Source organism: Labrus mixtus, chromosome 23 (assembly GCF_963584025.1).
Source record: "Labrus mixtus chromosome 23, fLabMix1.1, whole genome shotgun sequence".
NCBI lineage: Eukaryota > Metazoa > Chordata > Actinopteri > Labriformes > Labridae > Labrus > Labrus mixtus.
This window is the reverse complement of record NC_083634.1, coordinates 9,727,957-9,800,045: the sequence shown is the minus strand read 5'-3', so window position 1 is coordinate 9,800,045 and position 72,089 is coordinate 9,727,957. Positions and strand designations below refer to the sequence as shown.

At 39.7% G+C, this 72,089-nt stretch overlaps 2 protein-coding genes and 1 long non-coding RNA gene across 6 annotated transcripts in view; all 3 read left to right on the top strand.

The window, feature by feature from the left end:
* Positions 1-3,072, top strand: part of LOC132958441 (protein Dok-7-like) — a 41,723-nt gene extending 38,651 nt beyond the window's left edge. For all 4 annotated transcript variants that reach the window (XM_061031271.1, XM_061031270.1, XM_061031272.1 and 1 more), the window contains one exon: positions 2,241-3,072. In XM_061031271.1, the coding sequence (XP_060887254.1) occupies positions 2,241-2,377 (137 nt within the window). In that variant the 3' untranslated portion in view covers positions 2,378-3,072. The remainder of the gene's footprint in view (positions 1-2,240) is intronic.
* Positions 3,073-37,341: 34,269 nt separating this feature from the next.
* LOC132958767 (alpha-2 adrenergic receptor) lies at positions 37,342-39,861 on the top strand. Its single transcript, XM_061031803.1, has one exon. It carries the CDS (start codon positions 37,485-37,487, stop codon positions 38,784-38,786), a length of 1,302 nt encoding a protein of 433 aa, XP_060887786.1. The 5' UTR covers positions 37,342-37,484; the 3' UTR covers positions 38,787-39,861.
* Positions 39,862-49,521: 9,660 nt separating this feature from the next.
* Positions 49,522-50,917, top strand: LOC132958681 (uncharacterized). The gene is made up of 3 exons (XR_009666811.1): positions 49,522-49,695; positions 49,753-49,924; positions 50,333-50,917. It is a non-coding gene; the product is annotated as an uncharacterized LOC132958681 (long non-coding RNA).
* The last annotated feature ends 21,172 nt before the right edge of the window (positions 50,918-72,089 follow it).

The following is a 72,089-nucleotide window of genomic DNA, read 5'->3' as shown; positions in this document are numbered from 1 at the left end:
ATCCAGTTGATTTCCTCTCGTCTCTCTAAGAGACAGCTGTGTCCTTGTCATCGGAGACTCGGCAGCGCGCTGTAATTGACAGACAAGTTGGCTATTAGCGTCATTGCCCCTCAGGAATACGAGGACCGCTCGGGCTCCGACATGAGCGAGGTTAATGTCTGATGGCAGCAATACACTTTCTATCCCCGCATGTGGCCTCATTAATCTGTCACCTGGGAGGAGGAGGGTCCCGTCTCTCCACTGAAGGGGGGGAGGGTCACAGGGCATTCAGATCACAGCTGCAAATTCACTGGCTTACATTGGATCCTCCTCCGAGACTACTGATGTGTTGTTAAGGAGCTGGTTTTTGATTCCCCCGACTGTAGAATACATTACAGAAGTGAATATTCAGAATTTTAAATTGAACCCTTACTTACTGCTTTTTTAAATTTCCTACCACAAAAAAAGGGCACCAAATGACAGCGATGACTATGCATATGAAGAACAGTGCATGAGGGGAATTGAAGGGCTTCAGTTGAGTCATTTGCATATTTTTCTGCATTGTGACACGAAGCAGAGTTACATAACTGAAGCAATCAAGCCGACAGTGAGGACAGAGATCCCCTTCTCTGTAAAGTAGTGGGTCGTTGTCGGGCTTTGTTTTGGGCTGAGCACTGAGAGGTCACACCCTCTGTTGATTGGAAGCTGCTAATCAAGCAGAGGCTGTGACTGTTTGTGGTATTTAAGCACATAGGTGAGCCGAAGCGTCAACTATTGGGCGTGAGCCAAAATTGGGTAAAGACCAGTGAGTCCAGCGAGCAAGGCCACGGACCCTGAACATCCACCCCCCTGTTGCCCGATACAAACAAATCTCCGTCCTCCATGGGAACAGAAACAGACTCACCTGTCATGAAAAATGAAATGTAACCAGCCTGTCTGCTTACCAAAGCCTCTTCGCCCCACCCTTCATTTACTTTTGGCCCGTGGAACCAAAAGCTGCTGTGGGTAAAACAGAATTCATCCATCCACTTCCACACTGATAAATCCACGGCCACAGACTTCCTAGCACACCTGTCCTCATTTCACCTCAAGCAGTTTCCCAACTTTTCTGCCCACAAAGCTGTCAAAACTCTTTATTTCACTCTGCCTCTGAACTGCTCCACAGCAAACCTGACTGTCACTACTCTGCATCTATCAGACCACTTCTTCATTTCATTCACTATCTCCTTACCTGAACTCCCTCACGCACCGCCACAAATGCTTTCTTACCATCCAAACATTCTTTCCCTTCAACCAACTCCGCTATCTAATCAGGTCTTGGCTGCCTATAAGGATTTCCCCACACCCTTAGATGAGGCTACAGACACACTCTGCTCCACACTCGCCTCATCTCTGCCCTCTAGTGCCAGAACCCTGCTCTCAAAACCTCCCCTAGTCTACGGCTCACTGAAGTCATGAGAGAGCAAATGGCCAAATCCAAAACAGTCCTCTCACCTCAGCGACGATAAGCAAACACTTGCTTCCTTTTTCCTCCAGCCTGCTCGCATCAAATTTGAACTCTGCTGCTCACTTCAAAAACAGCTCCTTACGTGAACTCTATAATCCAGGTCTACACTACCTCCCGTCCACTCTGCCAAGGCGTCTGATCCATCCTTCACAACAAGGTCCTAAGTCTCCTGTACACTCTTCTCCTCCTCTGTCGCCTCCCGGTGGTGGAACCATCTTCCAAACTCCATTCCATCTGCGGAGTCACTTTGCACATTTAACAAGAAGCTAAAGACTCAGCACTTTCATGAACGCCTACTTACTTAATCATATTATTGATGAGGATGGTTATGATGCTGTTTACAAATCTCAAGAGCAGCTGACCATGTTGTGCTCAGCCGACCACATGTTCACAGTTTTCTGTTCAAGCGTCAGTGGCCAGAGTTACAATGTTCTGAACTGGTTCAAAAGTGAATGTTTTTTGTACAACTATTTGAAGACCTTGATTACTGTCGATGTATTTTTTCTGTGGCCAATGTTTTACAATACCTCTGAACCTTCTTAACATCACAGCCAATAAAGCGTTGGGTGCTACAAACATCATCTCCATCCTCATAGTAACCCTGAAATGAAGAAGTTCTCAAAACATTCTTTGTTGACATGTTCATGTTAGCCAGTTGACAAATGGTTAAAGAAAACAAACTGATCTGTACAAAAACTGGTGTTAAGGAAATATCTGCATAAGCACTTAAGAATCTGTTGTTGTGTCTTTACAGGAAAGAGCTCCACAAAGTACGCCCAGATTGACATCACTGCTACAGAAACAGCCCACAAAGTGGGCACACAGCACGCCCTGGGTCGGCAGGAGGGCCTGCACACTCTGGAGCTGAGACGAAAGGGGACGCCACACTGACTACTTCTTCACTGAACACTTTCTGATCGCAGCAGGATGCATCTGCTCCGAGACCAGTGTACTACAGAAAACTAGAAGGTCCCCAAGAAACATGGCTCTGACGGGGGTTTCAGTCCTAACAGTTCCTAAAAGAGCCCCAGAGGTTAAGTTTGGGATTTTTCTCTCCTCTGTTGCAATGTTTCAATGCAGATGGTTTGAAAGTTGCATCATCCATGCTTCAAACACTCTCATCTAAGAAAACACTGCCTCCTGATGTTCACATTCACACTTCGCCTCCGTAAATTACAAACAACTTAAAGATGGAGTCGACTCGGAGAGGTTTGGCAACGGATCAGGAGAAGCATTTCAATCATCTCATTAAATGGCATCATGTCAGCCTCGGGGTAACATGAAGGAGCCAGTGCTGAGCTGAGTCACTGGTACTGATAAAAACCCCTGAGCAGAGGCTTTTCACAGCTCACTCGGGCCGTCCCCCAAAACATGTAATGTGCTGTTCTCATCCTTATTCGGGACGATGAGGTATGCTGGCAGCAGGGGAAGAGGCAGAGATGCTGTTGATTTTCACAAGGACTTCATATTGGCTTATTCCTCACATCAGTAAGTCTACTTCAACTTGTACAAAACTCGCTTTGAAGCATAAAAATATTTGGTGACTTCTTCCGTTCAGTCTTACTCAGAATGCTTTTCTTTTAATAAAAAGGCCTACGAGAATGTTTGTCCATAAAAAGCAGGATCATCCATTGTTTTGAATAACACTTCCCCATTGTGCATGTTGACTTTTTCCTGGCTGTATCTAATACATCATTGTTTATCAAAGAACCCGACATGACCACACTCTCATCATGCTTTAAAGTCCTCGTTATTAAATCACAGTTTTATCATCCAGCAACAATCAAATGTGCCAGACTGTCGGCCGCTTCATGGCCTTCATTATTCAAAGTGATGTCTTTGTAAATAGCAGAAAGTTAGATTTTTTATAAACTAATTGGAGTGATTAATATGTGTTCTATTATTCCTCTTTTGGTATTCTCTCTTGACAGTGTTGAATAGTCTGTTTCAGTCAACATGTCGTCACATTGTCAGGCTCTGCTTGGATCTTTTGAATATGTGTGAAAACATTTTCTTTCTATATGAGCTGACTGTACTGACATACAGGTGAAAACATCATGTATGGAAAGAGTTTAAGCACGGTGCCTTTGTTCCTAAAGAGCTGTTCTTTTCTTGTAATACCATTTGTCATGTAAATTATTTATAACATTAACTACTGCTTTGAAGTGTGTGTTCAATTTCGGTACAGCTACAGTAGATTATATTTGTGATTTATATCCCCCCCATGTACAGATGTAAACCAGTTTGGTACACTATATAAAGCATTCTTACAATAACTTTGTTGTCTTTCAATACCCTCCGCCCCCCCCAGGGATTCAAAGGTTGCCACTAAGACAAGCACCAACAATCTACTTAGGGCGAGTCTTTGCAGCCTTAGACGATGCAGGCTTTACTCATCTGTCACTTCCCCAGCCTCCCATGCAAGACATTCTTTAGGACTTGGGAATGAATGACTTTGCTGCTATTTTTGTGTCTTTCATGGCATTTTTTTTACAGTTAGATTAAGATGCAAGACTTACTGTAGGTCAAAGTTAGATACCATAGCTTAAAGCGCTAACAGGTAGCTAACAAGAGAATTAAGTTGACTTGTCGACCTTTAATGAAGACAACCTTTTCTTTAACGTTGACTTTGGTTTGGCCATTACTTTAAGGAGGTGCACATAATAACGTGAAGACATGGAGGGATTCTTTGATAGATACCTTTCTGAAGTTGTAGACTTTCCTGCAGCACTTCCAGCCTCAGAATGTTTGAATTGACGGTGTCACAGGAGCCCGGCTGACATCTTTGCTGAAGTGGATCTGGCGGCCGGTTGGCAGTGTGAAGAGCTTTGGAAGGAACACACAGAGGGTTTTTCACGTTATTTTCAGTGATCAGGCTGTTAAAACGTGTAAATGAAACGCTTTCTCACGAAGGGAATTTTATTGGGATTGTTCCCGGTCCACTATTTTTCAAGATGGGGATGTATACTCTGCCAGCTGAGCTCTCACAGTAACAGGATTCACATTGGCGTGTCAAAGTCACTCGCACTATGGATATTAACCTCACTGACCTGGAACAAAAGCCCTCAGCCAACTGTTCCTTGGAAACTAAATCACTCATTAAATTCAGCTGGAGAGAGCAGAGGCCTAAAGCATAATTGGGAAGTCTATGGTCAAATATTGATATAAATAAATTAATGCTAATCCCATTGAGGAACTGGTGGTTGTAGGTAAATGAGCTATGCAAATCCACATACGGCTTGAGTGTGACTGCAGCCTGTTTTTAATGAAAGACACAGCTCCTGTGGGCTGAGTTTTAATCCCCCACTGAGCCAAACAACAGTGGAAACACAACAGTCCAAGTTCAGTACTACCATCCTTCTACTAAACCATATACTTTGATTTGAAATAACACCTGCCTGTCTCTGACAGTTCTCGAGCCTCGGTTGTTAAGCTGCTTGCTAACACTAGAGGATTTTTAGACAAAATAAAAAATGGACCTGATACTTCCTTTGGCTTCAGATGTGCTTTGAAATGACTTGATACTTAATGTGTGACTCACTTTTGAATGGTGAGACTTGACTGGAAACTAGATTTGACAAAAAGTGGCATGAGAGTAATTTTGATAACTTTGGGGACTCGGCTTGAGACATTGACATGATGCTTACCTGGACAAGATTCAGGAAAAAAAAACATGTTGGAATGTGCTTGTGCTTTGACGAGATTTGAATAAAGATTTGACTTGAAAAGTGTTGAGACTTATAAAATAGACCACTTTTGGGAGTTGACCTGGGCCTGGACTCCAGATACACAAAGCGTATAATGCTGCCTTCATCCAAACATAGAGCTCTATAGCTGAATTCAAATGGATAAGTTAATTAGGTTTAAAGAACACATGCTTTAGAGGCAGTGCATAAAACTGCAGAGTTGTTCAGTTCTTGTCTTTGTATTGGTTTCATTATCTCAAATGTCCTCTTTGCCTCCAAGAAAATTACATCTACTGAATAAGTAATTGGCTCATACAAATCAAACTGTCAGCTAGACTTTGTCAATCTTATTCTTACTTGTTTGAAAATGAATTAAACAACTCAATCTGCTAAATTATTCATGCAAGGCATTTTTCTCTCTTCTTTTTTTGGACTTCATTACTGATCTTGCTGCTCCTTCTGTAGGACTCTGAAGATATTAAGACCAAATTCATAAATAATACAGGAATGGTGAGAAATAATTTCATTCAGGCAACAGCACTTTAAGGCCAGACAGGAAACTCCTGCCACAAAGTGCATGAACAATTCTCCATGAACATGAAATACCTTATTGTTGTTTGTTCAGATCTAAGTCATTCTGGAGCTTCTGTGAGTCGACTGTACAGCCTCAGATGACCATAACTCAAAACTCCACAATGACCATAACTTGACATTACTACTAATCTTAGTCATGAAGTAGTCTTGTCTCTTCTTTACATGTCATTTAACAAAATCCACGTTTTATAGGTGAGGGAGGAAAGCACATGGAATCAACCTTTTATGCCTTGGCTGATTCTAAAGGCTCGCTGGATGTTGTACTACAGAGAAAAAAACGGATTTTTCTTTGTGTTGCTAAATCCAAAGCAAGAATCAAAACTTCTAGATCAGTTCAGAGCAGCTCTGGGGAACATAAAACAGCACACACAATAACTGAGTAATGAGAGAGGAGGTACTAAGCTGCTTGTGTCTTTTGGCTGTTTAGCAACTTCAGGTTCAGTTTCAAGCAAAAAAAAGTTACAAAAAGAAAACACCACCCTGGGCTGGTACACCACCTACTCCAATATTGGACCAAAATACCAAACTAAGCAACCAGCTGCCACACAGTAGATCAGTTAGAGGTTTAGGAGTCAGATATTTTACTCAGAGGATGGTGGAGATCAAACCAGAGGTAAAACAACAGTGACTCAGACTCACCAGCCGGGTCACCTTAAAATACTTCTAGTTAATCTTTAAGTGTCTCTGTGACAGCTGGGTGTGTAAATAGGCTACTATTAAACAATAGATCATAATGTGTTAATGTACTGGTTACAGTTTGTTGATAAAAGTAGAGTAGTAGACTTCAGGTTTTGTCTTTACAAGTTATTAGTCCACCACACTTAAAGCTAAAGCACCAACTCTGTTCTGAAAACAAAGCCGTCCTATCAGTACATTCAACAACTGAAGCAGCTGGTGGACCACCCTATAACAATAAATAATATGAAATGTTACCTTTCAGCCAACTTGTACTAATGGCATGTTCACCAGTTCAACTTCATAACTTTTCAAGGTTCATTCAATATGTCCAACACGTCCACACTAGATGATTTATTAAACGATTTAAACAACCTTTGTTTCCCACGGACTATCCATCCACTTATTTGTCCTTCCTCGATGCATGAAATTGTAATTCATGTCACTCTTTTCCTCGTGTTTCAATCAATTCTTATTCTGTGTAGTGTGCTGCGATAAATTAGATTAGAGCCGAGCATGTTCTTCAGGAGTCTGGCAGAGAAGCAGACAACATAAAGGACACAGAAATTAGTCATTTAAAGGGTCAATGTCTTGTCTTTAATGAATCAGACCAGACTGCTTATTCTGGTTTATAATCAATTTTTCATTAAGGCGATACCGGCTCACCAGTGCAGTTATACAGTAGTTGCTTATGGATGTGGAATCATAACACAAGTACTTAACATCACAAGTGTTGAGTGTGGCCTCACTAAGTGTTGAACAGCTGCCTCTTCACTCTGCCACTGATGCTTGAACCTACAACCTCATGGCTTATAAGTAAATGTTATGCTTCCACAAATAGCGTCTGATCGGTTTATCTGTCGGAAGTGATTTGTTGCAAATGGTAGAAGCCTGCAGGGTGCAGTAGCATTTCCAACCCGGCAACCCAATAAACTCAAGCCGCTGACCTTTCTTGCTCTGGTCATTGGGCCCTACTCATTGGCCTTGTTCAGCCCAACTCGATTAGGACCCCTAATGTCTCACACAAACACAGAAAGATCCTCCTGCACTCGATACCCACGAGGCATTTCAAGAGGAAACGCCTTCATTTTGCTGTTGTTCTTCACCGTGGAGCTTTTATTCCCTTTGCGATGCAGTCTTTTTGTTGCCTGATGCTTTTAGGTTTGTGCTTTTTTTTTACGCTGATGATACGCTATTATATACTGATGACTACATTCTAGTTCAATATGACTCCGATATTCGAAGCATTCCATTTAGATTAAGGAAAACTGAGGAGGCAATCATCCTCATTGCATCCACACAAGCTCACAACTGAATAGTGTAACACACACACTCACACAAAAGTGACGGCACATTAGTTCTCTTAATATGTTCGTCGGCACACCCTGATGAGTTTTTGTCTTTTGCTGACTATACTAAGTGTTTATAGAAGCTTTTCAGATCAGTCCAAATCCTGTTTTTCCCTTTCGAATAGTGGAAATGATTGATAAGGAGATAAAGTATTTCAGAGACTTTATAGGAGCTTAATGTTCTGTATTGTTCCTGATAACCACACTACATAAAGGACATGTGGAGCTAATCACTCCAGCCAACAAATTCCATCTCTCAATCTGTCATTATCTGCTAAGCTGCTCCAGGCTGCGCTTCACATGTCTAGTGATGATTCACTCACACAACCTAGGGAGAGATGATCACTGTGCCAAGTATTGATCTTAGTCGGCTCAGCTTAGGCGAGAAGCACTTGAAATCCATCATATCACTGCGAGGAGTGTGAGAAATAGACCGGCAGCTGCTGTGTTTTACTGAGTGTAAAAAACGAGTGAATACATTTGTGTCTGACCGTCTCTTCTTGACACTTGGGGTCGAGCTTAGTAATGCTTGTCTGGGTGGGAGTTACGTAATGAAACAAATGAGGACTGTTCTTTTTAACAACAACTAATGCCCAGACACCAACACTTGAGCGCCATCATTTGATGCTCCTCTGCGGACTGTTAGCGAGAGGAGGAAAACAAAAACTGTCAAGTGGTTCACAGAACAAGGTCAATAACAACAATCCACTTAGTGACATCATTACCACAGCGCGTCTTTTTTTCACCTTTTTCTTGTCTATAGCATCTATTGATTTCCATTAGTCCTTTGTTCACACAAAAGGAGGCGCTGACGGCCAAAGCAATCAGTCTGCTGCTGCTGCTGCTGCTGAGAGTTTCAACTCTTTTACTCTCTTTACCTTTCTTATTCTACCTTTCTTTACCTCACTCCACCTCCCTAAGCGTTCCTGTCGGTGTTTGTGTGTTAAGCAGATGAGAGAATGTACAAGAAGACGCCTGTGAAGTTGAGCAATTATCACAGTGAGGGCTGTGTGACACAGCATGACTCAACTCAGCACGATACAAACAGTCCTCTAAATGACTTGCTGATTTTGGGGAAGAAAGTGAAGTTCTTCTCAAAAGACAAGTGAGGTAGGTGGAGCCTGTGACATAATCATATCAAATAATGATGGTTTTGAGGAGCATCACATTCCTTTGGGTTATGTACTGATTGCCATTTCTTGGGATGCTCTTTTAATGTTAGTTGCTTCCCCTCATTAGTATAAACAGTCACTTCTGAAGAGCTTCCATGTCTTTGGAAATGGGATTTAGACTTTAAACAGCCCAATTTAAGGAAAACAACTTTTGATTGGAAATCGTACGATTTCATCACAAACTATTATCTCAAAATAATCCTGTTTGTGATTATTTCTCATTAGAACATTGAATTAAAGAGCTGTCAATGAAGGCTTATCCACACAGCTTCCAACACATGCACAGCTGTCCATGAACTCCAACCCAGAGGTGGATAATATCAGGGACGACGTTATACTGGAGCCGAGCAGTAGAAAAAAACGTTCAGGAAGTGAGTGCTCCAAAGCACAATGATCATCTAAAAGCAAATCTACACAAATAATACCACTTTCCACTTGACCATCTCCTCTATAAGTGCCCCTTAGACTGTGTGTACTGTTGAGTTTATTGTCCTGACAGCAGCCAGATATACTGTGAATGCATAATGGCAGATACTGACTCTCATTTGAGCCTTTTGGTGCACTTTAGCACTTATTGTCCAGAGAAAATCCTTGCTTTTCGATAATAGAGTCTTGTTTTATTCTCTTGTTACAATATATACTGTATATATATATTAAATGTCTTGCACTTGTCTCCGGCCAAAAAAACGAAATCCAATTTAGGTATTATTTCCTGGAAAACTTTTTACATTTCTAAAACTCCACCTGCTCTACAGGGCGATTACTCATTTTGTGTCCAATGAAATGCGTCAATGAGACGTCCCTCCACCATGTCGCACGGGACCTAAGCGCTATACTGTAGCTACATTCTGGATTATCACTGCGTTTTTTGACAACAAAGCTAATTATGAAGTGCAGAAAAAAACTGCAGTTCAAGTGTCCAGTTACGGGCGGGCTGCAACAGCACCAGAAGTCCAATTTTAAAATGTCCATTTTAACAGCGGAAACAAAAATGTTCACATCCTTATTCACTGAACATTATTGGTTTGTTCATTGGGACAAACAGTACGGGGGATAAATCGTTTAAGAACTCGTCTGTTTTGATTATAGAAAGGCTAAGCTTCTATTAAGTCATTTGACAGAAGACTTAAAGTTTAGCTCCTCCTCTTTGCCATTTGCTAAGTGAACAGAAAGTTACTTTGAGACAGAACTTCCGATATGGGAACTGCCATCGTTCGACTTCAGAAAGCAGTGGATGACACACGAGACTGCTGCTTTATTCAGTCTTTGGTTATTGGCTACTTTAAAAAACAATCAATATTTAAAAAAAGTTCCTTCTTGGCTTCCTGCTTTTCAAGAAAAAGAAAAGTAATATTGGGTTTAAATAGCATTGTGATAGCTGTTCCATGGAAAACGTTCATTGAAATGTGGTGATGATATTAAAGGAATATTATTGTTTTGTGGCGTGAAATCACTTTTCTGTTTTACAGTAGTGACACCTAATGCCCTCTTAATGCACAGGATGCATTTTATGCTGTAAAAAAAGTGGCACATGAAGCACTTAGTGCCCCAAGCAAGACCCCGACGCCCTGAACACAGCAGGCCTGCAGTTTGTGAGGTTGTCATTGATGAGGTGAACGAGGGGGGAAAGCATCATTAGGAGCGGGGCTGGAACAAAGGCCTCGATGCTTTGTTACATTATGTCTGACACACACTGACCACTCAGGACAACAAACCATTATGTGTCTGTGCAGGCAGACAGGGGGGGACTTTTACAGACATTTTAGTAATGCTGTGTCTAATAATCCAGAAGTAGTTTTGATGTTTGTCTTAGTGCTGTTAGTCCAGCATTATAAGAATTCTAAGCTTTGTTTTTCAACGTCAAACATCGTGGTTTCATAAACTCTACAGCACAGAGATTAATGAAGCTACAAGTTCAGAAAGTATTTTAAACACATATTTAGTTATTCTTTGGAGCTCTCCAGTTGAATGTCTTTAGTCTCAGCTGTTTAACTTCTCAGTAAACTAAAAGGGAACAGGGAAATGTGTCTCTTGATTACAATGAAATATTCAACAGAAAAAGAGTTGATATTTTGGAAATGACTCACAGTTTGAGTGGAGTAGGCTGTGAAAGAGTAACCATTGCTCAGCATAGTGTTGACAAGATTATCTCTGTACAGTCTGTATCTGTGACTCCACTTGTGTGCAGATAACGTAATACTCTTGTACAATGATGACAGTTCTAATCCAGGAGGGAAGCCAGAAGCAGGTTTCTGCCCTGTTCCCTTCTGAAAATGTCAAAGAGGTTTATAATATGTCTGGTTTTGTTGCAACACTCCTTTTGTCTGAACAGTTACTTTTTTCAAAACGTATGTTCACAGCAACACTTCCCTTTAACAAACCTTCCTTTAACAAATCTCCATTGTCAAAAATCGAAGTAAAAAAAACCCCTGTCTCCATGGTGACAGCAGGACTCCAGGCAGTCACTGTGCCATCCAAGAATAACTACTCTAGTAAATCTCAACATTTTCACACCTATGTACTCATAGATGAATCTCATACATGTTGGCCTTATGTAGTTGTTTTTTTAAATGTCTAGACAAGGCAAGTTGTTTACCCCCAGTGTCTTCTAGCTGCAGCTTCGAACTCAGCATACAGACTGATGAGATATGCTGTCCAAGGGTCCTGTATGGAGTCCTTTTTTAGACCGAGCCAGGCTAGCTGTTCTTACTGCCTTTTTCCAGCGTCTAGGCTTAGCTTAAGCTACTACCTCATGGCTGTCCTTTCATATTCAGGCTACAGACTGTTGAGGCTAATACATTTAGTCGATGGTGCCTGTAAGTAGTTTTTTTAAAAGGTGTAAACAGAGATAGCTGTTTTTCCTTATATTCCCTGTATTCTAGGCTAAGCTAACTAGCTACATATGTTGAGCCTGTATACTAAGATAATCTAGCTGTCTTCTGGTGGTAGATTCATATTTAGCATACATACATGTTGGTTATGTTTTCTCCTCTAACTTTTTCAACAAATGTATCAAATAAGCATATTTTCTAGTGCCCACCAATCATTTCATGATAAAAGGAGACTCAAATCATTTTTTTTTTTTTTACATATAGCCTACTTAAACTGAATTGTGTGTAGCGTCATTTCCCTTCCTGAAGGTGTGGTGAAATATGCCTGAAAAGTAACAAAGCTGGTCTACAGTTAGGCCTTAGTTTCTTATCTACTCTTTTCTTTTTATTAAGCCGTTATATAAACTTAAAAACATGACTGAGTGTGGACTATTTCATCATGGAGTGACTAATGTACAAAAGAAGAAAAGGGTGAGGTCATCTGACCACAAAGCTAAAAACACTCACGAGCTAAAAACTTTTATTTTTGTTTTTAGCTCCTTTGATAACTGAACATTTACCACTTAGAGGAGATGAATAACATCTGCCAACAGTGAAAAGATTAGCTGAAGAGGGTATTGAAAGAAAAATGTAAAAAGTTACCACTCAGTACTCAAGGCCGTTGCTTCAGTGCAACTTTGATTCTATTTCTGTAGAGTAAAAAACAGCTGCATTAAGAAAGTGCCTCATTTCCAATCAGAGTCGGGAGCAAGGGAAGAGTTAGTGGTGTGAAAGAGGGATATTTACACTTTTCTTTTAGGAATTGCTTGTTTTTTTTGTGGTTCTGTAGCCTTGAGCAAAATAATAAAACACACTGAAGAAAATTGTCTTAAGCTTAAAATTCGATAAAGAAGCAATTATTCCAAGTTAAAAAGGCCACTCTCCAGCAGAGTTCAAATGGCTGAGTAAAAAACTGTAACAAAGAAACTCAGTAAAAGATACAGTGCCCGTGTCTACCCATCATTACTGTCACGCAATTATGGCTCTATTGTCATAAGACTTGCGTGATTCATGGGGACTTCAACACTTTATTTAAATGACAATTTATTCAAACCACTGTGTTTTAGAAAGCCACTTAAATCCCTCTGCTTCCCTCATCGTTCTTTTCACTCTCACACCAGAGAGCATGAGTGGGAGTTGTCACAGCACGCCGCCTCAAACAAACAGATTTGAATGATGGACCTACGCAGCGATAGGCACCTCTTGCAGTTTTTAATAAACGCTCTCATGGATAATTGGAACTGATATATTTTGATTCAGGGTTTCACAAAGGGATATTGACCCGGCGTGTTGATGAAAGATAATGGGTGTTTACTTACAGTAGGCATATTGACGCGGTGTGATAGTCAAAGAGAAGACAGAAACCACAATATTTCACATTGATTAGCTTTCAGTGAGGACTCGCACACTGTTTGATCCATGACAGATGTAGTAAATGTATCCTGTAAAATAACGGGCCGTCTATGGACACCAGTATTGATTTTGATGTCAAAGTGGATCCACAACAAATCCAATGTTTTTCACAGCAGCATTGCAAAGCTTGTGAATCCGGCTACATGAGTAGGAGTGTTTTTCTTTTCTTATGTAATATGACATCGTAAACAATTCATAGAAATAGATGAGACATCAACACCCTAAGTAAACAACATGTATAGAACTAGAGCCAGGAATTTGCTAGCTTAGCATAAAGGCTGGAAGCTTGTATGCAGGATACCCCAATCCTTGAAAAATCAATGTGCATTGCAAGGGTTAGGCATCTAGCTTTCATTTTTCAGAGACTAAGGAATACATTGTAGGTCCTCACATGTACATAATACACTTATACATGTATGTGGTCATTTCAGCACCATGGACAGAGTGAGCTGTCACTGAACCTACAGCTAAATAAGATTAGATATTGGGGAAAGTGTGGATTTATTTAATCTCATTATGGTGTTTAAACATTGCCGTTTAAAAAAAAACAGTGTTTTTGTGTTCAGAATAAAAACCCATCATAACACGGACAATTCTGTCTACTGAGATACTTTTACCCCAGCAGACAGCTGCTCCACCAGCGCCAAGGTTTTAATCTAAGCATATGGTAAGCTCCTTTTTTACATGTTCTTCTTATTCATACACAAGAGAATTAAAAACTACAGTTTGTGGTCATAGGTCAAGTTACTCACACGCCTTATGGATTTCTTAATAAAAAAATAGATTATTCCTCCACACCGTCCGTCTGAGAAGTCGTAGCACCTTCACAAGATGCCAGTAAGGTTTGAAACCTCCACATTCCTTAAATACGTGAAGTGACTTAATAATATGTGTAACTTAATGTACTTTAATATGAAGCACGTTTCTAATTATGAAAAAGTAAAGCTCTAACATATTTTTACAAGTAGAAAACTAGACAACAAGCTTCATCTTTAATATCACTTCACAGTGGTTTGGTCTTTAGAGTAATATTTGATTTTTGCTGAATGTGCTTATTCATCTTTAACATGAAAGAGTAAAGCAGCTTCGAAATGAAGCTGTTCTATGAAAGTCCAGCAGTTACGAATAAGAACCCTGGTCAGATACGTAAACTTTGATTTCTGGTTTGGCTGCTCTCTCCAGGGAAATACCTCGAGCAATGAAACTTGCCCCGTCAAAGAAATAAAACTACAGAGAGCGCAAAGGGGAGGCAAAGTCATTATAAAGCAATTAGCAGACATAGCTGTGTAATTAAGACATCAGGCTTCTGGAAAGAACGAGTCGTTTACTGCGCTGCTTTGTGATCAACAAATACAGTATTTCAATACCAGCTCACAGCAAAGTGTGCATTTGTGTACTGGTGTAAATGTCTGTGGAGGGAAATCAAGAAGAATATAAAGATAATGTTGTTGTATGAATGGCACAGGGAAAACACTGAAACAGAGAGCTCCCCGTTATGTTTGCAAAGTTTGTTGGCTGTTTTCCAAACTGCTTATAAAAAGGAGAAATCAGATAACCGCAGGCTTCCTGGCTGTCCTGATAGAGGCCTGATAATGGATTGAAGAGTGGGGACAGAATCGATACGACTGTCCCCACTCTGAGCCGGGAAAAACATGGCAGAGAGCTGACTGTACATCTGTAATCTGCAAAGGAGCGACCCGGCTCCTACAGGCCTCTTAGTGACCTTAAAGCTAGCCGGAGTCAAACTATCTGTCAACAGCCATCAGGAGCCATTTGCGAGAAGAATTCTTTTTCCATTTCTGTGAAATGCCAGGATCAGAGGTTGTTCCAGTGCTCTTCTGTAATACTCTGTAACTGGAAAGTAGAAGGAGTAGGAGAATGTTTGCTGGACTTGTTTTTTACATGTTCAGACTTATTAATTTAATGGATCTGTCATATCATGAATTTATCTCTGCATCTATTGTTCAGCTGAGATTTTTTGGGCCAGTTTTGCCTTCATTGGTTAGAACAGCTAGAGAGACAGGTAATGTTGGGAGGAGAAAGAGGGGGTTGACTTGCAGCAAAGTGCCGAGGTGAGATTTGAGCTGCATTGAGGACTATAGCCTCAGTACATGGGGGGTACAACAGAACTACTAGGCTATCCGACGGCCCCCCGATGTCTTACCTTTTTTCAAAAAAATGTTTATAACCACTTAATAGTTAAAGAATTTTATGAAACTACTTGAATGTCGGAATATGTGGATGCACTAATTTGATCGCACAGGGAGCTTAATTGACGGTAAATTGACAGTTTCTTTTGTTTTGCCATTTTATCAAACTGTTTCAAAACTTATAACGTCTGTAGGTCATTGATCAGAAACATTTACTTCTGTTTATCTAAAGACAAATCTTTCATAAATAAGGTTGCAAAAATGAAGATGGGGAAAACCAAAATGTTGAGCTTCAAACGAGAGGTTGTCAACAGAGATGCACCCTGAAACAGAGCCGACATGGATTTTCTAAGTAACAAGTTAGGTTAGTCCTTAATGGGAGCTCCCTGTGTGTTGATCCTGTATGTTTTTCTTTACCTATTGGTGTTTTTGTATCCAGCACCCACTGAGGGATGTGCGTGTCTTTTCAGATTTTTCATGAAGTAACAAGGAAATCAATTGCTGACCCTGATACCGATTTGATATGTCATTCATTCTTTGTAAATGTTGTGTTTTTTATCATCATGTGTTTGTTAAATGAACTATTCGATTGGATGTATTTAAAGTGTTGAACTGTCTCTGGTACATGTCTTTCAAATTGCATGTCCCTTATCTTTCTCAGAGACGGTGTAAGAGTCCCAAACTGGAGTCTTCTCTGAATCGACAGTGAGCTTTAAACTGATGCGATACAACAGACAGACATCGTGACGTGGGTGCATGCCACAGACATGGTCCGATGTCTGTCAACAGCGCTGATGTCAGCAGATGCAGCGATGCATCTCTTGTTCACAAACCGATGAACGAGCTCATGGGGGCTTCTGTCTACTTCTTCAGTCTTTGGGTTCAGACTCAGGAAGAATTCTAATAATGATCAGAACGTACAGACGAAATCAAAGTGATGTGATGGTCTCCTTTCTTCTTCTACTTCTCAAACTATGTGTGAAAAAGGCTGGTTATAAAGACACAATGCCTCCGCTTGAATTAATCAGTTTTGCTGTAGTGCTTGGAGATTCCCCAGTGTGCACGGTGCATGTGATGATGTATCCTTTGCTTGTCCTTTGTTCAGCAGGTAGCGTTAACATTCACACAGCGGGACAGCTCTCACACCAGCGTTCTCCGTGAGAGTTTGAAGGGGTGTTGGGAGATAGGCGCCGATGAGCCAAGTCTTCAAAGATTGACCTTTGACCCTGTTTTAACCTGACCTGTGTCTTAAGACTACCCCGGGCTACCATAAAAGCAGAAGAGGGACATCAGGAGAAATACTGAATGTGCTGTGGCTCGGAAAGGATTTGGTCACGCTTCAGGATTATTGACGCTCAAGTGAGCTAAAAAGATGAAACTCAAATTGTAGTGCTGATGGCATTCCTGCTTTTTATGAAATGTCTTTGATCATCATAGAGAGAAAGTGCAATTGGATCAATGAGTATATATGAAATAGAATAGTCTAGCTTTTAAGACTATGCAGTTCTTAAGTAAACATTTTATTTTGAGATGAACTTCAGGCTCTCAGGGTTTGTCCACTCGAAGAAGAAGAAGAAGTTGTTCAAAAGAAGTGAAAAGTTCTGGAAACTATTGCTGCTGTCTGTAAACACGGCAGCAAAAGAAAACTTTTGGTGTTTTAAATCTTTGGAGAAAACTAGAGGGGACTCTATCAAATCCAAAAAAAGAGCAGATGGACACTCGTCCCAAAAAAAAAAAAGCTCCTGTTGGCTCGGTGTTGAGACTTATCTTAGCTCAGACACGGTTTAGCACTTAAGTGGAACTGCTGTTTGTACCGGGGAAGGGTTAGAAAAAAGAAACCAGACAGGAGAGAGAAAGCTCATAAATCTCAGCCTACAGCTCCCAGAGGAGGAGGCAGCCAGGACAACAGGCTTTGAGGTATTGGAAGGCTAATTGATTGTGAAGGAAGACACTTTTTGTCGTTTTATTTTGCATTAAATAATATTCAGCCGGTAAGGGGGAGCTATCACAATAACTTCCAAAAGACGCAACTCCCACTCTACAAAGTTTCTGAGGACTACAAAGCCTAGCTAGTGCTAGCTTATTTGTTGTTTCTCAGCTTGTTTTCACCTTGAGTTTCCCTCACTTGTAATCAGAGTGACCAGGAGACAATGATAATAATAATATCTGTAATAGTCTCTGACCTGCTTTAAGCCTGTAGAAACACATAAATGTCTGGATACAGCTGGGCAACTTTTGTGGTAATAACTGGATTTTAATCATTCAAACTGAATCAAAAGTATATTTGATTTAAAGGGGTCACAAGGAGGTAGAGGTGTGATGTATTTGACATTAGCCCTGCTATGTTTGTTAGGGTTCAACATCATTATATCACCGTGCATAAACTATTGAAGTCATTTTCAGGTTAATCCTGGCCCCTTGACTAAACTTGGTTTTCCCACGAGTTTTAAACCTATGCGGATCATTTTGTCACCCCGCAGAAGGAAACTCATTAATATTATTCACATGAGCAGACACGCCTGAGTCGAGTTTCTGGGTGAATAAGTGGAGAGAGCCGGTGTGATAAATTATTTACGAGTGATTCATCTGCATCCTCATTTTGCAGTGACTGCTCATCCTCCACACTACCTGGGAGTGCTTGACCCTACTTGCATGGAAAATGATAAAATGCAGGATTCCTCAAAAAAAAAAAAAAATGGCAGTAACTCTAAGCAAGGTAGTGTTAAAGCAAAATAAACATCTCTTTCTGGAAGTGTGTAGAGGCTCGTGGTCGCACAGAATTGTATGTTGTTAGAAAGTATGAACGGTTTAGCAAAGTTTCTAATTTCTTGGAGTTATGTAAGCCAATAACAGGCTTTTGTAAATTATAACTCAGAATTAAATATAATTTTGGAGGAAATCTTCCTCAAGATCTTCTCCAATAACAGCACAAACATAAGCTGACATTTCATGGGGTCAGCAGTCATCTTCCTTTCGGAGCCTGGCTTTTCCACGGCTTGACATTTATCCTGCACCATGATTGGCCGAGGAAGAGGAAGTACTCTAACCTCTTCTGCACTCCCTACCTATCCCTTGTTCTTCATGTCCCTTTCAATTAAGGACTCTGCCCGCGGGGCTGCCTTAAAGGAGCTTGAAGGCTTAAAGGCATCTTGCATGGCCTCCCAAAGGGCACTAATTCAGCATTCATGGCATTTCTGCCTGCACGGAAGGGACTTCAACACGCAATAAACACGTTGTCGAGGTAAATGGAGCAGCACGTTTGAACAGATAGACATGGTCTGCAAGAGAACATGTTAAAAAAAAAAAAAGAACAGAATTTTTAAACCGTTCAGGCCTGTCTCTGTGAGGTTTAATTAAATCCAGGGAAGATGAAATGCAGTGTGCGCACAATATGTCCTATGATTCATAACCGACCTAATCAACTAATAATCAACCAAGTGTGTCCTTCTTATCAGGCCTGAGGCATGTGGAATACATTTGTCATCAATGAGCTTTTTTTATGATGAAATAAATGTTCCAAAAATGAAATGAGTCCATGTCACTGTGAACCTTTTGAAAGTCAGGAGCCTATTTAAAAAAAAAAACACTCTAAACTCCAGGCTTAATGCCTTCAATGCTTTTCAATTCAAAATGTGATATTGAGGAGACAGTGAAGGCTAATTCTGCTTTTCTGTAAAACAGATCATTACGCTGAGAGGTAAATGTTGAGTAAGCTAATGTCTGATATCACAGTCGAGCCCCAAGGGGAGAAAGTTCACCAACATGAGTATAACTGACTAATACAATTAAACTTGAGAACTCTTAACCCTTAATGTAAGGACGCCAGAGTGTTTCACATTTCTTTAATTTGGATCATACAGGTCCAGTGTAGTATAACTGACTACAGGCCAACCATTCCATACAGAACTCATGGAGATTACTAAATTTAGCCAATCACTTTTGAAAGGATAGTTCTTTACTTAGCTTCCAACTTTGGTCCATTCTGTTCAAGTGACAGCAGAGCGTCTAATAGCATTCATTTATAGGAAACTCCTCTCTGGATTTTCTTTCTCATATCGATTTGGTAGAAGTACAACCTGGGCTTGTCTCCCCATCGATCAGTTTATCTAACTGATCAACAACTGTCTCTAGTGGAAATAACCACATACAGCATTTGTTTCAAACGGCACAAAAGGTGGCAATGGAGCGCAGCATACAGAGGCAGGAAGCCTTTCTCGGAGATCAGGTGGGGGTTTCGAGACGTGTGTGACATCACGTGAAACTAAGAATACAAAGCAGTAAACCTTATACCTAATAAACATCATTAGATTTCCCAAAGATCACTCAACATAGTGTTGATACAATCCTTAATTCTGTATGGGTAGATGGACCAGTTGAAGACCATCTCCTTTAAGGTAATCAGGTTTTTTGTACATTTAGTTTATTTCCTTCTTCTATACTGAGTATTTATTAAGTGCTGAAATACAGAAAAGCACAAAGACTTGTTGATAAATATCTAATGCATTCTTGAATATTTAGCTACTGGTCTTTTCTTTACTCCATGATTAATGATTGGTATCGAGGATAGAGAATATTGACATGACACAAATCAATTCTTGTTCTGCACCCCTGAGTTTCAACCAAGCATCTTTGACAATTGCTTCTTTAATCCCCAAGGCAGATGTTGATATCCTTACAATGGTTGTTGATGCAATTACTAACAGATAGGATTTATGAGAGCTCTGAAGGGCCCTAATCATAAATTCATTTGCCTCTTGGAATCAATTAAGAGACCTCTAAACCCATCAATGTAGGCCTGTAGTGGTAACATCTCAGTGACGCAACAGCAATCAAACTCTAATTTAGCTCAGGTCTGCTGCTGCAAAGGAGCCTCGTTACTGATGTAGGCGCCAAGCTACTGAGTCAAAGTTCTATTATCCTTCACCTTCCGGGCGTTTTATTATCAGCAAAATGAGTTATAGTTGCAAGTGGGATTCAATTTTGAGAGCATGGGCTTTTTTTCCCCACAGTTCACTGGGCGTTATCTTGATAGAGCTGTGAAGACATCAGGGGGACGTCAGTGATTCATTATTTCATTGTCATTCGGTGTCAGACATTATTCGCACAGATGTTCAGAGGATCTACTGATGTATGGCATTGCTGAGCCGCTCACAGCACAATGAACCGATAAGTGCCGCTACAAAGCAGTCAGCCTTGTTTGCATTAGCCTCTGTTCCTTTCAAGAGTGAGAGAATAATGTCAGGGGACGACTGACTGCCTCGACTCGCCCAGTCGTTCAATTACTGTATGGCAATTGTTTCTTCTCAGGAAGCATAACTCTCCAGGGAGTTTTCTGCAAAGTTGAATATATTTTCAAGAACATTTGTACTTTCTGAAAGGATGCTGGTTGGCTTGTAGCGGGGCTTTTAGACCAGCATTTGCAAGTCAGATATTCATGCATAGATGCATTTAAGGGAAGACAATTTCTCTTTTAGGATTCAATAAAAGAACTTTGAATAAATAGCCACTAACCATCTTCTTGAAATGGTCAAAGTCGGATTTTGCCGATGCAGAGTGATTGAGAAAGTGCTGACAGAACTCGTCCTCTGAAGTGTGAAGCAAAGTATTTCAAGCCAGCACAGTCAGCCCATTAACATCAACCAGAGCATTAATATTAATCTGGGTCTTTTTTTGGCAGTGAGGCTGCAGGCTGAGGGGAAACCCAGTCAGTGAGCTGTGAGTGTCAATGTGTCTTTATCTTCCTGGTGGATCTGTCGGGATGGATTCTAATCTTGATCCTTAAAAGATCCATGAAAGCAGGTAGACTAAGACAAGAAGGTACTGTGTCATAACAATTTTGACTCCACGACTCTGCTTACCTCATTTCATTGCCCCTTGGATTCTGTTTGTCATTTTGCACTTCTAACTATCACCAGTAAGGTATCTAAGACTCACCACCGCATGCTGCTTGATAAGGTAGGTTGGTCCACTCTTAATGAAAGATTCAATAACCACTGGCATCTATTCATGAATAAAGCCCTTACCGTAAAGTTACCATCACATATCACATCCTTGTTACAGCTGAACCCTGGTCCATTTTTAACACGCTCTCCAGGTTCCTCATGCCAGGACTGACCCAGGAAAAACTGCTTTTAGCGTTAGTGTAGCAAATTCTTGGAATATTTTACAACATGATCTGATATTTAGCACTTGAATCCCCTTTGGACACTTTAGGAATATTCTTTTCTCAGTGACTGTTTTATTTGATTTTAACTGTTGACTAATTATTGTAGTAATTTCAAGCTTTTAAATTATTTGTATTTTATTATATATATATATTTTTTTTCTTCTTATTGCTCTTGTATTTATTTTATTTAAAAGTAAAGCTTGATGATGATGGTGATGATCTCCATCCAATCTTTCTGCTCAGTCTTACATGTTCTCTGATGATGATAATGTGAGCTTTTGATTCTGTTAAGATCTTTTTTTGTGCCTAAAGGGTTGAATTAATGAGGCACACTGATGCTGAATCCGTTGGTGGCCTTAGATCCAGCATAGTTCGAGCCCATGATTGTGTAATTGGACTTCAAATGTTGCATTCTCTAAGGATCAAATATCTGCCTGCAGGATTGTAAAAGAGTGTGATGCTAGATCTTAATCCCGTTGGCTTTCCACCATTTTCTATTCACTTCCTACCAACCATGCAGAAAATGTTCAACTCCATCGCTCATAGATCACTGTCCAGCTTGTCATGGATTATTGATGGGCCAATATAGAACGTAGGATGGATTATAATGTCAACTTTTAATGACAAATGGGCAATCCTTCAGCACTGCAGTTTACTTGATGTTGTTTGTAATTGCACATATTAAAGAAAAAAATCCCCAATAGACTTCTAAGTGGTGCAGTATATTTTGGAGGATAATTATGTTTTGTATGAATTGTTTCTTTTGTCCCCTTTTAGTGAGCCCAACAGGCTTTAAACATTTCTTAAATTGGTATGGCGAAAGCGTTAGCCTATCAGCAAACACACACAGCAATATTAGCATCTGTAGACCAATAATCCTCTGAGAAAAATATCTTGCTGCTAAAACCATTTAACAGGTAGTGACCACTTTCTCGTTGAGGTTTGCAGGGAGAGGATCGTTGTTTTATTCAAGTGTTGTCTGGTCAGAGATAAAGCTCAGGCATAGGGGATAAATCTGTGTTTTTCAAAAGACACAACCCCCTTCATCTTACACAGTATCCCTGTAAAAAAACAACATTCAACAACAAGAAACCAAATAAGGAACATTAAAAGCAGGTAAGTTCTAACCTGTCATAATAAAATGTCTTCATGTCTCAGTGAGATGATTTGCAGAAAAGAGTTTATTTTTTATTCTTCACTAAATCCACATTACCATTGTCTTTGCGTTCTCTCAATTTAATGACAGCTTTTCAATGAGCTCTCTCTGCTCGGCTCCCATGCTGAGCCCAGCCATGATGAGTGACATGGACGTTTCAGAAGGTCATGACGGCAAAGCAGACAGCATATGGTAAGTGTCCCTCTAAGATAGAAAAAAAAAACTGTGCCTGATCAATTATTCATTGAGTCTCCCTTATTATTTCTTTGGGAAATCTAATAGATGTGGAAGAATAAGCTCCACACATTAGCTCAAATGCTGCTGCGAATGATTGTAATATTTGAGATGTAATAATAGCAATAGAATGCTTCTAGTCCCAAGAAGAAGAAATTATAATAATGTAACAAGTTATGTGTCTTTAAAAGAGAGAATATCTTTACTGTGACTCCTTTCAGAGTTCTTGTTCAAGGACACTGAAGCAGAGATTTGCTTTCATAGTGAAATGACACTGATTTACTTGTATCTTATTCTGAAGGTCAGAGAACATTCGATGTTGTTTCTAATTAGCAACATGTGATACTCAGCAAATTAATGGAAAAGATAAAGAAAAGGCTGCACGTACAATGATGCCCAAAGGGGCCCCTGAAGCTCTGAGATACTCACACGTCATGACTCACACTTGTGCAAAAAGGACTATTTGTTTCTGAATGAATAAATTAGAAAAGACACAAATAACCCAGATATCAATCGCTTAATACCTTTAATTACCGCCGTATAGACATAATAATAGAAAAAAAACGAATAACACATAAATGATTCAAAACTTAACCAGCTCCAAATGATCTACTTCAAACACAATGGGGATAAATGGAAATCAGCTTTTAGCTTAAGTGGATCAAAATGCTAATTGTTCGCATGCGTCTCTTTTCGCACGTGAGGCTGAAATGTTTAACCGTATAATGAGTAAGGGTGTCAACACTTTGTCCAAGCTGAGGTAGCATTTCATGTAATATGCATGAAATCGTTTGTTTGCACATATCAGCTAAAGTAAGAAAAACAGACTCGTTTATGAATCCCATTATGTAAATTGTCAGAGCAAACAGATTTGAGAGATTTACATCTTTATGTGCTGAGAGGCTCAATGTCACAGTTCAATATTGATTTTGGTCTTTCCTACAGCTGTCACAGGACAAAGCTTATCTTTACAGAGATTAACTAAATAAGGCTTCCATTACCACTTGCAGATGCTTTTTTTTTTTTTCTTTAACGTGTTACTGTGTACAGAAATATAAACATGTTATCCCTTCAGGGTGGTTAGGGTTAGGGTTAGGTCTGTGATTGAAGTGACATTTTTTTTGGAAGACAAATATTTTCATGACCTAGAGCTCAACTTAACATTACGAAGAAGAACCTGAAAATACATCAACAGGCGAACTGTGTGAGCTCGTGAAAAATTCCATCTAACACCTTATACTATGTTGTGTTCAATGACAGGACCTAATTTAAGACTTTTCATGCTTTTCTCCTATTGGTCGGCCATGACACGTTAGGGCTGAAGTCATGGTTACAGTATTATCTCATAATTTATTTAAGTCACATTCAAGGAGGCTGCTAGGCTAGGTAGCTAGGTCCAACATTATATTAATATGGCACATAACAATATTAATAAGTTCAACAGAATACAAAGCTGTAAGGCATGATTTAGTATCCAACACTACCATTTGTATTTAAAGTCATCTTGTTTTTTAACAAACATGTCTCAATGACACACTTCTTTAAGAGGTTGTAATAAACATTTCCTGTTTTCGGTGAATATTTGTGATTGTCCTGACCTGAATCAGGTTGTATAGAAATCTATCTAAACAGAAAGAAGACTAGACTCATCTGAAGGAGCTAAAAAGGGATTTTCAAATCCTTGTCTCACTGTTAGTCAAACATTAGGCCTTCACAAAAACTGATTTGGGTTAAAGCTTCTATGAGGTATTTTCATCTGGTTTCAATACAAACTGAAACTTAGGCTGATGTCTTGATATATTCTACAAAAGCAAACTTCTTCCAGACCATCAGGAAGAAGTTTGATTATTTCTTACTTTAAATGCCTGTTACCGCTGCCACAGTGTTGGTCTAGTACACGGCAATTACCAACATGCTGCAGAATAATCCTTTGTTTTACATTTTCCCACAGTAGAGATTCACAGTTAGTGATACATCGGACTGCTTGAAAGAAGCAGGAAGAGATTTTTGTCAGGAAAAACGACTCACATGTGCAGGACGAGATCAGCAAAGAGACAACAGTTACCATTTTGTCCACAGGGGGCAATGCATGAAACAATGCAGCAAAAATGACAATACGTTTCTGTTACAGCCCCAGCCAAGTTTGGTTAATCCAATTAAGAAATCATTTTAAATAATCATATGCTAATTTACATCTCTTGATGCCACCTAAACTAAATCTATGATAGATGGCATGGTATAAGGATGAAGAAATAAATCCGGCAGGTTGGAGAATTCTCCCATCGATCAATGTTATATACCATACTATCATAAGGCCTCCAGGCTTATTGCCCCATACAGCTCCAGTATCTTTATTGAGTGCTCTTCAGTCAATAATGTCACTGACTGGGTTTTGAAAAGAAGATGAAGTGTTACGCTAAAGGGTGACATTAAACCAGCAGACTGTGTTTGCAGGAATTTTACTGTTTCATACTGTACACAGAGCTTTTCTTTATCCCTGCTATGTGTTTTGTTCAGCCTTCGCTTGAGGGGAAATACTAATCTGCTCTTCAGTGTGTAAAAAAAAAATCAATTCAGAATATCATGGTCTGGCATCAACCTTGGTTGAAAGACGGACGAGTGTTTGAAGAGCGCCGCTTCCTTAAGGTTATCAATCTTAAGAGACGCCACGGCTGACATTGTTGGGATAGAGACGAGCCGCAGTGACACCCTGCCACATTACTGAGTTAGATGTCACTGAATATAGATCACACTACTAATGAGGAGGCCGCTGCTCTTTTATTTAGTCATGGAGCTCAGACAGAATCACATGATGGAAAAGTGGGAGCTTTTGATGTCTTAATATGCACTAAATGAACGGCCGAAAAGGTCTTTTACTGCTTTTGAAGAAACGTAATGAAGTCGGGAGAGAGGCTGAGAATTTACATAAATTATGTGCATGATTGACTCTTCTTTATTAACAGTTGCAATATGTGAAAAGGTTTCTACTGTAATAAATCTAGTGTATCTGGACTCTAATGTAGTTGGTGGGCAAAATGGGGTTGTCCTGTTCTCTGGGTTTTCCCCCTCTCTGACAGGATGTCTCCATTATTATCGATCAAAGCAAAGTAACACCTGCTGTACATTTACCAAAAACTCCATCTGTCTGCTGGAGCTCCAACAATCTTCTGTGAGTCCATTTATTCACCTACAGCTCATCCAGGGAGCTTCAACTTTCTGAAAAACGATCACGTAGCTCTTATCTTTTATTGTCTCCTGGCATCCAATCCAGCTGTAATTCAGATAAGTGATATCCCGGACATTTAAGCCGAGACTTCCATGACTTGACTTCCAAATCAAGTCATGTAGAAAGCAAACACAAGTTGAGAGGAACCTGTATATTCAAGAGGCCACCAAGAAGCCAACAAGTCCAACAGCATACACTGATTGATGAAAACATTTTTATTTTTCTGTGAATAATGCACAAAAATTAGAAGTTCCTATCCCTTTTGAACATGAACTATATTATTTGAGTTATTTATTTGTTGCTATGGATCCTGAGGATCCAGTTTGTTTTTTTATTTTTATTTTTTCCTTTTCATTTTGTGTTCGTATTATCTTAACATGTTCAATAAATTGACTAATTAAAAAAATGTAGTCGTAAAAGAAGGAAACCTTTTCTAAAGTCTGCCCATCGGTACGCTTTGTAGCATAGCGATGAAGGACAACAAGACATATCTCATGGCATGGTGAAAGCTGTGCTAAGATGCTCTAGCAGCATAAGAAGATCAGAACATGTTAAACATGTTTTGCAGCAACAACTTAACATATCTATGGCTATCTTGGCATCGGTACCATTATGTACTACTATGGTTTACAACATTAAGTTGAAGTTCAGAGTCATGGCTCTCGTGATATGGTTAGAACATTTGAGCCGAACAAATCAAGCACACAACATTTCCATGACGGAGTGTAGCAAAGACTTCAGTTCATATACATAATGACAAAATATTTGTTTGTATGATAAGCCTTGTTGTTTGGCTTAGTAATAAACAAACACAAGGACATGTTATTAAGAAATGATGCATTTGTTTTTCCTTTTTTTCCTCAGTTCCATAAATTAAAAAGGACCTGGGATTCAACTCTCAATTCAGATCCAATCATCCCAAAATAAAACACACTCGATCATTCTAAATGTGTATGAATTGCTTCTGAAACTGAGCTGATCTGAGGCCTATAAACCGAGATTCATATCTGATCTTGTAAAGGAGGAATGCACACCCCTTTTATTGAGTTTGAAATGTTATTTGGTTACGGATAGCCAATGGGTTCCATGTTTGCATTTCTTCCGATGCATTCCCCATATGTGCAAAAGTCTTGTCCACATACAGATATCTGTTACAGTGACAATCCAAAATGATATGCAGCAGCTCTATATCCAATAGAAGATTTATTCATAGAAACCGCATTTTCCCATGGTTTTGGAGCATAGAGAGTAAAAAAAAAAAGAATTATACAATGGGAAGCGATTGAAACTCCAACCTTCTTTATCAATCAACAGGTTTAGTATGTTGTATTACGTTTTTTGTAAATCCAATTAGACAATCATGTAGTACCCTGCGAACATAGAGCTAGTCCAAAAATACACAAAAAAAACAAGAAAAAAGCTTAAAATAGATCTTAACACTGAGCACAACACGATACTGTTATATGCAAGTAACAGTAAATGGTAAATGGACTTGAGCTTGTATAGCGCTTTCTAGTCTTCTGACTGCTCAAAGTGATTTTACATCTGAGGTCACATCTGCCCATTCACACCACATTCACCCACTGATGGCAGTTTGCTGTATAAAGTGTTCATCAGTATTAAGTAATCCATTCATACACATTTACACTCTGCTGACAAGCAGCAGGAGCAAGTTGGGGTGAAGTGTCTTGCCCAAGGACACATCGGACATGTGGATGCAGGAGCCGGGGATTGAACCCTCAACCTTTCAGTTGAGATACAACCGACTCTACTCTACTATGTTGTCCTGATTGGGGCCCATTCCCGAGAGGTTTGCAATCAATCAGGTTTACAAAAAACTATTTAGCCCATCTGAACCTGAGCTTTTTAGTACATTTTAATATGAGAGCTATATTCAGACTTACTTTCACTCTCCTCTCTCCACGCTTCATATCTTACTCTGCCCCAAAAAAAAGTTTTGCTCGGAGTGAGCCTGAGGCTTATCACTTGGGAAGCAGGAACCAGTCACCAATGAATTTCTGGATCATCAGAGACTCATCTTTGGCAGAGCTCTTAATAAACACCCATCAAGCTACAGAGAGAAGCTGAACACCCTGCAATGATGCATGAAATCTCCCATCACTCATTAACTTTAGAACTGCGAGGAGGGCGGCTCTTCGATCATTATGACTGGGTTCATTACTCAAGTATGGTATAGTCATTAGTTCCTAATTATTGATGCCTTTTATAAACCAGAAAAACAGGGATAAGGCTGTTTAAGTTGTTCCTCAGAGAACTTTTGGTGAGGAGGAATATTTCTTAGATGGAGGACCTTAAAGAATAATGTGTGGGGGTATTTAATGTGCCATTAGGAACCTCATCCTGTTACTTTATTCTTTAAAGGCTCTGTTTTATCATATTATGCAAAATACACTTTGCCATTTTTTTCCTAACACTAGTATGTGTCCCCCTAGTCTATCTACAAACCCTCCAATTATGAGAAAAGTCCTTCCTCTCTGTCTTTTACCTGCTTCACTTTTCAGAAAATTTGTGCTCAAACAGACGGTTTGAAGATTGTCCCTTTGTGACATCATAAAGGGCAGTAACCCCTCCCCCCGGGTGGGTTACACTCCCACAGCTGGGTGTTCGTTCTGCCCTCCGAGTCTGCCTTCTCAACGTAAGATAACAATTCCGTTGAGTAGTACATAACCACGTTTAACATGCAAGGAGGATCGAGGGCTGGCATAAAGTTAGCCACACTACTAACTCATGACATTGTTTACCCACTGATGCTGTGGTACGTGTCTGGCCTTGTTAAATATATTGTGCTCAATTCTTGACTGTATTCTGTGCGTTTAACCTTAGAGTAGTCAACTTGTCTGAATTTAAATTTGCGTTTAACTAAATTTGAAATCAGCCACAATGAACGCCCCTAGTGAAAAGATGAAACTTGAAATGTGCAGAATATGGGAGCATGTAGAGAAATATGATCAAACACTAAACCTCAAATGCTAACATTAAATTCTATCAATATAAAGGTCCTGAAAAGATGAATTTCTCTCTTGGTCCTTCTCATTCTGGTTGATGGGGAGTACATTAACACAACTTCCTGCAAAAGTTAGAAGTGTTTGAGTTATTTCACCACAGAGATTACTGTAATGGTGTTTCTCTCAGTGCTCTCCTTGATACTTTGAAGTTAGGAGAACCTAATGGCATGTACTTTTCTTCACTAAACAAGATCTAGAAACATTAAATATAAAATGTTGATGATAGTGAGTTTCACTGAGCCAATGCTAAATCTTTGTGTGAATCATAGATCAAATTTTGACTGTTAATAATTCAGAAATTTTTCATGATTCATGAGAATCGTGTTTTTAGTTTCTAGTCTGGACTGCTTTACTGGCTGAGCATTTTCCTCGGGCTAATTTCAGACAATTAATCTGATTGTATTTAATCAGGAAGAAATCTACATTTTTTTGTACTTGTGCTGTTCCTTTTCTACGAGAGCAGCAGAGCCTCCTACATCACACTGTGCTACTTGAAATTCAATGAAGAAGAGTTGTGGGGCACTTAGTGTGAATGATGAGTGTGTGTGTGAGGTCAACAGCTAATTGAACCAGTAAATTCCCTGCAACATGTCACACCCCAGACTAAGAGCATTCTGTCAGCTCCGAGCTTTATTTCATTAACACACTTTCCTGCATCATAAGAGCAGCTGTGTGTGATTATCTTTACTAACTGTTTTAAATGTTGACACTCCACTGATGCATTCAGATGTTTGGACCCAATCAATAACAGTTTGTGAAAATGAAGATATGTCATAGATAGGAAGCATTTCCTTGAAACTGTTTGTCGTCCATTTTTTGAGTTAGAGTAACTGCTTGTTAAAACATACACATTTTGTTTGCAAAACGAGTGAAAACCTGTTGTTATTGTTAGTTTCTTCTTCTGCAGCAAGCGGCATGTATAAGCAGAATAATGCACAATAAGGTGTCCATGATCAGGTGTTAATGGACTCTGCTGCATGTCGGACGGCCGTGGTCATAAAAACTAGAACCCGACTCCATTAATCGTCCAGCCGATAATATCGGCCGATATTAGCATGTACAGTGACTATGAGTATCGCCTAACTTTTCTGCAGATTAGCAACAATATTACTAGATTTATAACCAGTCAAATAGCATTTCATTTGAGTTTCATGGTATTACACTAGCAGAGTGGGCTATATGGATTACAACAAGCATTATCTCCCTCCAGAGTGTTAAAGTGATGATGCACCTACATGCACAGTTTCTTTCCAGTTGAGTGACCATCTTGTCTATGTTATGTATATTTTTTCCAAAAGTGTTTGATAAATGCATTTGAGGGATCAACACAATAAATGTGTATATCTATATCTGTCTATCTCTACAGATTAAAGATTGACCTATGAAAGATACCGGCATTGGATTTTTTTCTCTCACTAATATCGATATCAGTATCGACCCCAGAAATGGGTCGAGCCCTATGAAAACCTGACTATGGACACCTCTTCTGGCATTTCCCTCACACATTGTCACCATTTGATTTTTAGAACCTGCCACAGAATGTAGAGCTTCAAAACGTAACATTTAAAGTTGCAGCAGTGTCCCTACAGAAGGGTTTTCAACATTTACTGGACGTGCTGAGCTGAGCGGTGAGTTAAGGAGAGCTGAATGAACACGCTGTGTCTGCAGAGCTCTGCTGAAAATGAGCTGCATAATGTTCCACGAGCAAAAAAAAAAAAAAAAAAGGCAGTTCTGAGAGATTGTGAGGAGGAGTGACGGCTGAGTAAAATCCCAGCATGAACTCTGATGTTGCACGATCATTATGGAATGGCGGTCTCTTATTATTCTGAATCTTAATTAAAATGACATACTTGGCATTAGGAACATGTTTTCAGTAATGATACTGCATCTTCATTTTTTTAGTATGTCTAAAAAAGATGCGTCCTTTCTTTGGCTTTATTAATAACGGAGAAGTCATACAGTAACTTTGATTGGGTTTTACCATTAAGACAATAACTTAATTCTTTTCAACACCAAATCACAGATTCTTACTTCTTTGAGCTTTCATATTTAAGTCTAAATTATTTCCTTTAGCTACATTTTTCAGTCAGATTTGCAGATTAAGCCCTGAAATCTAAATAATGTTATTAAAAAAATGCTTCAGATGTAGTGCATGAATGTGATCAGCACACTGTTCAGCATGAGCCGCTGTGAAAGGAACTTCTAATAACAATGAGAAGTCCTTGCTGTTATTTTGCTGTTCAAACAGAACCACAGAGTGATATAATTAGTGTAGAAAAAGGGGCTTTGATCCATCACAAGAAATACTCCCTCCCTCCAGTTGTTTGTTGTAATGACTTTATTTGTCACACTTCCCTTCACTCGGGGTAATGGTACTATGAAGGGAATGTTACTCTGCTGAAGCTCAGGGCAAAGCTCCCAGTCATCATCAACCTCAAAACAAACACAACAAAAACTTTTTACCTTATGTCTAAAAAATAATAACACCTGCGGATACCTAAATGTTCCGTCACTTTGTTGTAATGTCTTCAACGGCGATCTTAAAAAGAATGTCCGGCATTAGCAGCAGCCTGCTGCAACACAGGAAAGAAACACAACTCACAAAGTTTACTGTTGTGACTAAAGGTTTTTTACCTTAAAAATTTCTTTTTTTTTTGTTATTTTGGCATAAATACTTGTTACAAAACTATACTTTATATTGTACAATATGAAATGTTTCAGGTTTGTATTTGTAAAGACTGTGACGATATGGACAAAGCCACTGGGGTGTACCCCGATGGTTTTTAGACTTTACTGTTATGAAGCTTTGATTTTTGCCTTTTTGTGCAGATTGCCCTTTTAGTTACCAGTTATTCTTATGGTGCTTTTACACATTAGAATAACTGGTAGCAAATTCAGAATGCACAAAACTCCGGACAACGTCCTGACTGCTTCTCGTTTGCTGCATGTGTGAAAGCAAACAGCCACATTTTTCACTCTGACTTGCCACGAAATTCTTTCCTGCAAGCCTTCTAGAGTATTTCCTGTGAAGCTGCAGGAGAACTTTTTTTTTTTCAGGTAAATTCACCATGAGCAAGTTGTAGGGGGAGGGTTGTGATGTTTATATCCCTTGACTGAAGTATGACCATTGACCGTTTACACACGTCTGAAGCGATCATGTCATGAAACTACTTCATCATGTTTCCTGTTCCCCAATAATTTTGGATACGCTGAATTTAACTAACTACACGTAGCACTGATAAACTAATCAAAGTGTCAGTCTCTGTTTCTTCAGCCGCCACTTCCACGTTGTTTTTTATTACGTCATTGTCATTCCTCCTGACTCCAACAGGGAAATACTCCCGCTGTGAGGTGCATGTGTCAACAAGCAAGGCAGGAAGATTTCAGGGGCAGCCTGCTTGAAATTGGCAGCCTGAGAGCATTTGTGAAGAGTTGTTAATCTACCTCTTGAAAGGCTTTCGAGTCAACAACTGTGACCTCAACCAAGTGGGTGATGCAATTCTCCTCCTGCCGATGGTTTCACATTATGCCACTCATCTACAAGCGGTGGTAACTGACAGCAAATGGTCAATGTGCCAGGAAAAGGCAGGAAAGAAGACTTCCCCTTCAAATAATAATGGTTGTATAAAAATGCTGATTCAGAAATACTCAAAATAAAACGTGTCTTTACAAATGTTTTGTGAAGGTAGAAAAGCACAACACACTTTTGTAACATGTCTAGGAAAGACAGAAGAATTCATATGGCCCCTGTAAGTTGTACGTTTTCTACAAAGTCCGGATCATGTTAATTCAAAGCATTCAAAAGCTGAAATTATGTAGAGCTATTTAGGAAGGCCAGAGCACCTAAAGTAAAGATAAAGGATCTTTACTTACTGATTCTATGATGTGAAGAAGAAATGTACAATAACTGAGGGTCTTGAAATCACACTTGAAATGAAGCATTTGAAAATACATCTCATGCCCAACACACAACAGATAAAGCATGTTGAGGAACACGAACACATGGAGCGGTGACACCACTAAGAGCAGAGACGAGACATCATTTCCCATCATCACTGAGCTCTCTAAAAACAAACAGGAATTACCTGTGACTGCTGTCGGCTCGTAGCACATCAAACACATTTGAAAACCTGCAGATCACCATCCTCTGTTCTCAGCTTGCAGAGAAATTAGAGGTGCTATCACATTTGTTTTTTAGGAAGAGCTTCCAATCCAATCAATAAATGAGGGATATGCACATGATATATATATATATGATATCAGGGAAAAAAGACAAGAGGATCTGTAGCAGTGAAAGAGAATGATTCATTTCTGTTCTGTGCTCTGTATCTGTAGACCTGAACCTGGATGTGCAGGTCTCACTGGGAGCTAGCTGTATGAGGAAGACTTCTGACTGGGAGGTCACGGGTTCAACTCTGTGAACGAGCTATCAGTATGAGGGCTCAGAGAGGGTGAGTCATACACTCACCTCCCTCTGCTACTGATACTGAAACACAGCCGAAGAAGACACAAGTACGGATGTTAAAGCAACTATATGTGCTAAAACTATATGTAACTTTTCAAACTTAAAATAGTAGTTTCAAGGTCGATTTAAAGAACAAGAACTTTCAACAGGCAGAATAGTGTCTCTCAAATGTCCACAGATGCTCTGGTCGCCTGCTTATACTGTAGCACTATGCATGTTAGGCAGCAGGCTGCGCTTCCCTCATTTACGGCACTAGCCAGTTAGCCTCTGTACTGTTTGATACAATAGCTGAGGCCAAGACACGTCAGAGGACGCTTACCAGTGAAGCTAAGAAGAGAGAGGGATGCATGCCGCAGGGTGTTAATCCATCAGAGCAGAAATTATTCAGAACAGATTGCAACATAACGCTGCATAATATCGCTGCTTCATGTTTACCGGGTGCAGAAAGTCATTTCACCCAAGTTTTATGCAGGCTCGCATAAAAATAAATAAATAAATCCATCTTACGTCAAAAGTCTCTACACAACCTGTAGACTCTAGCAGAGTCATAAAGGCAAAAGAATAAGGCAATTTATGCCTTATAGGACAGCTGAAGAGTGACGGGCAATATTAGGAGGAGAGAGTAGGGGGATGACATGCAGCAAAGGGCCGCGGTCGGATCCAAACCCATAGCTACTGGGACGAGGATCCAGCCTCTGTAGGGCGCACACCGCACGACATTACTGCAGCCATCCGACGCCCCACCCAGTGGTTCTTGAACTACTGTTTAGAGGCCTGGAGCATATTTAAGCCACAGGTTGGACATACACTGATACACCCCATCCTGTCTGACTTTTCACCATGGTAACTACCCTGCCCCTCTGCATGGATAATAACTGGCTGGTTTGTTAACGGCCAGTTTGCTTTTGTTTGTTTGCATTGTTACTGGGATGGTCAGGGGTATTGATTATATTAAGATTGACTTTTTATTGATCCCCGCAAGGGTGTAGTCATGCAACACACACGTAGACTGAAGTATATACACACATGCACACAAACAGGATCCTATGGACATGCACTAAGGGAGGGATGTCAGACGGGGCGTCCCACAGTGGGCGCTCCTGAGCTGGTGGTGGGGAGGGGGTTTGGTGCCTTGCTCAAGGGCACCTCGGCAGTGCTCAGGAGGTGATCTGGCACCTCTCCAGCTACCAGACCAACTTCCATATTTGGTCCGCACCGGGACTTGAACCGGCGACCCTCCGGTCCCTACAAACTGAGCTACTACTGCCCACTTCTATACTTCTGTTAAAACTTCCTGAGGATGCAATGGATGACTGGTCTCGCCAACCGGTTTGGAAAAGAAAGCTCAGACCCTCGGCTGCACAATGGTGTAACTTCTACACTCAGAAATTAACACTGAACAATAACATTTAAGTGTGAAATATCTTTTTGGCCTTTATATTAGTAGCTGTTCAATACTGTCTGTTGTTGGAATTGCTGGGCAAAACACTGTTTCATCTCGAGTGGACAAGTTCAATTACACTTGATCCTCCAATGGGATCAAAGAAAGCTGGAAGCTGATGACATATTTCTTTCATAGAGAAACACTCTTCTGTACTAGCCAGCAGCAGCCTCATACAAACTGAAGGACGTCCAAGTAACTCTTGAACTTGTTGACTGTGAGATCCATGTTCCCACAAGGTATTGGCAGCTCTTTTCTCTTTTCACTCCAACACTTGTACTCCATCTCGTCTCGAGCCCAACAGACCGAGAAGCTGAGAACTGTACGAGAAAATCCTCCGTGAAATGTTGCACTTTCTCTCGGTTTGATTATTTGGCGTGTGCCTTGGGATCAATATGTGAGAAAAATGCAGAGGGAAAAAAAATTGGTGAAACAGATCTTTGTATTTTTGTGACAAACTGAGACAATTTTCAATGTTTGAGTATCAACACACTCTCAGGAAAGAGACAAACAAAGAATCCTTCCAAAAACAATCCCAAAAAAAATAGAAATAAAATCAGTATTTCTTCAGATTTTATGGCGATGAAATCATGTAATTTCTTAATTCAGCACAGTGTGGTCAACGAGAATACTTTAATACTGAAGAAGGAATTGAATTCCATTTTGCCTTAAGTAAACTGTCAGAATTGACCCTGAATATTTTGATTCTCCTTTCTTTTTTTATGCAGGTGTTTTTTTTGTTATAATTGCATTTCTCATAATATAGAACATGGCTTTTCTTCATGTTTACTGCATTCTCCACATTACCGCTTTAGAATCAAAAGCCAACCAATGCTCATTTCTTTCCTCAGGGTTTTCAAGGATTCATTTGAACGTGTTCCGTTCTCTAAAAATACTTGTTGTGTGCCGTGAATAACCTCGGCTTTAAACTAAAATATTTATGAAGGAGGAGTGTGACAGGGATCATGAAAGGTCAGCCATTAAAGAGGGGCTTCTCCTAAAGCTCTTTCAAATATATACCCTAATGTACCCTTAAAAGTCACAACGTTCTTCTTCTTCTTCTGCTGAACTCCTAGTCGTATTTTTTAATAGAAAGACTGCAGCTCGGTGGTGTCTGCTTGTGCTCGTAAATATGTCCGTGTCTAGTTGTTTGATTTGTTCAATCACTCTGTTTTACTTGCGGGAAAACAATAGCAGCGATTAAGCTGAATGTAAATACCAAACAGCAGAGAGATTTATTTCCTACCTGATAAAATGTGCTCCCCCTGAGAGGCCCATGCCGAGATAAACAGAGACGTTATAACCCGGAAACCTCAGCGGGCATCTGATTCAACCTGCGTCCCGATAAAAGAAAACACGCCAAAGGTCACAGGAAATGCTGCAGATGTTGACGATGCACTGCTTCATGTTTGAGTTACACCCTAACAAGGAGCCATATGTTGAAAACAAAGTGTGTGGAGGTGTGAAGGGTAAGTACGGGGAGGTGAAACACGGCACAGTGTTGGGAATCTAATCCAATTTATCCAGCTGGGTCTGAATGAGCGGCATGACACCTCAACAAGCCTCACATCTTCACCTTCCTTCGACTCACCTTCCTCGTCCAACCCTCTTCTTCTCTCTCTCTCCCTCTGAACAAGGAGACACCCCACACACACACACACAAGGATCTGTGACATGAAATCCATGAAATCCTGCTAAACTCTCTGAGTAATTTGTCACCGTTTTTTTTTTTTTTTTTTTACCTCAAATAGCCTGAAATCCTCCCAGACATACAGAAAATACTGTGCCGCTCATAGTGAAATAGATTTTACTGTGAGTGCAGCAATAGTGACCTCCAGTGTGATGAAGGCTTGAAAGACTCTAAAAACACTTGAGCACTGACATGTCCAGGTTTTTCTCTCCTTTCAAGATTTTTTTTTTTGGGGGGGGGGGAATCTCACAGATTTCGCTCTTGTTTATTAATAATATTCTTAGTATTGGGGCTGAATTTCAACCTTGTCCCTACAGTCTTATCATATTCCAACAATCTGATTCAATGCTGGGTGCCGGGGGCGGGGCAGCAGTGGGGACTTTTGCAGAAGAACAACACATGGGGCATCATTAGGAGCGGGAGCGCACCATGCTGAAGGAGGGAGAGCTGCGGCTGGCATCAAGTCCCGACAACCAAAAGACGCATGACAAGACCACAATAGGGCGCGAGATACATAATGTATCATTTTAGCAAGACCTGTGTTATTCTGCTCGCGTATCCATGTCGCCAGATTTTTCAAGAAAAGGAGCGTTTTTGATGGACTCCTCGGTCGCCAAAGGGCTAAATGTGACTTCATGCCAAGATCCAAGCAGTCCTGGATATCTATAACGCGCACACAGCCGGGATGGATCCGTTAAACGCCACCGGAATGGACGCGTTCACGGCCATCCACCTGAATGCCTCCTGGAGCGCGGACAGTGGATATTCCCTGGCTGCAATCGCCAGCATCGCCGCTCTTGTAAGTTTCCTCATCCTCTTTACCGTTGTTGGAAATATTCTCGTGGTGATCGCGGTGCTGACGAGCAGGGCGCTGAAAGCCCCGCAGAACCTCTTTCTGGTGTCTTTGGCCACCGCGGACATCCTGGTGGCAACTTTGGTGATGCCGTTTTCTCTCGCGAATGAGCTCATGGGCTACTGGTATTTTGGGAAAGTTTGGTGCGGTATTTATTTGGCTCTGGATGTTTTATTCTGCACTTCTTCTATCGTTCATCTGTGCGCAATAAGCCTGGACCGGTACTGGTCCGTTACGCAGGCTGTAGAGTACAACCTGAAGCGGACTCCTAAGCGCGTCAAGTGCATCATCGTTATTGTGTGGCTCATATCTGCTTTCATCTCATCCCCACCTCTCTTATCTATAGACAGCAACAACTACATCAGCTCTCAGCCTCAGTGCATGCTCAATGATGACACTTGGTACATCCTCTCCTCCAGCATGGCCTCCTTCTTCGCCCCCTGCTTAATTATGATTCTGGTGTACATCAGGATCTACCAAGTGGCCAAAACCAGAACAAGGAGCATGTCAGGGAAAGAGCCCAGACCAGATGGTGTCACACAAACTGAGAATGGACTGAACAAAGCCAACTCCCCTTGCCATGGCGACAGGGAAAATGGTCACTGTCAATGCCCACCTACGCCCAGCCAACGCACAGTCACCATCGGGCAACAGACAGACGATGCAGACATGGACGAGAGCTCCTCCTCAGAGGGCAAAGGTCACAAACCTCAGCGGCAGGACTCCCAAAGGGCCAAGAGACCAGGCCTAAAGAAAAGCTCCATCTCCAAACAATCCGCACGTATCTCCAGAGTCAGCAACAAATCCGTAGACCTGTTTGCCTCCAGGAGGAAACGTAGGCGGAGCTCCATAGCGCAGAAAAAGGTTTCCCAAGCCCGGGAGAAGAGGTTTACATTTGTTCTGGCTGTGGTCATGGGGGTGTTTGTTGTTTGCTGGTTCCCCTTTTTCTTCAGCTACAGCCTGCACGCCGTGTGCAGGGACTACTGTAAGATCCCCGACACGCTCTTCAAATTCTTCTTCTGGATTGGCTACTGTAACAGCTCCCTGAACCCTGCCATCTACACCATCTTCAACCGGGACTTCAGACGCGCTTTCCAGAAGATTCTCTGCAAGTCGTGGAAAAAGTCCTTCTAGCTCCGGGGCAGAACTGTTAAGCCAACGTGACAATCTTAAAAGGGAAATATGAGAGTGATCTTTTAAAAACAAGAGGAGCCTGTGTTGTCTCTATCGCTGTAACATCTTGTCGTCCTGTTGTAATTAATGGCAGCCCACCGTCAACCTAATTAATGGGTGTCTACGAGCTTCAACATACACTAAGTTTCCTTTTTAGGCTTTACCAGTCTGATAAACGAGTGCAACTGTCCTTTTGTTCTCACTAAAGTGTGTTGTAAAGCTTAATCATGTATTTAAACATCCACAAAAGATAAACACATGGGCGGACCTATCTTCTAATGGGCCCCAGGGCGAAACTAGCCCCCCGTGCCCCCCTTTGGTTCTTACAACTGTCTCTGCAATGTGAGATTTTTCTCTTCTGTTTGTGCTAGTATACCCACAGATTTGTTATGTACTACTTCAGTTTATTGAAATCACTTGGTTAAGTTGAACAAATGTTGGCACAAAAGGGACAAGATGAAGGTTTTTAAACTTGATTCAAACACAGATATTTTTCTACAAATAAGCCTAACCAAGCAGTTGATACATGAGGACTTGGTTGAGAAAATAATATTGATACTGCTCTAGCTTGTTAAAGGTCCAATATGTAAGATATTATATATTAATTTATTATATAATTAACTGTATTTAATCATAAAATTACCTTACTATATCATCAGACATTAAGGAAACATGCTATGTTGAAGTGCTGGCTTTTCTGTCAACAACGCAGCAGCTGTAAGTCCTCCCACTAAGTTTTGATTCTGGTGCGGAATGGTTTGTTTTGACCAGAGAAGTAGGCAGTTTTAATAAACCCCTACATGGCCGCTTTGGATGCCCCTCAGTTTGCCAGACACACACAAACTAACAGGTGTTGCAGTGATAAAAGCGGGCTAGCAAACGGGTTCAGATATATCTGATTCTACCCAACCTGTAAAAGCCTCTGCATATTTCTAATGAGCTCCAGGACATAGAAATGTGGAAAAACTAGGATAAATATTGGAAATGCTTTTGAAAAATTGATAGGTTAGAATGCAGAAATGTTTAAAGACTGATACAGAGCTGGTTAAACACTGAAGCTTCAGTGTCAGCAACATATCAACCTGCATGCTCATCGACTCTAGAGAGGAAAGGGTCTCTCCAATGTTTTGAATTTAGACTGCAGTACCAATTTTAAACACTAGGTGTCAGAGTTAGTTAGCTTAGCATAAAAGACTAAAGGCTTGACGCTGTCCAGAGCCAATAAAATCTTCCTTTTGGCACCTCTTACACTCACTTCTAGATCGTGTTTTTTTTAACACACACAGAACAATTCACAGTTCTTAAGGGGGTTATTGCTGGTTTTGGTATTGACCAGTTGCTAGGAAACTATTGGAGGATCCAAAAAGTTTATGGTTTTGTAAAATTTTAGGTTGTTATTGTAAAATCTAAAAAATTGTACAGTCTGTACCCGGCCTAAGACAGGTTTCACAGCAGAACACATTTAAAGGCCTTCATTACTTCAGTGTTGTGCTTTAGTTCTACATATTTTTGAAAAATATTCTGTTCAGTTAGAACTAAGCATTACGCCCGGGGCTCTTGGGGTCACGAGTTCAGCAGAAAACTGACCCCTCAGAAGAGAATAATAATCCTGCATACGCACTTGTGGTTTTGAACCATTATCGTTTGTTTTCCCTGAAAATGTCTGTTCACATGTGACCCCTCTACTTATGTTTAAAATGCCAGAGTCTGTTGCTGTATAACCACATGGATGTCCCTCTCTTAATTCATTTAACTTTTTCAGAAGCCTGACAGGCTAAAACTTTACAGTGTTTTAAAAGGAAAGGGCCATCATTGGAAAGAAGCCAGAAAATGTGAATAATACCCTTCTGCAGAAGTGCAACCAAAGTGTCATCATGGTATTTCATAACACAGATAACAAATGGCAAAGCACAACAGCAGACTAAATCTCCACAGAGTCTCTGTTCTGATCTCTTCCTGCACCTTAAAGATATGGGACAGCACTGATAAGGGCTGACACTCTTGAGTATAAGATCAATTATTTTTTACGACGCACATTCCAGGTTATTACTTTCACAGTGGCCATAAAGTACTGAAGGAACAAATGGATTTCATGTGATTTTATATTTAAAGAAACTACCTCTCTGTTTGTTTGGTTGCTCTTTTTGTTTTTTGTCTTTTGTTTTCAAGTGTATTACACATGGTTTCTCTGCTCCTTAAACTGTCTGCTGTCGTGGAGAAATAAAGATTAAACAAGTCTTTTGTGATCGTCAGTGTGATGCTGCCATATGGAGCCACTTTAAAAAAGATGTGCACATGTATCAAATGCTTATGCTGCAATCAGAGCTGGCAAACGTTGTTCTTTGATTTGCTTATGACAAAGAAGGGCTCAATGGTTGAAACAACATACTTTGAGTTTAAATGAAATGTTTTAATTCTAATCTATTGATTAACACTGTTATGTTGCTTTAAATCCATTATCTAACATGCATTGATGCAGAAAAATGGACAACAGTGTAGATAAAGCCCCGTTCATCAAATAAAAATTCAACACATTTGAATCAAACCTGAATCAGACGTTTACTTTTCAGCTGAAAGGGGAAATCCTCATTTATGCAAAGCCAGTGAGATGAAACATCTGGTGTCATTTTAGTGTCGCCTCAGTGGAAACAGTGTCTTAATTTGATCAAACTAAACAGTCACGAGCAGATGAGATTAAACTTCTAATTATCTCCAACTAGCAGAGCACTTTGAGCAAACACAATATTGCCAGCATAGAGGCCTATAAATTGACTCGATTTAAAGTCCTAACCATAGGCCTATTACTCACTCAGTAGAGAGTAATAGGCCTATGGAGGCAATGACAGGGTCAGGCAAGAGTTGGTCCATTCCAAGACTGGACCAGACTCAGATTGTGGCCAGTTAATTCACTTTAAAATGTTCAATACAAAGTTAAGACTAATTGTTCTTTCTTCTTTCAGCTCGATACCAAACAAAACTCCTATATTAGCCTATGGCTGTCCTGTTTACCTTTAAGACGAATGTTTCAGGGCTTTTCAGATTTTCATTTGGATAGTCAAACATTTTCAGATGACTGTTTTCATAGTGATTCAAGTCACTTGAGTGTCATTTGTTACTGTGTCCTTTAACAAAATGCTGAATAATTGAAAGCTAGTTAGCTAAAGCTGGCAGCTGGCTAAGCTCACAGTCCATGTTGCACTGCCAGAGAGCTGCATGTTGCTTTTTTCAGTGGCTTAATGAAGACCTCAGTGGATATTTAGTTACCAGTAAAATTAGTTCACAAGCCCCTCAAGTGAGTGGTCTGCTAGCAGCCCCTTGTGCTTTCACTGAACAGTGCCTGAACAAAGACGATTTTTAACATGAAACTGCTTTTTTAAGCAATTTTCCTCTTTTTTTTTTTTTTTTTTTACACATCTTTCGTTTTCCAAGAGGGGAAGATCTCTTGATCTTTCAGTTCCAGGAAAAACATTGAAAAATGAACAGTGAGTTAGTTTTAGTTTTTAAGTTTTCATGCTGTTCATTTTTCAGTGTACACTGTTTCAGCTAAAGGGGTTAGCTTTTAGAAGGCAGTCCTTGTTTAGTCAGGCAGGTGGGGAATCTTCAGCAGAACAGCTTTGATGTTGCATCTGACTGTGGGCAGGACTGAGGTGAAACTAGATTCCCCTGCATCACATAATGCCTGCTTTTTTACCTCCTACTGCTCTGCTGTGGTGGAGTGTTTGCGGCCAAATGCCATTCGTAACATGTTACAAGTCCATCTGCTGCTCGAACAAAAGAAGAACACAGTGTCCCCGTCTGTTTAATTATTGAATCAAGAGATTATACAGGTAGGTTCACAGCAGCTGAAGGAAAACAGGAGACTTATAACTCTCTGTCCCAAATCTGTGTGTATAATATTTATCCAAACAGATCTAACATGCATGGTTCCTGTCACCTTATGTTCATTTTCTGCAAAGTCTTTTTAACAGTTTTTTACCCAAACCTTTAGGGTTCCTTGATAAGGTCAAGGAAAGATTTACTGTTCTCCCAATGCTCTTTTATAGATTTATAGGTTGAGTGAGGACATTGCCTTCCTTACCAGGATAAATAAAATGTATTTGGCTGCACTTTAACCCTTTAAGTTCCCAGGAGCTGAAAACAAATGATGGACTGCAGTGACTCGACGATGACCTTGCAAGGTGCTGAGGTTTTGTGGCTTTAAAAATCTCTCTGGCCAACACTTAAAAATAGTCAGCTCTGGGAAAGTAGTTCAGGATATCAAAGGTGTTTTCTGTCTTAAAATCAATTAGAAAATGTCATCAGAGCACCAGTTTTATTTTACATTATTTACTCAGTAAAACTATTACAAAACAACTCAATTGGCTCAACACAACTGCTTATTGCCCTTCTTAGCAAGTACAGTTCCACTGATGGACACTAGATGGCTCAAAAATTCTCCAGCTCCAGCTGATGATCTTTTTTGAAAACACATCTTAGAGCATTAGAGTTAATGGCTGTAAAACCAAAGTGAAAATTCAGACTGCCACTTAGGGGCAAAGGAGACACTATTAACACAACATGTGGCTAATTAGCCACGAAATGCTAATGCTTCTTTATAAGCTCATCACTTACTTTATCTATTTGGTCTGTAGTGAAAAACAGATGCCAACTGTTTCTAGGTTGAGCAGTGAACTTTCAGGCTGTTAAACCATAATAATGCGCCGAATGTAATCTTTCCAAAACTAAGCCCAGTGAGGATTTAAAAACATTTCCATCAAGAGAGGGATGTTTTCCTGGCAGTGCAGATCTTTAGATATATTAGCTTGCCTCTCATAAGTCCTGCACAGACTGTATCAGGAGGCCCAAATTACTTTATGGCTGCAGACAACTGTCAAGATGGTGCTGAGTAAAACCAAACCCAAGTCTTTAAAATGACCCTTCAGGGTACTGAAATGCCTCATATAACAGCTGTGACACCATTAACGGGCACTAAATCTGACAAATAGAAGCCTAAGCCAAAATCTCAAATACCTTAATGCCTTGTGAAAAAATGACATCTGAATATAAAGACTTTATCTTTGTATCGTAACCAGGGCTTTTTCATTATGCAGATGACACCATACTCTTTGCTCCAGAAGATGTAGTAATACTTCTGGCAGATACATTTAAAGTTTACGGTCAAAAGCTTCCACAGAAATGTATTTGCATATAGCATTTGTCAAAGCTTCACTGTAGGGTAATGAAGACATACAAAGCACAAATCATTTCCATTTTTAGTGTTTTTCAGTTGTTGGAAATTGGATCCCTGTCTGACAGTAAACCCTGCATGGCTCTTCTCATCTCCTCTCCTGTCCTGTACTTTAATCGAAGGCAAGTGAAGTTTCTTGTGTCATCATTAAATTTTGTGAAAGATGAAAGGCCTCACAGTGTTGTGGCTTTGGCCCCGCCACACCTGACTGGCTCCAATTTTCTGCCACACATCAGACCCTGGCAGTGAGGAAATATGAGGCAAATGTCATGAGACTGCGACATCACTCCCATCCCGAAAAAGAAAGCAATGAGCCCGTCAAAACATAAAGTTGAAGCTAAATGTATATGTTTAACTTTAAAAAGCAAGTTTCTCTGGGATTAAATAACTACTTCTTAAAAGATATGATAATCCACAAAGGAGTTGGTGTAATGTAGTCCTGTTTGCTGAACCAGCATTAAAGCACTGTGACTTCTAAATCTACGTCTCCGAGTGAGATGCACGAGCTTATCTATTGACTCCAGCCAATCATACATCATAGAGCAGCTGTCAAATGCAATCTCTCTCCCAGCATAGATCACAAGTCTTTGGCTGAGCTGAAGCCCGTCTGGACTTCTCAACTGCTCAGATATGATAAAGTGTGAAAGACACGACTAGAGACAGAGTACACCTAAAGACTTTCTCTCCTAGACGTGAGCCTTTAAACCACACACTCCTGCAATACAAACTTGACTGTTTTTCAAATTTTACCCTGAATCCCCATGTGGACTTTACATGGTTTCCCCTACCTTATTCTTGGATTGGGGGGGGGGGGGGGGGGGGGGGGGGGGTTGCCATTATTGTATAGGCCAGCTGAAGAGAAACAAGAAATGTTGGGAGGGGCGAGGGATGAAATTCAGCAAAGGGTCATGTTTGGATTCAAACCCACTAAAGCCTCTGTACGTGGGGCGCATGACATATCCACTGCTGTAGGCTACTGGCACCCCTTCCCTTGCCTTATTCTTCATTTATCCTAAATAAGACCTGATGTCATCACTCATTGACACTTTTTTTGTGGAAGCAGAGAGTAAACCACAAAAGAATTGTGACAGTAAAGAGGGCTACCATTTATAGAAAAACCTGAAGAGGAAGAATAAACTATTGGAAGAGAGAGAGAGAGGGAGTGGAACTGAACCTGCAGCAATGCAGCAAGGACTTTAAGCAACTTTTGATAGGGAACCATCAAGACTCATTTAAGTCTTTTCATGTACGCATTTACATCAGCATGTAGCTCCTTGGCTTTATTTTTAATGCACTGCATACAAGAATCACTATAGAAATCATGTAGTGGCATCTGTAGGGGAAAGATGTATTTAATGACAGACCTGTGCTTTCTACTCTCTAACATGAACAAAAGCAACATATGGACAATCTAATTAACAAGTCCTGCATGAACACTAAATACTTCTTATTGATGCACTAATGAGTAACTACCACTCTACTGTTGGAGTTGCTACTTTAGATTATTGAATGAATTGTGTGTAGTTTAATGTGTGTAGTTTAATGTAGAACAATGAACCATTATTTAAGACACAAAATCTTTTTTGTAAACTGTTACCAAAGCAAAAAGGAAAATGTTGTTATTAATCTGTGAATTGAGTCTGCACTGTTATATTATCTTGTGTTCTTTCACCGAGCTACAGAGGAACAGGCGGGCCCTTAAAACACCCCATAAGTCACTTTTATGGTTGTGTTTGCGCCGGCGAGCTCATCCAGCCTCGGGGAAGACAAACAGCACGGCTGACGTTGACTCTTCTGCATCGCAAAGTCGAATGCAAAGCCGGTTACAGCTGTTCAAACCCACTTACATAATCAGCCATTTTTTTCCCATGGAAAGAGTTTCCAACAATGTGGCAAGGCCATTTTGTCAAATCTAATTCATTATTATAATCGCAGCCTGCAGCTCAGAGCCCGAGGCGCAGTGTGAGTGTAGTGATTGTTACTTGTTCAGGGGGCCAGAGGGCACAAGAACCAAGATGTCACTTATTATTTCATGGGGATGCTGTTGAATGCACTAAAGTTTGTGCTTACACACTGTGAAAGAACTGTAGATAATGTAAAGAATGAGACATAAAGAGCATTCATACGTGTGTGTGTGTGTGTGTGTGTTGTGTTTGTGCTGTTAAACTGAGTTATTATTCACAGATTTGTCCTCTAGCCTCAAACGCAACAACAAATCAACACTAATCAAAAGCCCATTAGAGGAGTCAACAGCTCATTCAGAGGCAATATGTTGTTTTTCATACTTCCTCAGAGCTACAATGCATGTTTGTGTATATGACTTCACTGGCTACAGCTTGTAAGACCATGTAGCCACATGGTAACACTTTATAATAACCATCAACATTAAAGGGTAGAAGGATAGTTTATGTTGAGTATATTTACCTTTACTTGATTATAAAAAAGGCCACTCACATGTTTTTGTGAGTTTTTGAAATTATCAGAAGAATCACCTACAAGACAATGATTTTCTGATGGGAAATAAAGGTCTTAAAATGGGAAATAGGGACATCAGGTCCGTGGGTACTGCTAGCTGCAGTGTAGAACGTTTTCCACACAGCCTCATACATCCTGTATCTGCCACAAGTTCTTTTTTTTTTTATTAGGTGATGCAGAACAATACAAGACAAGTGAGGGGCATGACAAGAGCAAAAGTATGTAGGAGACAGGGGAGACACGACGATACAATGCACAGCATAGACAGAGACAAAACAGGCAAGCAGGGAGTAATAATAATGTTTTGCAATTTTGTATGTTGAGGGTGTTGAAGGGCCCTGCTTGTGTATGTGTGTGTGTGTGTGTGTGTGTGTGTGTGTGTGTGTGTGTGTAATTCGAGTGTATGCTTGTATTTTTTATTTTATTTTTCCCTTCCTCTATACCCCTATTCCTATTTTTGTCCTTCTTCTTTCCTTCATTCCATTTTTCTTTTCTTTCTTTTTTATTTTTTTTCCTTCTCCTCCTTTTTCTTCTTTCCCCTTTCCTCCCCCTCTTTCTTTCTATATATATTAGAAATAGAAATATATATTATTACTTCAGTCATTGTGTGATGCAGTGGTGCCCCTGTTTCAGTTGCCCCCAGACCCTGCGGAGGGGGCCAGCTGATAGGGTTGCCTACTGCTACCCTCCCGCCAAGCTTGAACAACCCCCAGACCTGATGGGAGGGGATCTGTTTGTGTTGGTGCTCGGAGGTATCATCTGATTAAGTTCTTTAAGGCACAGTATTTTTATCATTGCAATTGTTTTTTTTTTTTGTTTTTTTTTATGTATTTGTATATTTTTGTATTTGTTATTATCATTGTTGTCCTGAAGTTTATCCTTTTTTTAACCTTAGTGTTTAGCGATACACCACTGGACCACTGAGAGGATGGAGGCATCAGTAGGGGCTAGAAAGCATATTCAAAACAAAGGGAAAGAAGAAAACTAGAATAACTGAGGAATGATAAAATAAAAATGAACAAAAACAAAAGTGGGTAATGGACCATATCAATTGTGTTCCAGTGTAGTGTGTTGTTGGGTTATGTATTGATGACAGTAGTATAAATAGTGCAGATCATGTTGTAGTAATAATAATGTAATTTGTCCGGATTGTTTGACTATGATTTGCTAGTGTATCATTTTAATTCTCATTATCTTGCTTTCTTCATCCCCCTCAACATACCACTAATACCAGAAAAAGATAAAAACTATAATAATAATAATGATAGTACAAAATAAATAAATAAATAATAATAATAATAATAAAGAAATATATATATATATATATATATAAAGCAAGAGAGAGAGAAAATAATAATAATAATATTGAATAATGATAAATAATAGAGATAATATCAATATTGGAAGCAATTGTTACAGGAGGGTACAGTACTAATTATGATAATAATAGTAAAAAGAAAAAATACATTACAGAAAATACATAAATAATGAATAAAACAAGGAAACCAAAGAAAAACAGACAATCATCTGGATTGGGGAAAGAGAAAAGAAATAAATAAAATAAAAACAAATGCATGAAAAATGAGAGTGGCTGTGATGAGAATTTATGATGATGAATATGATATGAATATAAGGGGAGAGAGGAAATAAATCAATAAATAGGTCATAGGTCAAAGACAAGAATAATAATAATAATAGTAATAAAAAAAGATTAAATTTGATGGTAAGAGGAAAATAAATTCATAAATAGTTGTGATAGTTATACAGAAAGGAAAAAAAAGGTTGTGTGTCTTTGTGTGTGTGTGTATATGTGTATTTATGTGTGTGTATTTGTGTAAGTGGTTGTGTGTGTCTTTATGTGTGTGTGTGTGTGTGTATGTGTATTTATTTGTGTGTATTTGTGTAAGTGTGTGTGTGTCTTTATGTGTGTGTGTGTGTGTGTGTGTGTGTATGTATTTGTATGAGTCTATATTTGTGGTAGTGAATATCAGGGGTTTGAACTATGTTGTTCGGGAAGTAGTGAGGTGAGGATTGGCTCCTAAGTTGTCAGAAATTGGTGTGTTTTATTGTGGATGGATGCTGTAAGTTTTTCCATGGTGATGTGTTCGACAAAGAGGTCTATCCATACTGAGGTGTTTAGTTTTTTTCTGCTTTTCCAGTTGAGGAGGATTGCTTTCTTGGCGACATTGAGCCCAATGAGTATTGTGTTTTTTTGGTTGTTGGGAAGTGTGATTGAAAGAGTGTGTCCTAGGATGCATAGTGAAGGGGAGAGTGGAACCCGGCAGTTCAGTATTGAAGAGAGTTTAGTTGTGATTTGTTTCCAGAATTGCTGTATGGGTGGGCAGTGCCAGATTGCATGCATGTAGTCATCCAGGGTGTTAGGGGGGCACACTGAGCAGTTATTTGTATCAGAAAGTCCCATTTGATGTTTTTGTGTGAGTGTGATATGAGTTCTGTGGTTAATCTTATACTGAATTAGTTGGAGGTTAGGTTTATTTGTCATTGAGAAGGGATTGTTGCAGATTATGTTCCAGGTGTCATGGTCTATTGTTGTTGATAAATCTTTTTCCCATGTTGCTGTGGGGAGAGATATTGTATGGTCAATGTTTATGAGTTTGTATAGTTTAGATAGAGTTTTAGTATTGTGTCTGCTAGTGTTGAATTTTCAATGTAGTCTTGTTTGAGGTTGAACTTATGTGTTATGATAGATTGGATATTGGAAGTGAGATTTATTGTTTATATTGTACTTTTGAGTTATTTCTTTGAAGGGGGTGAAGGTTTTGTGTTGAATTATGTGTTGAAGCTGGGTGATGCCTTTGTCCTTCCAGGTGGTGAGATTCAGTGGTGTTTTGTTTTGAAGAAAGTCTGGGTTGTTCCATATTGGTGTGTTCTTACAGGGTGTGGGTGTTGTGTTCATTATTTTGTGGGCTTTCCACCATGCTGTTAGGGCTGTAGCAATGAGAGGATTATGACGTTTAATTGAAGTGCTGATAAATGCTAGGGTTGATATGGGTATGTTTTTGCATTGTTCCTGTTCTATGTCTAGCCATGGGTGGGATTGTTCGGTGGGGTGTATTCATTTTGTTATGATTTGTAACTGGTTTGCAAGGAAGTAGTTATAAAAGTTTGGTGCATCTAGTCCTCTGGTATTTTTTGGTGTTTGAAGTGGTGGTCAATTTTATTCTAGGTGTTTTGTTTTTCCAGTAAAATTTGGTTATTGTTGAGTTTAAGGAACTGAACCATGTGGGGGGGGGGGGGGTGGACATGCTGGGATCATAGAGAAAAGGTAATTTATTTTGGGAAGTATGGTCATTTTTGTGATTGCTATTCTTCCTATGAGTGATACCGGTAGATTCATCCATCTGGTCGTGTCGTCTTCTATATTTCTGATAAGTGGGTTGAAATTCAATGGTGTAAGTTCTGACAATTTGGGGGAGATATTGATGCCTAGGTATCTTATAGTTTCAGTGGTGGAGGGAATGGGTAGTGGTAGGGCTGCCGGGTTCCACCTCTTTACAGAGATTGGAAGCAGTGTCGATTTGGTCCAGTTTATTGAGTAATTTTTTTTGAGAAATTGAGAGATTTTGGAGTATTTTTTAAAAAGATTCATTGTTTCTTGTAGTGAGATTTGTGGATTTTGTAGGTACAGTATGATGTCATCAGCATATAAACTTATCTTGTGGGTTACGTTGGGTGATTGTATACCTTTAATGAGATTATTCTGGCGGACTGCTGCAGCAAGTGGTTCAATGTATAGTGCAAATAGAGAGGGCATCCTTGTCTTGTTCCTCTGTGCAGTGTGAAGCTTGATGACGTTAGACCGTTGACTGTGACTGTTGCTCTTGGTGAGTTGTATAGTGTTTTGACCCAGGTGATAAATGACTTTCCCAATCCAAATTTATGAAGTGTGGCAAGTAAAAATGTCCAGTTTACGCGGTCAAATGCTTTTTCAGCATCTGAAGAAGCTATTATTGTTTCTTCTGTGGTCTGTGTTGCTTGGTGAATTATGTTGAATAGTCTGCGTGTGTTATTGTTTGCGTGTCTACCTTTAATAAAACCTGTTTGATCAATGTGGATTATGGATGGAGTGACCATTTCGATTCTTGTGGATAGTGCTTCGCTAATTATTTTTATGTCTGTATTGATGAGGGATATTGGGGCGGTAACTGGAGGTGAGGGTAGGATCTTTATCTGGTTTCAATATTACTGAGATGTTGGCGGTGTTCATATGTGAAGGGATTTTTCCGGAATTTATTAGATCTTCTGTCATTCTGATGAATAGTGGTGAAATGGTTGACCAGAAATGTCTATAAAACTCAGCGGGGAAGCCATCAGGTCCTGGTGCTTTGTTAGGGGGAATTAACTTTAGTGCTGAATAGAATTCTTCTTTTGTGAGTGGTTTATCTAATGTGCTATCTCTGTTTTCTTTTTGTAAGATGAGTATGAAATGATTTTGCCTCGAATAACTGTTTTTGTGGTTTCCCAGATAAGTGATGGTGAGTTATTTTGAGTGTCGTTAATGCCCATGAAGGACATTCTGCCTTAAGTTCTTATGGTGCTTTTGTATTTGTTGTCAGTTTAAGTCTTTATGAGTTCGTCCCCACTCACAGCACAAAGTCCCTTAAATGTAATCCAGTAACGCACAGTTGTTGTCCCTGTTTCTGTTTGAATTATTTGAAAGCATTAAGTGAGGTCCAGAACACTTAACTAAAATGTAATTCTCTCTACATTTGTAAATCTACTTTTAGTTTCCAGACATAGCATCTCATTATTATTTTGAGGACAAACAATATGTGTGTCAGGTTTTTACATCATAAATCACTGAGTGAAATTCAAGCATTTCTGAAGACACTCTGCAGAGGAAGTCGGATGAATAGAAAGTTGCAAAAAAGAAACATCATCCCTGGGGATCCACATTTGGGTTTGCAGTAAAACTTTTTTTCTTTTTTTTTTTTTTTTGATTTATTTTTGGTTGTTTTTGTGCCTTCATAGGAGAGACAGTGGATAGAGCCAGAAATCAGGGAGCGAGAGAGAGTTGAGAATTACATGCAGGAAAGGAACCACAGGCTGGATTCAAACCAAAGATTCAACCTGCAGCCCTCAAAATGGATCACAAAGTTGGTTTAAGAAACTCTCATCTTACATTCATAATCATGTTGATGTAATGAAGGACGATTAACATCTTGTGTTGGTTTATTAACGAATGAGTGAAGTAATCTACGGATAATTGTCCATCCATTATCTATACCGGGGGGCGCGGGGGGGTTGGAGCCATTCCCAGCTGTCATTGGTCGAGAGGCGGGGTTACACCCTGGATTGCTCGCCAATCAATTACAGGGCACCTACGGGCAATTTAAAGTCACCAATCAACCTAACGAGCATGTGTTTGGACTGTGGGAGGAAGCCGGAGTACCCGGAGAGAACTCACACATGCAGGGAGAGAACATGCAAACTCAACACTGAGAGGATCCCGTCCGAAGGGGATTCAAAGCAGAAACCTCCTCGCTGTGAGGCAACAGTTTTTTTTTTTTTTTTAATCTTTTGTACTGAAGTGTACGGAAGTTTGACAAAAAGATTTCTAGCAATTGAAAATATGTCTCAATAGCATGTGAAGTATGGGTGAAGTTATGAGTCAGTGAAATGATTAAAAAATGTTCTCCCTCCTCAGCCGTCCTCAGCTGAAACACTTGTGAGTCAAAGTAAAGACTTTAGGCGACGCATTGTTGGACCTCTCTCACAAGGACACGAGGGGCTTAAACGCACACTCCAGCGTTTGAGCGTCGCTTTCCTTTTACGCTGTCAGCCTCGCAGTATGACAAAGGGTTGATATCGACGCAGAAGGACTCGAGATGAGTTCTTTTCATTTTAAGGACTACATTTCTACATAATCCATGATGCAACCTGAGCCTTCAATAAACACAGCATAGCGCAAGATCACATCAGCTTTGCATGAACTCTGCTGAAAACAATGGATCGGACAAATTCACCAAAGAGGTGACATACAGTGTGATGATGGGGGGAGGGGGGGGGGGGGGGGGGGGGGGGGGGGGGGTGTTTGGCAAATTTGAATGCATTTCATCAAAGTGCTGCTGCTTCTTCATGAGAGAGATAAAGTCAACAGATCACTAAAGTCATTACACGTCAGGACAGACTTATCGACCGTGTCATCCCTCAGGCTAAATATGCTGAAACTCCTTCATGCAGTAATGTGTGTGAGCTTTTTTTTCTTTTACTTCTACATGCTTTTATGATCCCCATTTTGTTTTCCCTCTCGGAAAGACAAGAAGCACTACAGATGGGAAAGAAAAAAAAAAAGGCTTTCTCCCCATTTACCACTCAAGGGCGTTTTGGAGCTGTCCTCAGTTTGAAGTGACTCTTATAAAAGACGACAACTTTGGAATGGGACATCGCTGAGGAAAATCAGAGCTGGCCTGAAACACTTCACGAGTGAAAGAAAAGTGATATTGTCCTTAAAATGACTTTTAAAGCTCGAGTTTTTCACAATGTTTTCAAGGTAGTTTCAGTTCAAGACCATTTTTCTGGCCTTCAACCTTATTTGCTCTCAGAACAGAGACGGCTTTGTGCCTGCTTTTGCTCCATACGGGCTGCATACGCCAAAGCCTGCCGATACATGATTGGTCAATACTACTTGGACTTCTAACATACGACAAACAGAAACCAGAACGCTTCCCATACTCAAATCTTTCCCCCATAGACTCTACAACCATTTAGAATCTGTACATAGAGATCAGCTTGTGTTAGAAAGGACGGCTGAAGACAAACAGGTCTTACCGTGACGAGAGAGCAGCTGTCAGGCCAGGGTTGGAAGACTCTGCCTTTTGGAAGTGAGCAACAGGGTTGACTAAGGTATAACTTTCTCATATTACACATACATTAAACACATGATGTTTCTGTTCTTGGGACTGCATTCAAGCAAAATAAAACAAATATGTAAAGACGTTCTTTTTTTGACAGGAAATTAAACAGCTTGAAACAACGGGGGAATTCTCACTAAACAGTTCATAATCAGCATTTTGTTCAGTGCAAAAGTCTGGCATGTAGTCAAACAGTCTTAGTGCGGTTGTGTTTTTCAAACGTCTCAGAGTGACGAGCCCTAGTTTCCAGGTGCATCAGCGCATTGTTGTGTAGTTTCACGTGCGGGATGAGGAGAGAAATAGGACGCAGCCCCCAATGTGAGAGTTTAATAATGCACTTCAACGTCAGCCCCCCTTTTCAGCACTCTTCGAGCTTCATAGCGGCACCCTCAAGACCGTGACATGTTTTCTTTTCCAGGCAGCGCAAGATGGCCTTCATCAGAGACATCAACTCTGAAGAATTTTTTTTTTTTTTGAAAAAGTTTGAAAAGCGATTGTATGCTCCCACTGATGTTCCTTACGAGGCCGCTTTCTCTTTGTCACCCACACAGGAAGTTAGGACTCACATTGTCCTGGATGACTAAATCTAACGATGGCTGACACACATTGTTTGTTGTTTGAGCACTGGATTTTATTTTTTTTTTGCAGCATGTGCAGGCCTACAAATCTGGCTTTGGGGTCCTTCTTTCACTAATCCTTCAGTCAAATACACGTGACTGAAACTTTATTAGACTCCTTACACAGTTTGACTTAATGTGTGACTTTCTCCATTACTTTAAAATTCGACATTCAGATTGAGGCCAAAAAACTGAGAGGGAGAGAAATAGAAGTGAGGCAAGGCCCCAAATCAGTTTGAAGAACATTAGAGTTATTGATATGGACGTTCTGCATTAATGTGGGGTCGGCTCAGTTCAGGTCTGGGACGTTCACTAATGGAGAGCCTCGTGCCTCCTCCAGCACCACACAGGCGTCTGAGTGTTCACCTCCCATTTTAGAATTACTGCTGCTGACACAACACTTCTACCCTTAAAGGAAGAATGCGAGACTTTTTGATCCAGTAGATGTCGCCCCTTGAGCACCAGCATGAAACCAGAACAAAACTGCTGTTTGGGGACACCTCCACTACGCTGAAGCCTCCGCTCTCCTCTGCTCCAGCGACACACCTCCGACCTCTCTCCCCTCACATTCACACGAAGAGTTAGGAATTAGAACGCACCATAATTGAGCCTCAATAAGCGCAAAGCGGCGGATCTTAACACACTTGTGCGACATCCAGACAAGCTGTGAGTAAACTATGTTCTTCTTTTCTTTAGTCCTTGACTAAAACAGCTTTATACACAAAGCCGTCCCGTCAACATGTAAACACAGCCACGACAACAACACAGCCAGCGAGACAAGCGCTTCTCACTCATTGTGGACAGTCATGATTCAGAGAGAAACTTACATAAGATATAATCGATTTCTCCTGTATTTATGTGTAAAATGTCGCACATTCTGCCTTTAAAGCACAGTATGTTCATACCGCCACCAGGGGGCTCTCAATGAAAACAATAACAGGACATGACGTCGAGGCCGGTGGGGAATCATGGGAGTGATTCTCTTTCGCTACTTCAACCTCAACCCTGATGAAAACGAACTCCGCGGTGACCGTAGTCAAAGATAACGACAAAGAGTGAAACTGACCTGAGCATCACATACAGGACAGTACGGCAGCTTTCACTAGACGTTCCAGAAGTTGGAAATATTTGAGGTAATGTAAATACTCAAAATAAATGTATATATATATAAAATAGTTTGAGTCCAATTTGAATTAATTTAGATATATTAGTGTAAAGATTCAACACATTGTGTCTTTAACTGAGTGTTGTGTTGTAATCTACAGGGAAATCAGGGCCTTCTGGGAAATCAGCAGTGCCTTGTGTGAAATAAGTTTCATAGTTAAAGTCACAAAAAAACTCGATTAGAACGTGTGTCACATCAAGATGTCCAGCTTACATTAATAAGGGATTGCTTGGCTCCTCGTGCTGAGACTTCAGCAGTCCTACAGAAATACAACACAGCACAGGTGTCTTTGAATAATGATCACCCATCTGGTATCAAACACAGCTAATGCAAACAGTCACTAGATCATGTTTATCATCCATCAGGTGTGACTTTACACTCATTCTCATTCATACACCTACAAAGAGGCTGTGCTTTAACACACACAAGAGATCGTAAACAGCCTCGTATTTTTACCTCAATGTCACTTTCCCCCGTCATCCTTCACAGGATTATCACTTTGATAAGATTACACATGCCACGAATCGCTGAGTTGATGGTGTTTACTTATGCTAGTTATGACTGCGCTCTGTTTTTATATTCATGATTTCAAAGACCTGTGAACAACAACAGGATGCACAACGCCTGCTGGACAACAGTTTATACAACTGGATAATGAAAGGTCATACAACAGGTTGATGCGACTTTCTGACTGAACATAAATCATTGCGTGTGAGAACCAGGACAAAAACAGGCTCAGAACAATGAAACGTTTGAAATACAACGTTCTATTGAAGTACGTGAAGACTAAGTATCAGAACTCATGTTGCCTTAACTTACTTACTGATGAGCGTTTCGATGCTAAGTAGCAACAGGACCGGACGAATCTGAAAGGTTGTGAAATAGTTCCTCTGACAGATACGACTCGACCTCATCGTGCTCAGACTGATTTTTAATCTGACCTGATTCAATCATGTCCATGTATGTAATATGGGTGAAGATGTGAGTCGAGGTATTATTGTTAATAACCAAGATGGCTACCGATGATGAGGAATATCTCTTGAGTGTTAAATATGTCGTATGGTAGTACACACCTGACCCTATGTCTACTCCATGATGTCAGACCAAACACCTGATCTGTGATGGATGATCGTTCCCTTTAAATCAAATATGAACTTTTGATGTTTCAGACTTTTCACAGGTGAAAACTGTGACTGCGTTCCTCAGACCTTCATTGATTTTCATTTGTTAATCGTCTATGCAGTCTATATAGCCTTGAACTATAAAGTTCTATTGAAGTGTAAGTTTGAAAACGTTTCTATCCTTTAAGCCCAACTAGGGTTAAGAGTTGGAAATGAGCAACAGCTACAAACACTGTGCAGATCATCAGTTTCACGCTGTGACGCAGACTCCTGTCCAGGCAGAACGGGAGAGCTGACGGCCGTTAATATTCTCAATAAGAGGTAATGTAGGATGTTTCAACATACAATATGTTAATATATACACTGCTGTAAGAAGGTGTTTTTATGTACATGTGGAATTGTTACATGTTTTTGCATGGTCACTATTTATCTACTTTTTAACTCTCTTAACTGCAGGACACAGTCCAGGACAAATTTCCATTTGGGGAGAATAAAGTATATCTTATCTTATAACTGTCTTAAACAGCTCTGTCCCTATTCAATAAAACATTTAATTTCCGCTTAGTTGCATCTTAAATGACACTGAGGAGTAGAAGCACAACATGAATAATTCTGAGGCTGAAATATTTTTGTTTCATCGTTTTAGTTTAAACCAATTTCTGTATTTTAACAAAAAGTTCTTTTTTTTTTTTGGTTAAATTTCATTTGAACTCTGAAAGAATTGTGTAGTAGTGGAGACATACTTGATGGTTTAAAGGCCCACAGAATAATAAACAGCACCATTACGTAGCAAAGAGCCTTGAGCTAAAATAAGAAAGGATTCAAACATTGACCAACAACAGCACAGAGGAAGACTGAGAGCAGAGAGAGAGAGAAAAACTTAACCATCTGGAAAGTTTTTAAAAAAAAAAAGCTTAGAGCTGAAAAGTTTGAATGTGTTCGATGGAACACTGCCAACATCGCACCGTTGAATTGTGTGCAAATACTCAGGCTTTCAGGCTACATAAAGACGATGCACCCAAGCACAAAGAGGATGGCCATGGCCACTGGGAAGATAATAGAGTCTAAGATGAGACCCGAAGATTAAGACCATCATGCACCGTGCTGTCAGGCCACATGAGAGTGATTTAGACACTCATTTAAAAGCTGCAGCCTCTTAAAGGTTGGGTCACACTCGTGTCAAAGATGGTTAAACCTGCATGTGTCATGCCATTAATGATACTAATGGTCACATTATGTTCTCACTCATGCAGGTGGAATCTCACCAAGAGATTCATTAAGTCTTTGTGAAGCTCTTCTTCTGGACTCTGTTTTTATGCAGGGAGGTATATAAAGAAAAGAGAGAAAAGAAGAGCCATACCTGCAGCCTTTTCCAGCAGAGATGGTGGATGAAAATTATTTTTTATTTTTGTTGGATTCTGATCAGTTTAAGAACAATTCGGCCCTACAGCTGTCTCTTTTTCGCTGCGTTCCTCTCAGGCTTTTGTCCTTCTAGTCCCTGAATCACACTATGCACATCCAGCTGCTGTGTGAGCTCTGCTGTATTCACGCCGAGGGCTCCGCCTGCACACGGCGATGAATCATTTACTGGATTGCCAAATGTCCATGTTCGTGGCGTGTGTGTTTATGGCAGGAGGCTTTTGATGTCCGAGACCCGAATTTGATAGAAATTCTGTCCAAGGAGTTGGACTTCAGCTGCCGGTGACAGGATTAAAACCAACCTGTCTTGATTTACTTGAGATAAATGTGCTGTAAGATTTAATAAGCCGACCGGAATAATAACCTCTGTATTCTATAATGCATTTATCCGCCGAGCATTTGTACGTTTGAGCGTTGACAATGTGATATAGATACCCCTGAGATACGGTTTATCAGCAGCCATTACACGCAGCTACAGCAGGGAATAATTATATATTGTTTTTCCATTCTCCGGGGCCCCTCCTTTAAATAAATCTCATAATAATTACAGCATCCATAGCAATTTACATGAGGACTCCTGTGAAGCAAAGCAACAAATCCCCGAGCACGAGCCTACATATGGAAGGCATTGGCCGCGTTGTTAATGGATGCATGAAAGTAGGAGTGAAAACCCCCGAGGCCGTGCTGCATTCACTGCTCGGCGGCTCTTTAATTACTTGGAAGGCTGAAAGTTAGCAGACGGACTGGGCGAGACAAATGAGTCCCTAAATCATGACCTACAAAGCTCTGCTGATCAGCGCGAGAGATATGCAGGAGAGGCATGTTGGCGGTGAGGCCGATAAAACAGACCCAGAATGTCTGAGATTAGATTTCATGTCAAATCATTTCACATGGACGATAGTTTTATTTCTATTTTTATGTGATGGGGCTTTTTATCTGTGGATTTTACCCACACAGGATTTCATTTTGATTTTCATAAATCCTCTCAGAACTTGGCCCGGATCATTTACAAACAAGTCTTTAATCATAGACCTTCATGTGTCAAGCAGCTACATTACAGAATGAGCCTCGGGGTATTTTTGAGTTGACAGTAAAACATGGTTTTGATATATGATCAGTTGCAGTTTTCAGCCTGTGTGCAATGTCACGTTCCTTTACTCTCACCTTGATCTCACGACCAAGCCGAGGTTATAATCATCAAACGTTTGAGTTATCTGAAACTAAAATAAAAACAAGGCTTTACCACAAAAAGAAAAGATAACTCACTGAAACTGTATATTTACAAAACCAAGAGAAAATGTCTTTAGTTTTTTAGTCTTTGACACCACAGTGACACATAACCTATCCTTACTCTTTGTCTCAGGCAAACCAGTTTCACTCTGGATGAGCTTGCTGACTGTAGAAGTGAATACTTTCTCCCCTTCACTGAAATTATTTTTACAGAAGTTGCTTGATATCTTTCTCTGAACATTTACAATAGAGACAAAAAAAAACTAAAACCAGCGTTCAAAACGAATGTTAACTCAAATGAAATTGAAAAAGAAAAATCAAAATGAAATAAAAAAGAAAAACCGACGATCAGACGTGTTTGATTTCTTTGATGATGTTCTAAACCTCTCTGAAAAACACCTCAATGTGTGTCTATATGAAAAAGGTTCTCTCTGCAGGAAGTCTAATAAACAAGTGACATAACTAGAATAAACTAAAAAAGAAATATGTGTTTTTATAACCCCATACAATGGGTTAAACAGAAGTCTAAATGTTTTTATTGGCTGATGGTTTTAATTGTGCATTATTTGAGGGGGTGCTGCAGCCCCCGTACTTCCTGCTTCCCTGGTATAGTCCCGCCTCATTTTGAATCAGTGGAGGAAGCAGAAGAGGCAGAATCTGAAAATGATTCATTTCATCTGTTTTGAGTGACAAAATGCTTTGCTATCCTCATCATTGTTACAGTTGGACCTCAGGTGTAACGTTAGCTGAAATGCTCATTTTTATTCTCAGGGCTGCAAATGTTCATGACAGATCTGTACTGTAGCATTTGCCCAAGGCTATATCAGTATTTTCAATCCAAACTCCACCCACTGATTCCCTACACTCCTCTGCAAAAACAGATCAATAAACAAAATCCTGCTACAGAAAGAAAAATAAAAACTGCCAAAAGAAGAGGACTCAGCAGCCACGACTGTAAATAGTCACTTAAGGGATGGATGTTTACCATGCATTGGGGAAATGCTAATGCTAATGCTAGCATGAAATTTTTTTTTTAACTATTCTTATGACTGGTTTGTTTAATTTCAGCTTGGCCATGTTAAATGTAGATTCAGTATGGATAGGGTTAGTTAATGACATTTAGCTTGCTGACGTGGTTTCGGGTTTCAAATGAAAAAATACAGAGAGGAGTATTTTTAGTTGTAAGATTCAGGAGCCTAAACATTTGATGAGCTTGAAAAAAGTCTTGACTCCTATCTCTAAAAATGAATTTAAAATGTTTGTAAAAGCTTGACGACAGCAAGCTTATTAAAAGACAGTTTTTTAAGACTCACAGACCAACAATTCTTACAGGAATAAATCCAACAGAAAATGTTCTTTGATGTTCAAATTCATTCATTTCTTCATGACTCACTGTGAAGTGACGGAGCTTCAGATGTGACTGACAGGTTTGACTCGGCTAATTACACACAGCAGAGTTAATTTCCTGCTTCATTAATGCTTATCTACAGTACATGTACTTTTAAAGCTACAAGAGTGGCATGCCAATGTTAATGTAACCTGCAGTCATGTGGCAGTTCCCAAGCTGAGAAGTTGTTTGACAGAGCTTTATGTCATCATGTGGAAAAAAGAAGGACGACGAAAAAACAAGACAACCGGGGTTCAACTGAACACCATGTGATACCAAAAATTCAATACAATGCATGAATCAACAAATAGGATAGGATAGTACTTTATTGATCCCCAGAGGGGAAATTCGGGCGTTACAGCAGCACAGACAAGACAGCTCAAAAATACACATTAAACAGAATAGATAATAAAAATAAAAATAAAAATAAAAATAAAAATAAAAATAAAAATAAAAATAAAAATAAAAACTGGTTGTATATACAGTACAAAATGAATGATGAAGTTAACTGGGGGGAATTGAGAATTGAGATAGTATTTGCAGAGAATGACAAGATAAAGTGACAAGTGATTAAAGTGACTTGGTATGATAAATAGCAGCAAGTAATGTAAACAGCAGAGAAGAGAGGCAGTGTTGTACCACAGTAATGCAGAGAGTCGGAGCTGCTGCAACAGGCTGCCGACTCTCAGCGCCCGTTGAGAAAAATATCTTCTTGCCAATAACTCAAAAAGTTCTTTTTTTGGCATTTTACGTAATAGCACGTTGAGCTTGTGTGATCATTACGTTAACTGAGGTTCCTCAGATTATTCCAACACTACATGAATGCAGGGTTACAGCCAAGCAGCGACCTCCGGTCTTGAAAAATGAAGCCAATGCTGAAGTGCAAAATCCTGCAGTTTGTCGAGTGTCCACTTGAGGCTGACTCAAAAAATGTTTTAAACAGTTTCGTTTAGATTTCATGAACGATACATGTTATAGTAAGGCGCGTAGCTGATATGATTGACAAGTGGGCGCGATGTAACAGTTCGTCAAGAGGCATAAAACCCGCCTCAGCCCCAGCTCTCAGCCTGTGGTTAGGTTGACTGAAAGTTAGGTTGAGACAGGATTTCCAACATGGCGGCTGCTGCTGATGAGCCCCAGGAACTCCCTGCCATAACAGATAGCTGACGTCACTCAGGCTTCCTCCATTAATATGGATATGGGTCTATTGGTATCATCATTATGTGAGTTTGAAATAATGATGTCATTATATTAGTTAATATTCACCAACATAATGACCTGGATAGATTTAAATTAAAGGCAAACCACAAAAAAGGATCTGCTAAAGATGAACCTCAATTATCAGAGAAACAAGAAATTCTGAATATATTCCCTACAAATCTGTTACATCACACCTCAATGACATACTGCAGTTAGATGAGTTTGTTTGCTTTACAGATTAGACCACATAATTCATATGAAACACACCTGAGTCCACATCTGAGTGTTTTGAGAATCAGTCTGAGATGCTGTTGTAAAACACTCCCTGAGATGCACACAAAACAACCAAACGACGGCAACAAGTCTGCACCCTGAAGGCACCACAAGCAAAACAGAAATTATGGAACCAAAAATAAGGAAAGAGTTGACAATAGGGTGTTCTTCCTCAGGCAGGGTGCATAAGAACATACACATAGGGAAATCAATAGACTTCCTGAACACACTGTTTGCATAGACTACAGTTAGTTACAGCATCAACTTTAACAGGGCAATCAGGATATTCCTCACTGTAGCTCTGTGAACAAACAAAATCTATTCAGTGCAAAACAAATAGCCTGTAGGATTTTGTTTATATAGAGTTTTGTTCAGAAAGCAAATACTGAGTGCAAGCTCTTTTTTAAGGATGGAAAATATTTCATTCCATCCTTCAAAAAGCTCCCAGAGAGCGGCTCCAGTTAACTACAAACTATTCCATCACAATCAGCCCCATACAAACAGACGGGGGCCGTGAATAGAGGGGAAAACTGCAGCGATTGTATTACACTCTGAGTGCTGAGACATGATGGAAATCCCACGCTGAAGTGTTCAACAATCAAATTCATCCTGTTGCTCGAGAACAGTAACTTCAGTAATGGAGAATCAGTTTGATGCATGATGCCGCACACTCAGTCGTATCGACATCTTTGCCAGATTTCTTTAATTTTCGGAGGATTTTCAGGAGGAAGATTTCAGCTCCTTTCTTTGATTGCCCACTTCTTCGTTGCTGGAATGAATGGCCTTCATCAGGCTGATCAATGCTGCTGTTAATGACGACATAGTTAAGGTGTCGTCAGGTGATTGTTCTTCTTTCTGAGTCAATAAATTGGATGAGCGTTTGATCTCGTTGCAAGCTAATTCTCCTGAAACAGAGGGCTTGCCTCTCTGCTGATTGCCTCCCCTGTCTCATCACAGGGGAATTAAGAGACGTTCAACTCCTCTGGATGATTAATTAAAGAGATTGACATGTCAATCATCAGTAAACTCGAACGTCAGGCTTTCAGTTTTTCTTGGTTTTTCTGCTTTCAGAGCTCAAATCAAAGCTTTTCACAGTTCGGAGGTAAGAACATCCCTCGTTTACGAGCTTTGTTGGTGTTCAGCGAGGGGATTTTCTATCGGAGAGCAGCTGTGCACCTGCCTCAGCTGTCGATGTTATCGCTGAAACTCCTTACTCCACCACAGGCAGATTCCTGCAAAGGTCGACTAAAGGAGGACTGCTTAGTGCAAAAAAAGAGAGATCTGATGCTCTGAGATGAGGAGCGTTTATCCATGATGTCACTGTTTCTCAAGAAAGCCTGTGTATTTCTTTACCTCATGCGTAATATAATGCCCACACACACCCACACCCACACCCACAGCCACACACACACACACACACACACACACACACACACACTCTCTCGGTCAGTGTCAGTTGTAAATAATTGAGCAGCAGGAACAAGAACAAGTCAAGGTCTGTGTGTGGATGAATTGATTGAATAAAGGCCTGGGTGTAAAGAATTCGGTTCCCAACTTTATTATTATGCATTAAAGTGAACTATGACTTTTTTTTTATGTAAAAATAACAGCCAAGACTGTAAGGGACAAAAAAAAAATCTTACTCAGCAGAACAGTTTGATTGAACAGGAGATGGAAAAGTTTCAAGGTGGAAGCTTTGCTAAATGTTTATAAAATATACTCAAAATGAATCTGGAATATTTCTTTACTTCCTGCGTCTGTGTACTTGTAGCAAACCTTTAGTTTGACTATTTAAAGGCTATACTTCAAATTTTTGTTTTTGACATCCAATCATTTTCCACTTCCTCTCCTCAAACTTTTCTTGAGTGCTCGAAACACAAAACCTGATTTGTTCTTAGTCAGAAGTCTTTAACAACGAGACAGGATGATTCTTTTTTTTTTTTTTTTAAATGTAGTTTTCCTTGAACAGATGGGTATTGTAGACTTAATGAAACACTTTTTTAAAAAGAGAAAACGGGTGTTTTTTGGGTTACTACTTTCTTTGATGGGTTTACATACACATGGTGTGAAATCTCACACCAGCAGGATGGTGTTTCTCACACAGCCTGTAACTGCATGCTCTATGATGCTATGTCTGCCTCTCTTTATTGATTCCTTTTTTTTTTTTTTATCTCTTTGGTATTTTTCTTACATTCTTCTCACTAATAAAAAAAACTATCTAAAAATGAAAAGGAGTTTTCCTGTAGAAATTGAATTCAAAGGGCTATATTATTTCATTTCATTGTCCATTCCCTCCATGGTGGATTATAAATGCAGTGCAATGACATAACATCACATTAAGATATTTCCACAAAGCTTCAGTGAAATTCAATAGCAGGAAACATTTCCCTCAGACGTCAACAACATAAGTGGTAAACACGGAGCTATTAGTGTTATTCGTTTAAAATAAAATAAAACGGAAGGCTATCTCTCTTTATTTCCCATTTCACACTAAATGGAGGACAATCACAGGGAGAGAAAAAAATCCATTAGAGGAGAGGCAAAGATTTGAAAGTCTCTCTGCTAAAAGGAGGATGCTCGATAGACTATTATATCATTTCAATAATGCAACTACGCTGTATTGTTGCATTCCAGCACACACTGCAGTCTGAGGTGCTTCACACAGAGAGGAAACCAAGGACTGTGGTGGGATTATAGAGCATATGTGATTAGGTCTGTGATTGGTTCGCTGGCCACCTGCGGCCTCCCTGCATTGTCAGAGTCATGTGACAGAGCTATATACTCCATTAGCAGGGGGAAAGTTAAGATACACAGCACAAGGAGCAGCAGCACCATCTGGGAGGCTAATCGGGAGGTGAAGGTCACTGTGGTTAGTGTGCTCCCTGAAGATCAAGGGCAAAGGAAAAGTGAGATGGGTGTTATCTATAGTCTCTTATTTTACCTGCAGGGAATGTAAATAGTATACAAGCAGGTTTGTTAGATTGTGATATATTCGAAGAACAAGTTGGGATCTTACATAGTAATACAAGAAATATAATCACACAATTATTGTTTTGATGTACAGGTACCAGTTTTATATTTGCAAAACAGAAGCAGCAAAACCATATTTTAAAGAAGGTAGTCTAAATGGAGCCATTTTCTCAATCAGTCAATCTATCAGGTCAAGTTCAATAACTTCAGTTTTGTCAAAGGAAAGTACTAGGCAATGTCTCGTCATCCCAGTCTTAATGTCAATAAAACATTTTAAGTTCAGTTAACTCAATGGTTTCATTTGGTTTCATTGATTGATATAACTGACTATACCTGATTGTATTCCCTAGAGGGATTATATAAAAAGGTAAACAGAATCGGTCCGAGCAGTGAACCTTGTGGAACACCACAACTAACTTTAGGTTACATATCGGACTAATTAATAACATGTATGAATTGAGATTAATTCAAATTAATATTTAAGTTTATAGTTGGCCCTGTAAGCTGTTCAATGTTATTAACTTTAACTACAACACAGAGTCCCACCCTCTTCAGAAGTTATAGAATTACTGCTTAAGTCTGATGTTTAAATTAGGACGGCTGAATTATACATAATCTGATGCATTTTTTTTTTTTGCCTCTCTGAAACCAATTCTGATATCGTGACTTAAGTATTTGCTACTATTGGGTACTAGAGTGATAAAGAAAATATACAGATAAGTGGTGGACTACCACTCTGTTAGCAGGACAATTGTAATGTTTGCCATCTTCCATTGTTATTTACCTGAAATCAGTTCTTATTTGCAGCTCTAAAGCAGTAGTTGATATTGGCAACCATTATAGATGATACTGCTGCGTTCAGAAAGAGGAAACAAGTTGATTTTTGGGGAGCTCAATGAATTATGGATAAGTGCATGACTGATATATGTGCTGATACTAAATTCCTCCATATGGTATTGTTGTCAGAAAATCTCTGGGTTGAGTATTTGGATGGGGGGGGCGACTATTGTCAGTGTGACCCTGCTTCCATCATAGAGAACGTTAATAAAGTACTTAGGAGTGTGCTTTGGCAAAGAGCTGGACTGCGCTAAAAACACATAAATTCTGTACAAGAAGGCTTTTCAGGACGTTCTTCAAAATGTGATGAACAACCCCTATGATGTTTTTTTTTACATTTATGGGGGCCAGTGGAGGGAAGTTAACGCCAAAGGTTTACAGAACAATCTGTAGAGCCAGTGACCTTTTGGAGTTTAGGTTGGACTCTGGCAGCCGTCTCACAGGGGAGGGTGCCGTCAAAGCTACATCTCATTTTGGACAGTGTCTCCCACCAGCTCCATAACGTGCCCTTTCAAGCACAGGAGTCTATTCAGCATTAGACTTATTACACTGAGATACACCACAGAGATCCACAGGGAGTCATTTCTGCCTGTGGCCGTCAGACATTTGAAGTACTCCCTCAGAATCTCAGACGATGTTGAGCCAATAGTGTGTAAGTCATTATTTCACCTGTCAGCAGCAACAAGCCACTATGTTTTTAGTTTTATAGTTAAAACTGTACTCTGCTGACTATAATTTTGTATGCAATATTCAAACTGTGCAGTACTCTGATGCTACTGTAATACTTATATTTCTCATTTATATTGGAATATCTCTTTAATAATGTTTTTGCTTTGTCTGAATTTTCTCATTAAAGCGTGGGAAATTTAGCTTACTTTACATAAAACTGATAAATGTCTTGGACTCTATTATGTGATGTGTTGGTTTATGTACTGGATCTTATGTAAACTGGTTGGAAGTGATGAACTAGGATGAAGTAGATGTATTTGTTTGATTTTATTGAGCTGGGCTGTGTTGGTATTGGTTGTATCTTACCTCTCGGGAGTGTTATTATTTGGGGGTGGGTTCATTTCAAAGGTGCTGTTGTGATGTTGGCTGAAACACATACTGGAGTATTTGACTGACTCTCAGCCAATGTGTCAGAATGATTGCATGTGTGATGGGTTTTGTAAATTACCAGACACGGAAAGAAAATGCATTCATTCATTCATACACTATTTTCAAGGTCCAGTTTTCAACTTAATGAATTGTAGAATGATGACATTAATCTAAATGTATCTTTTCTATTCCCTCTTTTGTATAGCTTTTATATAAAACAGTATAGTGCGTATGTTTCTTTACTGTCCATTTCTTATTTTCTACTCTTAAAATGTAGCTATGCTTATTACTTTCTCTAAAACAAATATGCAACTATAACATGAACCAATTCCTCCCAATGTATCTATGAAAACTGTCAGACTTTTAATTACTTATGAAAAATCTCTGGAGTTATTTATGATTCTTTATGATGAAGGTTGAATGATTCTTAAAGTTCATGTAAGGGTTAGTAAAGAAAACACTTGAAGTTTCCATTTGATTTAATAAGCATGAAAATGATGATGATAACAGTTGCTTTCTTACGTGAAGCATCAATGCATACACACAAATACAGGCCAACAAATGTTTACACTAAATACTGGCAATGACTTGAATTGTACATTCTAGCTAAATACGCCTATCACTTATAACTTTATAAGCCATGTTACAGAGGTGACATTAAAAAGTGGGATGCACCCCATAATATCCAGCTTTACTAGCTTCAAGCTATACCCAACATTAGTTTGCTACTAAAAACATAATAGTAAAGGCTTGTGACTGGAGACTTTTTAAAATCCTCATTTTTACCATATACGTACTACAGGTTACCTAGCTAAGTTAGCCAAATGAAGTTTGGAGCTGGAAACTATTAATCAGCAATTAGTGCTAGCTTAAAGTTAGCCTCAGCAGCCATTTAACTGATATCTTACAAAATGAAACAAGAGCATTATTTAGCTTTGTCCTACTTAATAGATGCAGAAACAGCAAATATAGAAAATACAAGCCCAAACGGACTAAGAGGTGTTATTACTTTTCAAAGTTCAATCATGTTTGGTTTGTAAACTTAGCTGTTCATCTCGTACTGTACAGAGTACTAGAATCAGAAATGTGATAAATGCACCAAGGTTGATTCTTTACTTCTCTGTCTTATTAAAGAAGATGTTTGACGATGGAGAATTAAAAGATCTCAAAGTCATGGCTTTGCCTGTGCTGCTGAAGAAGAGAGCGACAGCTGGAGGCGATGCTAATGACCACGTCTGACAGGACTCCCGGGATCTGCCCATGCCACCCGCACGCTGATTTTAAAAATCTGGTTAATAAGAAGCCCGGGAACACTCATTTGCATTATGATGCAAATGTTCTTTTCTTACAACAGCATTGTGTAATTATTTTGCTTTTTCTTTTCCTATCTTTCACGCTTTTCACATGAATCTGACAGCCGATGTTCTCCTCTAAGCCCCTCTGAAGGACTAATTTGATTTGATAGGCCGCCGAGCGCGAAGGCATGCTGTGTGCACGCGAAGGAGCCCTCCGTCTCACTGTAATGAATTAAGCTGTACATTATACACAGGGGCCCAGACACTGCTTTAGCCTCAGATGTGCACTCGCACTGGATCTCCAGTCAGCCATGTCTAATTACAACAGACTTGTGCTTGTCTTCATTCTCAGTCCAGGCAGGTGTTAAGTCCACTGAGCCAAGTGCAGGTCCACTCAATACCCAAACTGCTCTATCTGTCTTATTTTGAAGTTTTCAGAGACATCTTCAGACGCTGGCTCTTCACACAATCCGACCTGGACGTACTGGAGTAAATACTAATTACAATTCAGGACGGAACAATTAAAAATATAAAAATCCATGCTTGTATTCCCAGACATACAGCTGTATGGGGCGCCGGTCGCCTAGTGGTTAATGTGGCCACCCCATGTACAAAGGCTGTAGTCCTCCAAGCAGGCAGCAAGGGTTCAAATCTAACCAGTGGCTCCTTCCCATATGTCATTCCTCTCTCTCTCTCTCTCGCTGATTTCTGACTCTATCCGCTGTGCTATCTCTAAATAAAGGCATAAAAACCCCAAAAATAAAACTTGCTGTATAGGTCATCATGCTGCACCTTATTGCAACACACATTATGTTTCATGTAAGGCAGTGACCTCTAGTGGCCATGGCAAAACTGACAGGAGCAAAGGAGGAAGTCAGGAGACTTAATGTAAAGAGCAGGAATAAGGAGGGTAGATCAAGACTAATGAGATGTTCATGTTCATTTTAAGGGAACACTTGAATGACTTTAACTTAAATGCAAGAGTTGACTTGCATTAAGAACTGAATTTTCTGAAGTTATTTTAGAACTTGTGCAAATATTTGGACCTGATCTAATATCATATTAAAATCTACCCAAATAAAACTGCTTTGTCGAATGTGTTACTGTGGAGAACTGACGCTGCACCTGTCAGCTGTACATCGGTAACATCACGTCCCTCACAGTGGGACTGTTTACTTGTCGGCTGAAGCCGTGGTGTAAATAGGGTGCGAGGATGCTTGACCAACAACAGAGTCCAGCGCAACGAGACTTTTTGCTTCAACATCGATGCAACGTGTAATTGGGCGTATTCTCGGTATAAAATCACATGCAGAGAGAAAGAACATGCTGACGAGCAGAAACATTAGCTGGCACTGTTTTTTACATTCTACCTTTTGTCAATCACTTTTCTGATCCCCTGTGAAGCACTAGTAACTATAATATAAATAAATAAAGTTTAATTGACAGATTGATAAACATCACTATGATGTTTTTATGCCAACAGAACCTGTAAATTCCAGAAAGAGCCACATTTCAGCTGTGCTCACTTCCTGTGTTACCTTTAAAGAAACTCATCTGTCATCAACTGGAGATGTTCTAAACACTTGCTGGGTTCAAAGAAATACCCTCTAAATCCAGGTTAGTGTTATAGTCTGGCACCAGTAAGCAGACTTTCACAACCAGCATCAGTAGATCTAGAGTCAATCTCAGGACCAAAAATAGCTAAACATCCCGGAGGAACAATCCCAGCACAGGATGGCCTGATGAAGTCTCTTTAATGGTCTGTATAGTCACACAAAGAGCCATTACTAGGACTCAATCGATGCAATGACGTACATTATTGTGAGCCTCCCTCCTCTCAAATATCTCGCTCGTTCTGCAGAGCCTCGCCCAGCTCTCCTGATACATGAGGCTTTCACCACGTTTTCCTCCTGTGAATGATCTAGCAATGAGCTGCACATTGATTCGTTTCTGCAGCATTTAGGCTTTGTAGGCTCTTAATGTACTGAGCGGGAGGAAATAACCACCAGCAGAGACAGATTCTGTGCCGTGCCGTGCATACTAACTGTGTCCATATAGGGTGATGTCAACATGCTGGATTACTCTGTACTACACTACTCAAGGGTGAGGGGCGGGGGGCGGGGGGTTCACATAAAGAAGATGGCTGTACTATTTCATGGGCAGATTATACATTTACTTGATTTATTAAAATAATTATTTTGAAAATAATTTACTCTATTTGAATTGTCTATGCCTCTTTACACTATGGGGACATTTTCTTCCTCTGGAGCATTTTTGGGCAAAACGTATTTTATATCCTAGCAAAATAAAATATTTACAATTTGTATAAATGGTAAATGGATTTTTTATTAAACACTGTTAACAACAGTTATCTTTAACAAGTAGCTAGTAATTGTTATTGATCTATTGAATGTATTATTCATCAAAGTTATCAGAAGAAACAACGAGTGAGATGTGTAGAATAAAAGAGATGTGACTCACTTAAGTACAATACCGCCATCTAGTGACTACAGAGTGATATCACAAGCATGAAATCTGTTTTCCACGATGCAGTGTTGTCCTTTATGTCATGTGGATGGACTTCTGGACGGGGTTGCAAACTTGATTTTAGGATTTTCCTTTTTTTAACAAATGTCAAACGTAGCTCAACAAGAGAAAGACTAAGGTTAATGTGTAGGGGGGGAAAAAAACACATTTCATTAGTCTTCATGATTTACAGATAGGTAGGTAGAGGTGTTATACTGTTCACAGAAGATGCTTTTGGTGTAGCCTCCAGTTTAAAAATAAAGACAAATAATTCATATTTTTAAGATTTAATTCAATCCATTGTTGGCTGAGGCTCGTGTTATATTTTTAGACCTAATAAAATAACTACCATTTTCCAATAATGTACTAATTGATCTACCAACTGAGCTTTGCTTCCCCCTGCTGGACAATTGTGGTAATACACTTAAATGCTGTTTGCACAATTACAAATTGTTTTTAATGAACGTAATTTGTCTTTAGGCTACATGTAATTTGCCTTTTTCTTTTAATAAATGATTTTCAGCTGAGTTCTCTTTTCTTTGGCACAAAACAAACGGAACTTTTAGAGCAATGAGCTAAAACTGTGCGATAACTTATATCACCACAACAAGTGACATAAAGCAGAGAAACATTTATCACGGAACAGGCAGCAGATCAGAGAGTCTTTTTCGATGTGTCCACACTTTGAGCTCAAACAGCAGATATTAATAAGAGGAGTTTAAAACCAGACAGCATTTTAAAAAAGAGCCCGAGGCTGTACAGTGACCTCACATCAGCTCGTTTATTAACGTCAACCCATTTCAATGATCACAACAAATACTGGTGTGTTCGGGGTTTTACTGTGAAGGAGTGTGTGTCATTTCTGGCAAATGTTTCTTATTTATTTGGTACTTCTTTCCTTTTTGTTTGAACAAGAAACACATCGCAGTTTGATTTCATGAACTTTACAGCTTTGACTGTTTATGCGGCTCCCGTTGAGTTTCTGCTTTATTGGATACGATTAAGTTGAGTTAGATTTTTATTAAAGTTAGCTTAGGTTTATGTAACGAAAACGTATGAAGTTTTTTTCTCAATTTGAATAAGGACACCAACACTTTACCCTGCAAGAAAGCCTAGTTCCGTTTTATTCAGGATAATCGCCATAAAGTTCAAATCTTTTTCGAAACACTCATTTAAATCCAGTGTCGTCTCTAATTATAACTATGAAAATATTACAACTGATTAACCCGTAAACACACCACTAAGAAAATCACTTTTTTTAAAGGCTACTCAGGCCTTGACCCGACACTAAACTCTGCAGACAGGATGTGAGTATGTTATGATGGGTAATAGAATCAAATATCATCTTATTTCAAAAAACAGCATGTGCGCAATGATGTTGTCTAATTCGATTAATTAACGATGATCAAAGTTTCCATTTTTTCTACAGATGAAAAATAATGTAAAATAATAAAAGAGTGTATTTAAGTTAACTCGATGTGTTGTTGTGATGTGTGAAGACGACCTTCAGCTGGCGACATTTAACGAGTGAAGTTTGAAGAGTTCTCTG

What these genes read in the sequence shown, in the direction of transcription:
- LOC132958767 (XM_061031803.1), top strand. Translation starts at nt 37,485, where the DNA reads ATGGATCCGTTAAACGCCACCGGAATGGACGCGTTCACGGCCATCCAC.